We start from the raw sequence: 72,089 nt of genomic DNA, 5'->3' as shown, positions 1-72,089 counted from the left end.
GTGTTCCTTCACAGGGCATGGAACCAAAGGAGTGTTTGAGCTCCTGGCTGGTTGGAGGAGAACGCGGGAGAGTCTGCCCTTTAAAGAGCGAGTGGCAGATGCCTTTGCTGATGTGATGGTATGCTACACCATGACAAGCTCATTGTATATTATCACTTTTGGCATGGGCGCCAGTCCTTTCACCAACATCGAGTCTGTGAAGGTGTTCTGTCAGAGCATGTGTGTGGCCATCCTGGTAAATTACTTCTACGTCTTTTCCTTTTATGGGTCCTGCCTGGTGTTTGCTGGCCAACTTGAGCAGAACCGCTACCACAGCGTTTTCTGCTGCAAAATCCCCTCTGTAGAATACCTGGACCGCCAGCCCACATGGTTCAAGACCATGATGAGTGATGGCCATGATCTCTCCACACACCATGACAGTATGCCCTACCAGAATCACTTTATTCAGCAGTTTCTGAGGGAGCATTACACAGAGTGGATTACTAACACATATGTCAAGCCCTTCGTGGTCATTCTCTACCTGATTTACGCCTCGTTTTCATTCATGGGATGTTTACAGATCAGCGATGGCTACAATATAGTGAATTTATTAGCCAGCAATTCACCGAGTGTGTCATTTGCCCTGACCCAGCAGAAATTGTTCAGCAACTATAGCCCAGTGATAGGATTCTACATCTATGAGCCCATCGAGTACTGGAACTCCACAGTTCAGGAGCACCTAAAGACACTGGGGCAGGGATTCAATAAGATTTCCTGGATTGATAATTACTTTAATTATTTGAAGGTCACCAATGTCAGTGCATCAACCAAAAGTGATTTCATAAATATTCTCAAGACTTCATTTCTAAGAAGACCAGAGTATCAGCACTTCACCGAAGACATCATTTTCTCAAAAAATGGGGAAGAGTATGACATCGTTGCATCCAGGATGTACTTGGTAGCCAGAACCACAGAGAAAACAAGGGAGGAGGTGGTGGAGCTGCTCGAGAGACTTCGACCACTCTCTCTTATAAACAGCATCAAGTTCATTGTCTTCAACCCCACCTTTGTGTTTATGGATCGCTACAGTTCCTCGGTCGTCTCCCCAATTTTAACATCAGGTTTCAGTGTCCTGACCATCCTCATCCTCACTTTCTTCCTCGTCATTAACCCCTTAGGGAACTTCTGGTTGATTTTGACCGTCACCTCTGTGGAGCTGGGTGTCCTAGGCCTCATGACACTCTGGAATGTAGATATGGACAGTATCTCTATCCTGTGCCTTATTTATACTCTCAACTTTGCCATGGATCACTGTGCCCCTCACCTCTACACATTTGTACTGGCCACCGAGCACACCAGGACCCAATGCATCAAGATTTCGCTCGAAGAGCATGGGGCAGCCATTTTACAGAATGCCTCATGCTTTGTGATTGGGATAATGCCCCTGCTCTTTGTGCCTTCCAACCTGACCTACACACTGTTCAAGTGCTCGCTACTCACCACCGGATGTACAGTGCTGCACTGTTTCATCATCCTCCCGGTGTTTTTGACTTTTTTTCCTCCCTCCAAGAAACGGCACAAGAAAAAGAAACGGGCAAAGAGGAAAGAGCGGGAGAGGGAGCGTGAGAGGGAAGAGATTGAGTGCATCGAAGTCAGAGATAACCCCGACCATGTGACCAGTGTCTGAGATGTCTGTGAGTGAGTGTAATAGGGAATGTCCCGTCCCGTCCAGTAGGACAAAAACACATGTAGCATTTCACAGGTCATGAGGGTCTAAGTGGATCCACCTTTTCAAGTGGGAAGACCCTCAACAGTTCCACTAATGGGCAAGGTTGCTATCTAGAGCAGAAAGTCTTCTTACGTTCTTACCATTAATCCAGACAAGTATATAGCATCTGCCTGCTTCTGTTTACAGGTCACCTCTTATTTAAGTAAGATAGAAATTGGACGTCTGGGAAGTACAGCCTGCAGATCATGTTTAAATTATAGCACGAACTGCTAAAGACACTGGGAGCTATTTCTCAAGGATCTTGTTAAGGATTGAGAGAAGACAGAGAAAGTAAATACTACTGTAACACTATTCTTAATACCGAGTCTTAAATCGTCCAAAATTGTAGCCTATGTTTTAAATGTGGCCAGAAATCAATGTTTATTAATGAAAGGCTGAAAATAATATATTTAAGATTATTGAAAATCCTGTGTGCTGAATATGTATTTTTTATTAGACAAAATGTATAGACTTGGAATTCAGTAACTGTTGTATTGGTTATCGGATATGTGCAAAATCTAATGAGCAAAGCTTTCCTAAATGTAGCATGACGTTGAGCAGAGCAGATGGTATACACTGTCCAGTCTACACAAATGAACAGGAAGGTACAATTTCAATGGCATTACACTGGAACAAGGTGTCCTTTGTAATGAGTCAATGCTTTTTTCTTCCTTTTGCAGCATATTGAAGGTGTGATACAAGGAACAACAAGCATGTGTTGAGAATGAACCAAACATTTTGAGTACTTACAGTATATGTGTCCAAAACAGTAGCTGAATTGAAGCGGATATAAAAAGACACTACAGTAGACGTTGTAGTGGCATTGAGCGAACATTTCCAAATTAATACCCATTGCTGTCGTCACTAGACCTTTGTATCAGCTGTATATTCACCCGCATTTACATGTATTCTGTTGGCAGTTGCTTTTGTTCCAAAAAAATAAACTATATATCTATAGCTTGACTTACTAGTAAGGCAGTATACAATCCCAGAATCTATCCTGAGGAGCTGACAACAATGCGAGTGTTTAGAAAATTAGATATCCACCAGCTGAAAAAAAGCAAGTGCAGAAAAGAAACTAATCGCAGTAATTAGGAATAATTTCTAGAACATAGAGAACAGCGAATATTAGCTACAAGTCTATCAATTAAAATAAAATAAAAACCTAAATCATTAACAGTAACAATAGTGTAGTAAGAGCAGATTACCACGGGCTAGATTACAACAGTAAACAAGGTACAATGCACACCCTGCCATTACAGATATACGTATAATGTTGTTAGGCTTCATTTTTTTTTTTTTTTTTTTATATTGCCTTATATATATTATATATTATGGTCCTTTGATTTTTAAGAACACGTTTTAAAGGAAAATTCAGGATTCAGATTTAACTAATGAGCTATTATAACTTACTGCAGGTAGTTTAATATTAGTCATTTATTAATTCAACCTCAATTTTAGAATAGCATAAAATTATATATTTAAAGTTGATTGAGTATTTTAAGAGCTAGTATTTAATTTATCCCTGTTTGTGAAATCCATGGGTAAAAAACGTCGTCTATGGCATTACGCTGGGCAAAATAAAATGCTAGCTATCGGCTACAAAATGCTATTAAATATTGGTGAATCTTCTCCTGTTAAACATTGGATTTTCTATGTTGATTGTCAACAATTTGATTTTTATTTGACAAAACTAGCATGTATGGTTATTGCCAGAGATTCTTGCCAGTGTTAGATTCATTTGCCATTACTGCTCCAGTCCAGGGTGTAATAGTGAAGATAATGCGCAATTATTTCAAACACAGATAACAGAAAAAAAGCCACATTATTCAGTGTTTCATACATTATAGTCTCGGGATTGTAAATCTGGAAGAATTCTCCTTTTAGGGCATCATGTAATTCAGCATCGTCTTATTAAATCGTTAGAATTCCTGATTTCTGGGAGTACAGGTGAGACGTGCACCAAGAGGTGAGCATGAATACATAGCAATTACAGAACATTACATCAAATTCAACACTAAACCCATATTGAAGCAGTGATGGCTTATTGAAGAGGGTTTATATCGTCTCTCAGAACGTCAGGCAGTGAACGCCTCGTGTAAAAGTCCACCATGTTCATCTAACCAACCAGCTGCTGAAAGCAAATGAAGATCTTGATGTGTAATCAATGATGGCATCACTATGTAATTCTTATGTAGGAAGAGGGCATGCCAGTGAAGTAGGCTATATAAAGAAAAGAAATGCATTAAATCATATTCTTCCCAACTCAAGAATGACTGTCTACGCATGTAATGTATGTATGCATGTATTTACTTAGTGTGCATTTTTTTTGTTTTTACATTTTGAGAAATGTTGCAACAGTATGCTTTTTTTAATCAATATCATCTTGTTAGTAACTTGTTATCTGTGTTGTACTAATGAAATTAAAATTATATATATATATATATATATATATATATATATATATATATATATATATATATATATATATATATATATATGAATTGTATAGGATTTTATAGTTTTTTTTTAAGAAATGAAAAGTGAAAGATTTTTTTCTATCAAGACTCTTAATATAAAAAATGCAATAAAAGGCTGAGTAGGTCAGTAATAAATTATGGAATGTCAACTGAATTCTCAATCATTTTTTTCACACACATGATAAATGTCCAATTTTACTGCAACGTCTCACCTGTGCGCATGTTGAACTACCTGGAGCTGTTCGCTTCAGTGTCCTGTTAGCTAAAGGTAAGTACAACCTAACCCTAACCCTTACCCTTACCCTTACCCCAACCCTAAATCCTAACCCTAATCCTAACCCCTAACCCCAACCCCAAATCCTAATTCCCAATCCTAATCCTAACCCTAACCCCAACCCTAAATCCTAACCCTAACCCAGAGTCCTCTGATTACTTTCTACATTGTTGATGCTTTCTTTTATATTTTTGATGTTTTTCAGAAACCTTTTAGAATTGGCAAAAGTGTCACAAGCTTCTCCATCTATTCCAAAAGAATCTTTTGAAAAAAAATAAGAAGGTTGCCAACAGACATGACTTAAACTAGGCTGAGACCATGATACTTCTTAACATTGCTCATCATTCTCCTCATCTCTTATCACAAGCTTACCTACCTATCAGGATCATTGCCTACCAGCTTACATATAATTACCATTTTCAACATCAGTCTGGGGGGCACGGTGTCTTAGTGGTTAGCACGTTCGCCTCACACCTCCAGGGTTGGGGGTTCGATTCCCGCCTCCGCCTTGTGTGTGTGGAGTTTGCATGTTCTCCCCGTGGTTGCATTAGTGTTTAGTCCATTCATTCTATACATGTTGACTCTTCTGTGAACGACCCTTCACTCCACACCCATAATCCACAGCGGGATATAAACTACATTTTTCCTATTTGGCTTAAGGCTACATCAACATAAGATCAAGTTCAAATAGTTGCTTTGTCACTAAAAATTTGCTCTATTGTGAACAGAGTTTCAACAGAATATGTAGAATATGGAATTATTTTAGAAGTGAGCTATCAGTTAGAACCTGGACCCAAAATGCCAAGCACAGATAAATGTCATTGGCTCAGTGAAAGGTGCCCAAACATTCACTCTCTGGTCATACAGGACATCCCTAAAAGAAAGAGCCTAGCAGAGAGCAGTGCCCCAACACAGAGAGATAATCACTATGGGTGCCAAGTGAGTGTCGTGTCACAGACGGTGTGGTGCCACAGGGGTACTGGAGGCTTGTCAAGACAAATCATATCGACCAGCTATAACTGAGGGCGGTTTAATATCTCACCAAAGTTCTTCTTGTGTGTTTTCGAAATTTGTTTTAAAAACACCAAAGGTGTTCTCTGTGACAGCATCCATTGTTAAAAGCACCGTACAAATGACATTCAATCGAATTAAATGTCCTAAGTTGTTTGACACATGAAAGCTGAAATCCTGCTGTGTTGTCTCATAAGTAATTTTTGATTTCAAATCCAAAGGTGGTGGAAATAATATAGCCCTGACATTCCGATACTTTAGGAGGGAATTGTATGTTTTTTTGCTTATTTGCTTTTTATCAATCAACATAGATATAAATTCAGTTTTTAAATCTGCAACATGTCAACATGTGGGGTCACGGCGGCTTAGTGGTTAGCACGTTCGCCTCACACCTCCAGGGTTGGGATTCGATTCCCGTCTCCGCCTTGTGTGTGTGGAGTTTGCATGTTCTCCCCGTGCCTCGGGGGTTTCCTCCGGGTACTCCGGTTTCCTCCCCCGGTCCAAAGACATGCATGGTAGGTTGATTGGCATCTCTGTAAAAATTGTCCGTAGTGTGTGATTGCGTGAGTGAATGAGAGTGTGTGTGTGTGCCCTGTGATGGGTTGGCACGCCATCCAGGGTGTATCCTGCCTTGATGCCCGATGACGCCTGAGATAGGCACAGGCTCCCCGTGACCCGAGGTAGTTTGGATAAGCGGTAGAAGATGAATAAATGTCAACATGTAACACATCATACAACAATCATGTATTTCCAGGCACCATTTTTTTTCATTGTGCGAGTAAACAATCTGGATATTACATTAGCTTGGACACGTTTCTGGAGAGCCGCTTGCACGGAACAGCATGTTTGTGATTTTCCACTCAGAATTAAGAAGTATTGTGTACTGCAGTACTCAGGACAGGGGCTCACATGTAAAGAGTTCATATCCAACCTTTCAGCTGCAAAGTGGTGCAGCGGTACGTAGAGGGGAGGCTTTGTTGTGGAGGATGGGGCAGAAATGTGAGCCGTGGGATATTTCATTCAGGTTGCATCACTGAACGGAAAGAGCGGTGGCTGTTAATCTGTTTTCTGTTTATTTATTTAACGTGTTCTGTGCTACATTTAGACATGAGATGTGTGGATCTAAAAACAGCCACACTGGGGAGGAAGAAAAGATCGTTGCAGGAGGAAAGACTTATCGTGCGTTCATTTGCTTGTATATTTCTATTTATTTATTTATTTATTTTATTTTACTGAAATGCCACCTGCACAGCTGCTATTATGATTGGTGACAAGGTAGTGTATTCAGGCCAAAGCCACAAATACAAAGGGAGAATGACATGAATTGAATCAGCCAGAAGCAGAAACCAAGTCCAGTGTTGAAAAAAATAAGCAGCATAAGCCGCAGTCTTTGTCTGTCTGTCTGGGGACAAAGTACCGTGAGACTGCCCCAGATTCCTGAGACTGATCCAAAACTGCCACCATGTATACCCAGTCCTATGGGGGTTGAAATGTGATAGTCTGAGAATTTATTCCCCGTTGTTCTTCTGAAAGATGCTTCTACAGTACATACTTGCCCAGGTCGTGTCTCTCTTGAATCACAGTTTTAACAGCCACTCATAAATATAAAAGCAATTTGGGAGAACCATGTTAAAGCTGCAGAGCAAAGTGATTTTAGTCATTTATCCCATTTCTTAGCACTTAGATATATATATCATGGGTATGATTGAGTCCTTCTGAAATTGGTAGGAATGCCGACAATGTGCCCTGATCGATCAGGGAGATTCTGATTCAGCTGATTTCACAGAAAAACAGGTGCAGGTACAAGAATAAATAATAAGTGGTGTTTAATTAACTAATGGCCAAAAGAAATCCATACAGAATGCAAACAGACCTTGATTAAGGAAAGTGCTCTATCATGATCTATCTGATTACCCACAAGCTTTCAGCAAATCCTTCCACTTTACCCAGTCCCACATAGGGGTAATGTGGGCCACAGTTGGTGCATTGTAGCAAGAGAACCTGTAAAATCGTATCCTATCTAATATGTTCCTGTTTTAATCAAAGTGTTGCATATTTGTATTTACATCAATAGAGATTTGGCATTCAGGGGTTAGGATATGCATGCGATATAAGAAGCATGTTGGAGACCCCTGCCCTAGGGTAATAAGTATAGAGTACACACTCATTATTATGATGCACACATTATGTGATCATCATGCTAACCCTGTGAGATGTTGACTAGTATGCTTAGTGCCAGTTATAACCTTACCGATGTATTATACCCGAGGCAGAGGCATGTGAAGATGGGAAGTTAAGTCTGCTATATGAGGAGTAATTATTTCTACTGAATGAATATTGAACCCAAGAATTTTAGAATTTTTAGACTTTTCTTACTCCATAATTTCACTGATCTGCATTCCAGTCAGGGGGGGCACGGTGGCTTAGTGGTTAGCACGTTCGCCTCACACCTCCAGGGTTGGGGGTTCGATTCCCGCCTCCACCTTGTGTGTGTGGAGTTTGCATGTTCTCCCCATGCCTTGGGGGTTTCCTCCGGGTACTCTGGTTTCCTCCCCCGGTCCAAAGACATACATGGTAGGTTGATTGGCATCTCTGGAAAATTGTCCGTAGTGTGTGATTGTGTGAGTGAATGAGAGTGTGTGTGTGTGTGTGCCCTGCGATGGGTTGGCACTCCGTCCAGGGTGTATCCTGTCTTGATGCCCGATGACGCCTGAGACCCGAGGTAGTTCGGATAAACGGTAGAAAATGAATGAATGCATTCCAGTCTTTCTGAGCTTTCCCTATACAAGTCTTTTCACCCTTTTCAACCTGACCATTGCTGATTAAGATTCTTTGCACCTTAGAAGGGTCACCATGGCATCCAGATGCTGAGCCAGGTCTTCTGGATGACTTGGAAATTACCCTTTCAGACCACAGGTGGGCGACCTGGCAGCACTGTTTCAATGCCTTTATTTTTGTTGCCCTTGTCATGTGATTTTGCTAATGTTTTGGTTCCCATGTGTGCTTTGCCCTCCTGCTGAAAATGAGGGTTTGATCTGTTCCTGCCGGGGTGTCACTATAATAATCCTGTTTGTTTGATGATTTCCCTTAGAGAATGGCCTTGCTGATGCTAAATTATGATTTTGTGAGTCAGGTTCTGTGATCTGTGGCATTAGGAATGGAATGATGTGATTAAAAGTTAGTCTTATTAGCAAGAATCCAATGAGTTAAACCCGTAGAATGTGCACGTAATGCTCAAGTACAGTATTGTTCAAAATAATAGCAGTACAATGTGACTAACTAGATGACCTCAGTGATTGAATGCCACACTGCTGTTTTTTTGAACACACCCCTTTCAACTAATTGCCCAATTTCACAGCCTTAAGAGCGTGCATATCATGAATGCTGGGTCTTGTTTGTTTTCTGAGAATCTACTAAACCTGGATTATTCTGGTTAGTCACATTGTACTGCTATTATTTTTAACAATATTGTATGTCTTGCACAAACCTCGTGTAACAGACCTTTTTCACAGCAGTCATTTTGACATAAAAGAGTCCAAAGGAGGACAAATACAAGTACTAGCAATGGCATGAATTAGCATCACGTTCAATTAACAGAATAGAATAGAAGCCTTTATTTTGTCACATATACATTACAGCACAGTGAAATTCTTACTTCACATATCCCAACTTTGGAGGTTGGGGTCAGAGCACAGGGTCAGCCATCATACTACACCTGGAGAAGAGACAGTTAAGAGTCTTGCTCAAAGACCCAACAATGCCACGATCCTTAAGTGTAAGGGGATTTCACACTAAAGACCTGCTATTTTAGCCATAAAAGCTGTTTTTATTTTATGTATTTTTTAATAATTTAAGTAGGACACGTTCTTTTAAATGCACCTTTCTTTTTTGTCTTGAGGTCTTCTGCTGTCTCATCATTGGGTCTTTCCATCTTTTCAAAAAAGCTCTACAGCATTGTTCATTTTTTTCCCCCACTCATTGCTAGAGTTAGCTTGTGAGCTTAATTAAAGAAGCCTTTATTATCGCCACATATACATTACAGCACAGTGGAATTCTTTTCTTCACATACCCCTGAGGAGGTTGGAGTTAGAGTGAAGGGGCAGCTATGATACAGTGCACCTGGAGGAGGAAGGGTTGAGGGCCTTGCTCAAGGGCCCAGCAGTGGCAGCTTGGCTGTGCTGGGCCTTGAACCCCGATCCTCCTATCAACAACCCAGAGCCTTCACTAGTTGAGCCACAACTGCCCCTAAATTGATCTGTGCATGGAAAAAAAAACCCAGACAAAATAATAAAATTAAGTTTTTATTATGGGGGGCAGGGTTGGCCATCTTTATACCTCCAGGGTTGGCGATTTGATTCCCACCTCCACCTGTGTGTGTGGAGTTTGCATGTTCTCCCCGTGCCTCGGGGGTTTCCCCCGGGTACTCCGGTTTCCTCCCCCGGTCCAAAGACATGCATGGTAGGTTGATTGGCATCTCTGGAAAAAATTGTCCGTAATGTGTGATTGCGTGAGTGAATGAGAGTGTGTGTGTGTGTGCCCTGTGATGGGTTGGCACTCCGTCCAGGGTGTATCCTGCCTTGATGCCCGATGACGCCTGAGATAGGCACAGGCTCCCAGTGACCCGGGGTAGTTCGGATAAGCGGTAGAAGATGAATGAGAGAGTGAGAGTTTTTATTATTTCTGTGTGGCACAGTAACAAATGATCCAAGGCCAGGTACCAGTACATGGACTGGTGGTTGGGGGCCCTCCATGTTAAAACCTGTTACGTAATGTCTGCTGCTTACTGAACGTCTCTTCGATTGGCTTTGTGGACATCACCTTCACTTAGTTAAGTGAATGCAGCAACAGTCCAGGAAGCTCTTCTGACTGCACCACCTCTTTGCCCTGAACCTTGTCTCTTTAATGAGGTACCTCTTATTCTGTATATGTTCTGTTTGTTGCAGAAGAAGATATTAGGGCCTTTCTAGGGTGATACTGCTCTAGTGTTTCAGCAGGAGAACAGCCGAGTCACCGTTTTGGCATCTGGTTTGGAAAGCTGAGGGTATGTATGGTGTGGCTGCCGATGGACTCTTCTATTCCCTGATCGATCCCTTGTGTTCTGGCAGTTCCACTAAGGCCAGCCTTCTCAGGAAGGCCGGGAACAGGTTGTGAGGTTCAGGTTTGGGTGAAACTGATGCAAAAAGGTCTGCTTTGACTATTGAAAAACAACACTGGTTTTTAACACAACCAATAACAATGGCAGTAGAATAAGCCTCCTGATGCTCCTCCAATGTGGTGTGAAGAAGCCAAGGTACTGGTTTACAAGGCGAGCTCTCGTGATGGCCCGTCTATATATTTTAATTTGCGTATATCCACTTCAGCACATCAAGTCATTAATTTAATTTCTCAGTCAAAGCCAGACATTTTCATTTGAGCTGCAGGGATTGAGTCAGATTGGAATCAGAACCTTGAGCTAACATCAACATCCATGTCAACATCAGCATCGACACACAGTAATGCATCAGAACACAGTGAGACTTTAGATGGTCAGTGATAAGGCAGTGAAAACTGGTGAAGGTGTAAGATGTTCAGAGCTCGAGGGAATAGGATGAGAGGTGACTAGAAAAAGGAGAAACCGACAGAGAAGAGAATGAGAGGTGAGTGCTGCTTAACTCAGTAGAAGTTATCAGAAAGAACACAGCAAACGGTAAGTGTTGAGCAGTGTTGGGCAGTAACGCGTAACTGTAACGCAGTTAATTCTGACAGTAACTAATACTGTAACGCATTACTTTTTAAATAAAGTAACTCTGTTACCGTTACATATGGTGCGTTTGTCTGATACTTTTTAAAATGAATTCATTTTGGCTGACCTACAGACTAACCTGTTTACAGCAGCGACACATTGTAGGATTGGTGGATGCTAACCTGTAAACACGAAGACGCCGCGCTGTGGGTGTGTTTCCGTTTATTCAAGTATGTGCGGCAGGAAAGAGCAAGACGAGTTTCTCAAAGTGAAAACATGCTCATTATTTCACTTTAGTTGAGCATAAAGACAAAAACCTTTTAGTCAAATGTGAGCTGTGTCTTTCTACTGCGATAAACAGCAACTCCAACCTGTCGAAGCACCTCCAGAAACAGCTTCTATGATGCAGAAACCACTTTAGTTTTTGATTCTGAATATATTATTATTATTATATATTTATATACATATATATATACATTATTTTTATTATTATTATATATAATTATTTCAGAAATCCTTAGGATATATTCAGTTTGTGCTGGTCTGAATTAAGTAAAATAGTGTTTAAAAATTACTGTGTTTAAGTCAGTTTTGTGTTTGTATAGACCCATGGGCATCGGAACCATTATTTGTGGGTGGGACAGGACCCACCCACTTTTTATTTGCTTCCGACGCCCAAGTATAGACCATAACGTATAAAAAAGGCATTAATGGGAACATTAAAGAACATTCTTTAAAAAAGTAACTAAAAGGTGACTTTACCAGTTAACACGCACTTTTTGGTGTAAGTAATGAACAAAGTAATTGAGTTACTTTTTGAATGAAGTAACTAGTAACTGTAACTAGTTACTATTTGTTAGTAACTAGCACAACACTGGTGTTGAGCAATAACTCTAGCAATGAGGGAAAAGTTGACTTAAGACTGCCAATGAGTTACACAGCATAGCACTTGAAACATCTTACATCTGATGATATAAAAAAATCATTTGGATGAAAGGAGGCTTGGAGGACAGAATACCTGTAGCTTAGAGCTTAGTAACAAGCTGTTAAGGAGATCGCTCCATATGGTGTACATTTGGTCCAAATTGTGTCCAAATGATGAGGAAAAGAAGGATAAAATCAGCACACTGCAAGTTTTCACCAAACCTGCAAGTTAGGTTTCAGAGTGAGGTTTGAAAAATCCTCCTAAATGTGAATGAAATGCATTTTTATGTTGCACCCCACAGGGGCTTCTAGAGAACTAGACAAGCACCAGGGAAGCAGAGACAACATCAGACTTCGTGTGACTTCTATACATAGACATTTATTTAGCTTGGAAAAAAAAAAAAAAAATCTCAGTTCATGCAATTCATTTATAAAAATCATGTAAACAGGTTCCCTTGGAGATATTTGCTTAATGCACAACAGTTTTCCCCACAGTTTTAAATAAAAATGGAATGTTAAAGCCAATTTTAGTCAACAGAATTTAAGTCGGAGAAACATTAACTGAACAGCAAAATATTGATTTAATTTAACTGGACATTGTATAGATGTTGTTTATTGCTATAGGGATTAAAATGAGACACACTCACACACACACACGCACACGCGCACACACACACACACACACGCGTGCACACACTCCCTGATGCAGAATACTTACAACCCTATCTGACAGGAGTAAAGAAGCCTGAACAGAACAGAGGGTACACTTCTAGTGTACACAAACAAAGGACAACTGTCAATCTCTTGAATGCTATTAAGACAAATATATGATTCATTACATAAATATATCCAATATGTAAATCCTGTTTATACAACCTAAGATAGAGGTGGTTGCTAAGACATTTTATCGATAGGCCATCCACAGTGTTTGGGGATTTAGAAACATAGAAATGTAGATTTTTTTTCCCTACCTCTGTTTTTTTTTTTTTTCTTTTTTCTTTTTCCTTTCCCTACCTGTGTATACGCGTGTACGTATATTCCCATTCTTTGCAATGGCTGGTAAAAAATATATCTTGCTGCAAAGCTAAGCAATAAACGAGGTTCCCATATTAACACTTGTAAAACAGGCACAATAGTATCACCCTGGATGTAAATGTAAGGAAAGAATTAAAGGAAAGCTTCCTCTGGACAAAGCGACAGAATACATAGTGACTATAGCAGCGGAGAGGTTATATAATCCAGAGTAATCTGAAGTGGGATTAATATGGAAAGATTATTGCTGCAATCATACTAGCGTGGGAAACTAAACAACACAAACAAAACTACCCCATGACATAAAAATGAAGAAAACAACAGAATCCCATTTCTGACTTTATACAGCTTCAGTAGTATTAAATTGCAAATTGGCCCATGTGAATGTGGAGCCTGCATATCCAGCACAGTAGTATATAGTAAGGCCTCAATTGTTGTTGGCAAAAAAAAAAAAAAAAAAAAAAACAGAAGGAAAAAAAAAAAAAGACAGCAAGAAAAAAACCATATACATCAGTCTTAATTACACCGTTCTATACCATAAAAAATGCTCATTATGTGCAAATGTAAATCTTACAATTTCTGGAGTAGGTCAGCGACTCAGGGATTAAGGGAATGATATCTGCCACTCGTGGACTAGCATTGAGTCGTGACGCCTTTGTTTCAGCAGCACACCTTATGTTGATTGTACCTGCTTTTTTAATTTCTCTATCTCCATCTGAAAATGAGAAAAAGTACATTAATACATTTGATGGTAAATCACTTCTACTTATATTAAATCACTACTTCCTGTATCACATCTTAAAAGTCTGTCTAAATCCAGCTTAGCTCCGCAAATCACTGCATTCTTTGCTCTTATGAGAGACTGTAATTAGGCCATCTTTAAAAATATTCTTGTTTGCCGTAACCCGACCGACCCGTCAATTTAGGACCGACTCAATTTTTTATTTATTTTTTTCGCTTTAAGTCCGACCGACTTGCCGGTTGTAAATTTGCGTTAAGACCGACCTTTTTTTTTTTACTCTTCAAACAACTAATACAAATTCTAATGTTCGAAAATCTATCGCACGAATCGATTGGACCAACCAACACGAGTTTCTAAAACGAAAACAGGAAATTGATTTTAACGGCTTTCTCTCGGAGCGCATCCAGGTTTTTTTTTTTTTTTGGAACGCGTCACACAGCAACTGCAGCTTCGGACACACACATAACAGCAAATAATACTTCTGCACAATGTTTCTCAGCAGAAATGTGAACGGTGTGTTCGACTGAAGGCACGGGCTGAAGACCCAGTCAGTGACGTCACGATATGCTAATTTGTTTAAATTCGTACCTACGTAATCACCGTCACCAAAATTGTACTTTATTTTTTACATTGAAACTTGAAAGTACCGACCTAAGTACCGACCCTTTTTTTTTTTTATTGTTATTGCAAACCAAAATATTTTTAAGGATGGCCTCATCACCAAATTATTTCCACAGCAATGTCCAGAGAGCGTGAGAGAGAGGCGTAGAGCTATCAGAAACGATTCTGCTGAGAGCAATTTACCTGCAGAGCCACACGTTTCAACCGCTCTTCATCCAGCTCGCTTCTTAAGTCTGAAAGCTCTCTCCTGCAGGAAAAACAATAAAACATTACGACTTCATTTATTACAGATGAAAGTAAGAACACGTCAAACATGAAATGGAATCGATTGGAAAACGTACAAATGAGTACACAAATGCTGCAGGCCTGATGTGAGCGTGTGCGTTTTTTTTTTTGCAGTTAAAATTAAAAGAGAGGAAAAGCGTTGAGGGTCAAAGCCTTTATAGTACAACATGAAAACTGGAGGAAAGTGTTAAGTGCAGGAACAGCAGCATTTGAAACTGATGGAAACATGGAATCATCTCTCAGCATCACTCTACAAGATGGAAACTGTTGGTGTAGAAATTTAAAGAGACGTTTCTTACGTTTGCTGCGTCTTCAGTAACTCTATAGAGAGCAGCAGCTCCTTAATCTGAGTCCTGATCTCATCTATTTCTTTGCCTTTCCCTTCGTCCACCACAGTTTTCGCTTTGGGCTCGGGAGTGGAAAAACTTGCAGCCTTATGCACACTGGATGGAGTTACGTGGGAAAGCTGTACAAAGACAAGTAAAATTGGGGAGAGAGAAAAAAAAAACAAGTTTGGGGAAAATATTCACACTTTGAATAAATACTGACAAATGAAGCTTTAAAAGAATTGCATTTGCATATCAGTTTCATAGTGCTGTAATGACACAGGGTGCTTCACTTTGTCACAGCACACATTTAAACATAATGCTGTTCCTGGGTGCCAGAAAACAAATGTGACCATAAACATGCAAAGGACCAGGAAAAGGCAGTTTAACGTAAGAAGCAGTGCGGTAATGCCGGGTAGTTTCCACCCTCACAATCAAGCTGCTAAAGCCACGTTCACACTGCGAGTCTTAATGCTCAATTCGGATATTTTGCTCAGATCTGATTTTTTTTTGTTTGGCTGTTCACATTACCTTTTAAAATGTGGCCTATATCAGATACCAGTGTGAACTGTTTGCTGTATCGAACTGACCCGTATGCACAAACGAACAATAACAATGACGTCACACGCAGCACGCCGTTGCGCTAAAGTTAGCGAGGTTATGGAGGAAGTAAGCATTGTCGCTTTTCTTTCTAAATGTTTGTGTAATGGCAGCACAGAGACGCAGTGTTTTGAAAATTTTCAGATGTCGAGGGCAACTTTTGATGATTTGATCCATTTTGTAGGCGTAGTCACGTTTGTGTGCGAACTCGCCGGGGCATAATTGTGACGAATGTCGATGTAGATTGACGTAAAAGTCACAAAGATAGGCACAGGCTCCCCGTGACCCGAGGTAGTGAATGAATAATACAAATTCTATTACATTTTTCTGTATAGTGCTTTTAACAATTCACATTGTCTCAAAGCAGCTTTACAGAAGTATAGAAACAGAAAGAAAAAGAAATAAATAACTAAGTAAATACATGAGTTAAAAAAATTATTTAAACAAATTGCATTTATAATACACTCTCTCTCACTCACTCACTCACTCACTCACTCATTTTCTACCGCTTATCCGATCTACCTCGGGTCACGGGGAGCCTGTGCCTATCTCAGGCGTCATCGGGCATCAAGGCAGGATACACCCTGGACGGAGTGCCAACCCATCACAGGGCACACACACACACACTCATTCACTCACGCACTCACACACTACAGACAATTTTCCAGAGATGCCAATCAACCTACCATGCATGTCTTTGGACCGGGGGAGGAAACCGGAGTACCCGGAGGAAACCCCCGAGGCACGGGGAGAACATGCAAACTCCACACACACAAGGCGGAGGCGGGAATCGAACCCCCGACCCTGGAGGTGTGAGGCGAACGTGCTAACCACTAAGCCACCGTGCCCCCAATTTAAAATACTATATATCTCTAAATTCTATACCTAATGATCAAGCAGGAGGTGAGGGTGGTGAGGAAAAACTCCCCGAGATGGAAGAAACCTTGAGAGGAATAAGACTTGAACTGAACCTAATCCTCCTTTCTACAACAGTTTATAATAGTGGAACCGAGAGCTCCTGGAGAACTAATGGGTCATCGCAGACTCTGGGTTCACCACAGACCCAACACTAATTCCTTCCTGCCGAAGTCTTCAAACGATTGCTGATAAAGACCAGACCACACAGCTGACTCATGTAACAATGGTTCAAAGAAGGCAAGGAAAGCAACATGGGCATGAACTGCGAATCAAGTCTGTTTTCACAGAAAGCATTTTTAAACCTTTTTACTCGTCCGTATTACGCTTGAAGCAGCTTATCTGAAAGTTGCTCGGGTCCCCAAATTCTTGCCACAAATTTAGAAGCGCACAATTGTACAGAATGTCTTTGTATACTGTAGCTTTACGTTTTGTCTTCACAGGCACTAAGCGGCTCAAACCTGTTCCAGCATGACACTGACTGTGCACAAAACCAGCTTCATGCCAAAATGCCAAATATGAGGTTTGAAAAGCTATGATATGAATCAGCTGATGAAAAATAACCTACCTTGAAATTTTCAGATGACTTTGGTCTTGGAGTTTCTTCTTCTTCTGTTTTGGAAGCTTTTTCGCAGGCTTCTTTGTTTGGCTGTTAAACATATACCGATCACATTACACAAACAAATCCTGACACTATAAGACAGTAAGGCTTTCAATATTTTGATATTCAAGTCAAAGAAACAATATCCTTAAAATACGCCGTTAAAGGTGGGGTCTCCGATGTTTGAAAGCCAACGTCGACATTTGAAATCACCAAAACAAACACGCCCCTAACCCAAATGGGTCCCACCCCTGTATCGATAGCTCCGCCCACACATACATACGTAACCCAGGCAACTAATGGAAAGAAATGTGTCTTTATCATAGCTGAAGGGAAGAACAATACGATTGTAGATAAACAAACAAGCAAAAATGACACACAAACATAATCATGTAAAGGACAAAGGCATATATTAGTTCTGTGTAACAAAACAAAACCAACGTTACTCACCTATCGAGAAGGAAAAAAGCGCCTCGGCGTCTTAAGTAAAGTTGGTCACATATTCACAGATTGGAGTTTCCTGAGTCAATAACTCCTGAGCTAAACGCTGTTACTACACAAAACACGGTTGTAGCTGCGTCTCTACATTACTACGATAGAAAAGAGGTGTTATTTGTGTAGTAACAGCGTTTAGCTCAGGAGTTATTGACTCAGGAAACTCCAATCTGTGAATATGTGACCAACTTCCTGCTCCTTCAGTTCTCTCCAGCGCTGGAAAGCTGATCCTATATTAACACGTCCTACTTCTTACCTTATCGTAAGCCTTTCTTCTCTTTCTTTCTTTGTTTTTATCTTCCATGTCAATGTTAAAACCGCTTTCTGCTAATGTCACACATGCGCACTGAACACTCTCTCCGCCCATATTGACAAGACACGCCCCTTTCTGCTCATTGGCTACACGGTTGTTTTGTTTTTTGTTTTGTTTGTCGGCCCGACTCGGTTTTCCGAAGCGTTTCTCAAACAACGGAGACCCCACCTTTAACTGGGAGGGTGTTATTGCAGACCTCTCCAACATTTGGCCTGGCTGCGTCCTTGACCCTTTTTTTGCTAAGTTCAAAACCAGATCATCTGCTGGTTATAATGACAATTCCATGTAAACCTAATTTATCCTATAGGCTGATGTTTATTAAATGTAAAGAGCTGCAGTTTTACTCACAGACTGGCCTCCACTGAAATGAGCTGGGAGCCGCCTGCCAGGCATCTTTGGTCTGTTTGCAGTCGGGTGAGACAACTTTTCAGAGGTAGCGGACATATCATCAAAACTCATAAGATCTAATAGATGAACAAGACAAACAAACAAATGTTATGTTAATGTCCAGAACATCTGATACGTGACCAGATTACTCAGAGTAGTTCTGAACAGCGTGGTGTACAAACTAAAGTGCCAAATGTAACCCAGAAACTAGAAGATATTTGTGAGTAGGAGGATTTTGTGCTTTTCTGTGCATCAAATCAGATTTATGGTGAACGTACTAGCTAAGATCACATTTCAAGGTTTTTCTCCCTAATTTAGTAAAGGCCAATTTCCATCCATCAAGCAGTGCAGTGTGCGGTGTGGTACAGTATAACCCACCCATAGCTATTCTACTACTTTCACATGCAGGAGCTCACAGACGCCCGTGATCGGTAGCGTCGGTGTAATTGATACAGGACCGAATATGACACTCCTTACTCCCTAAGAGCACAGCCATCAAATAGCTTTGGCATCGCTATCTCTAAATAATTGGGCATAGAGATACATGTTGCATCACTGCTGCACACACAAGACAATATTTAAGCTTTACATTTTGAAAGATGCACTGCATATATTTTTTTGAGAGAAAAATATTTAACAAATCACATTTAAAATCTAAAGGGGGCACGGTGGCTTAGTGGTTAGCACGTTCGCCTCACACCTCCAGGGTTGGGGGTTCGATTCCCGCCTCCGCCTTGTGTGTGTGGAGTTTGCATGTTCTCCCCGTGCCTCGGGGGTTTCCTCCGGGTACTCCGGTTTCCTCCCCCGGGCCAAAGACATGCATGGTAGGTTGATTGGCATCTCTGGAAAATTGTCCGTAGTGTGTGATTGTGTGTGTGTGTGTGTGTGTGTGTGTGTGTGCCCTGTGATGGGTTGGCACTCCGTCCAGGGTGTATCCTGCCTTGATGCCCGATGACGCCCGAGATAGGCACAGGCTCCCCGTGACCCGAGGTAGTTCGGATAAGCGGTAGAAGATGAATGAATGAATGAATGAACATTTAATATCTGATGGAGCTCAATATTCTTAACTGAGGCCATCCTTAAAAATATTTTGGTTTGCAGTAACAGTATTAAAAAAAAAAAAAAAAGGGTCGGTAGGTAGGTCTATATATTTTTTCAAGTTTCAATGTAAAAATAAAGTACAATTTTGGTGACGGTGATTATGTAGGTATGACTTTAAACAAATTAGCATATCGTGACGTCACTGACTGGGTCTTCAACCCGTGCCGTCGGGCGCATCATCAACTGTGCTGGGCACAGTTTCTCCAGAACTTTGTGCCTAGTTAAAGCGGTGTCGAGCTGTTTTAATGAATTTTTTAGATGTATTTTGGTGCCTGAACCCGTTAATATTATTTTATTGCTTTTGTATTAGTTGTTTGAGGAGTTAAAAAAAAAAAATATGGTCGGTCTTAATGCAAATTTTACAACCGGCAAGTCGGTCGGACTTAAAGCAAAAAAAATAAATAAATAATTGAGTCGGCCCTAAATTGACAGGGTCGGTCGGGTTACGGCAAACAAGAATATTTTTAAGGATGGCCTGATTTGTTTTAGCTCCCTCTTTATTACCACTTTATTGGGTTACTCACCCAAGTTTGTGGTCTTCTCAGCCCAGTCCCCAGAGAGAGTTTTTGGTTTGCTGAGTAACGAAGGTTCGGAGTCTGACTTTGGTCGTGTGTTTGGCACCTCCCCATTATGCCTGGGCAGAAACAAAGGGTAGAGTGGAATAAATGATAATGAATTCTAGTAATGCAACGTCAGATGAAAAAAATAGTTAGATCAGAAATCAAAGACACATCCTAATATGTTGAGCATCACTTACTTAGCTACTGGAGATGGAGCAAGAGGTTTTTCAGGTCGTTTCGGCTGCAGTGCCACTGGACGCAGCAGTCCTTTTCCCGGAGGGGGAACAGGCTTTTTAGGGGGCACAATGGGAGCTGGCTTGGCAGGTTTGTCTACCGGAGCCCTGTCAACTTTTATTTGAAAAGACCAGTAAATAAGATTACTTCACCTCGAAGGACAAAATGTCCATTATATAATGACCATGAGTTTGAAATACAAAGGCAGAAATACAAAAATAAAACAAATACAGCAGAATAAATACAATGAAGAACAAAGACTAGGATGATTAATTGCTAATAGATGTTCAAGTAAAGAGTTACAGAGCACAGAGCTATAGTGACTGGTCAGATTTCTGTAATAGCCATTAGATGACAGTGTGAATATAACCAACAATCAACTCATTAGATAGAGAGAGGACATTTCTAATCCCATAACCTAAATAACCAAGCTAGCACATTAAACCTCATTTGTTTATAAAAATACCAGCCACACACACCCGTGTAGTTTGTACCTCTATCTACCCTTGAATCTCCGGATTATGTCACCGGGATCTTGATGTCTCCAGTATGAGATGAGAGGTCAAACAAAGAGTCTCAAGACCCCCATTAACTTTGCCTGGATTTTGGTCACTGAGACCCAAATCTGAAGCCAGGCCTGGGGGTAAGTTTGTACTGATGGAAGCCATCTTTTAGGCACAATATCTGCAAGATGATGGGTGGGACTTAAGACACATGGCCAGTTGGCTGGAGAAGGCAGATGATGGACAGCTTTCAGAAATACTTCAGCTGGTTTTTAGTCATTGGAGTTAAATGAGACTTTTAATTTCAGTAATTTCAGTAGAGGTTTTATGGTATTATTATAAATAAATTTATAATATTTATACATTTTATTATAAAAGCCTTTGACCTTCAGCTGCATTGATCTCTTTAATGAAGTGGTGGAGGAAGCTTGGTGGGAGAAGCACTCAAAAGACTGCTGGGTTCTGAAGCCCAGAGAAGACCTGAAGTATACTGTACAGATTGTTTCTGTATTTTTTTTTTATCTTAGTCTAAAGTCAACAAGCTCCACCAAAGATGGACCAACTCAGATTTGGGTTGATGGCCCCGTACAATGCCACAATCAGTGATTTTAGAACATCAGTGTGTCTCCAAGGGGAACCAAAGAAGTGTTATAGGATGAGTTTCTGGATGTCATGAGCCTCATTTTTTTGTGCAGTTGCAGCTCATGAATCAGTAATTTGAGCTGAGACACAACTTCTGTTTGGTGAGTGTGTTGTGTCAGTGCAAGAGCAGGGGATGTCTGAGTCAAACACTGTGCTCACTAATAACTGCAAGCGCGTAGGACGTCAGTGAATAACTGGTGCATGGCTACAAAAGGATACAGGCACGGGCTTAACAAACGCTCATATTACGACATGGCACTATACAAATACTCAGTGGAAAAAAAAATAAAAAATAGGGAAACTCTGCCTCAAAATGGTGTAAGGTTGGCACTAGATAGATTATCTACCAGACTCTCATGAGCATAATTCTGTTGTTTGAAGAAAGAAAAAAAAAAACATGCATTTTCTATATGACTTGTTTTATAAAACTGTACATCATTATGTATTTAGTTGTTTGTTTATTTATTTATTTATTATATACAGTACAAAGTCCATCTTATAACTTTAGAAAGCAGAAACCAACCCCTCCCGGTTGGATCACTAGTAACTGCTTACAAATATTAAGTTAGATATAAAGTCAATAGCTAAAACGTTCCCTGATGATCGATATCAAAATGGCATCAACTGATAGTTCCGACGTTAATAGACTTATTCTCGTATTTTCCTGAACGCTTTTTGGATACGTTTTTATTTAACTAAGCAACGTCCTCTGAAGCAAGTATGAGATGAAGCGAGAGCTATAATCTTCCTTACTTGGTTGTTACATTAGTCGCATTGATCAATTAAGAACAACCTACATGGGACACTAAGCATGTCTTATTACATTACATTTCCTTTAGCTTTTGGCTTATTTTCGGAACGTAAAAAGGTCATATTTAATTTATTCAAGTTAATTTATAACTTACATCAGCACAAACAATATATACAAAAAAAAAACAACGTCATTTTAAATCTACAATGCCGAGGATTTATTTCAGATTTACTTCTAAATTTACACTAAAAATGAAAACTTCATTTTTTTTTTATTTTATTATTTTTTTTTTTTTGAAGTTTGAAGTTTCACAGTTGCATGCTTTGTATCCTGACTAAACAAACACGAAGCATCATGATAAATATGTGGTTGATGCATCACTTTACAGGAAGACATTTGCACACAGGGTTTTTGAGGATGCTTTGTTTTTGTAAAGTTTTGGACAGTAAAGTCTGATAACACTTACCTTTATCTTCAGCTCGCGACTGTGCAGGTTTTTTGTCAGTACTCGGGACCTCTGGCTTCAATGCTAAAAAATTAAACATAGTGCATTAGCTGGCCCTCTCCCTCTGTCCCACTTAATGTACTACAGACAGTTCTAACATACAACAAACAAAAGAGCAAAACCACAGGCAAGAAACAGATAAGCTGCAAATGCAGGCGCTGATTCCGTTTCCTGTGGGGGAAGAAAAAGACGAGCCAGACACTTCTGCGAGCATCTTGCTAGGTTTACAGTATAGCTGACATAATGTCATAGAACACTTCAAATACACCAAAAGCAAATGCTACTCTGCTTCTAACAAAGTTTCATCTTCATTGGGTGGTGAAGCTTCGTAGGCTATTTTTTAGAAGCATGTGGAGGGGAAAGAAAAATAAATAAATAAGAGTTAAAAATGATGACAAGCCCGAAATACTACAGGAAACGAAAGACAGTTAAAGACAACGCTCAGCCTGTATGATGTTATACAGTATAATACTTAAGAAAAGGTATCTAGAAACTAGCCCTGTGATTCATTCAGCCTCAGGAGGAGAAGGAGGTCTAGCTGGGCAGAAATTTGTCTTGAACTAAATTTACCATTTGGTAGACGGCATGAGGACAAGGAATAATAAGGTCATTGCGTGTCTGATTTCCAAGAGAATGCAATGCCATTATTATCAATTGTCAACTTCCTTTAAACCAGGGATGTCAAACTCAAATTCACATTGGGACAAAATATAAAACTGAGATAAAGTCACGGGACAAACTGAATATTTATTGAAAAATGAACTGCAACTGATATGTAATGTTCAACCTTTTTCATATGGAAACAAACTTTAGTTTTGCTTGAACACACGATTTGGAACAACCAGAGCTTGATATTACAAACACATAAGAAATTAAATTTGAAATAAAAGACACATCAGTGGTGTTCGTTTCTTATTTAAATAAATAAAATAAATCACGCCTCTCACTGGATCATTTTAAGTTCCTTTTTAAAAGTGAATCTTTTTCAAAACCAACAAAAAAACAACCAAAAATTATAATTTCATTCAATGAAAATCCAACTTTTCGACTAGTGTCTTCTTATGTTATATTTTATCGTTACAGACACGTTAGCTCCGCCCACAAGACAAACAGGTCTGTCCTTTATATTCGTGAACAGATCATCTGCCTCCCAGCTGTCTTGAAAGCTCCTATTGTCCATCTATCGTTTGGCCATTTTTTTGTGGAGGGTCAACAGAGAATGAGGGGCGCTCGCAACGACTGTCAACAGAGAATGAGGGGCACTTGCCGTTCGTGGCTACGCGTCAATACAGTGGCAAGGCATTCTGGGATTTGTAGTATTAGCGGAGCATGTGGATAGCCAGCTGTAATGCACATTTGATATGATCTCGTGGGCCAAATATAATTACACCTGAGTTTGACACCCCTGCTTTAAATAAATCGAATTGAGTAATCTAGTATTTAATTATATTTAACATTTATTTGCCTTCTTACAAATATCAGAATACCATAAACCATTCTCAAAGGGCAGACAATCTGATCCACATACAGTATTACTACAATTTTATGATGTGATTACAATTTTATTTTACAAAAGAAATTCTTATTACAATTTTATGATTGTTAATTTATAACAAAATCTGGTGCATGCAATTGTCCATCCTAGAATATGTTGGATAAGTGCATGAGAAGGAGTATAGGGGTTCGGCTGTATACGTTGTCTGCTGTTGTTACGGTCTTTTCATTACAAGAGTGACAAGAATAAAAACTTCATCAGTGTGAGAGGATCAGCTAGTGATCAGCTACTGGGTGAAAGAGCATGAGGCCTATTATGTCTTATAGCTGCTGGACCACTGTCAGCCATTAAACCTTATTTCTGGCCTTCTGAAAACCTTTACAAGGACCACAATGTAAAAGAGAAACGGTTCTATAATACCTGCAGATTTGGATGGTGGTGGCGGCTTCTTTGGCTTCTGCAGTGAAACAGAGACAGTGTGGTATTTTAATAGTGATAAAGTTGTACTGCTTACTGAGGAACAAAATAAAATAGAGTTTATCTAAACTAAACATTTTTGGAATCGTTGAGATTATTAGTTGTTGGTTATTTTTTGAATGTTTTACTATTGCTGTGATAAAGTACAGACAAAAATTTCATGTTTTATGAAACATTATATGGAAGCACAGTTAGGATTTTAAAGGATTTTCCTATTCGTCCGTTCGGAGATGACAAAGAAAAGAAAACAGCTAAATTATTTTAAGTTCAATTATTCAGCACAGATAACTCACGATTTTATATAAATCAAATTGCACAAATTGAGTCCACATTTATCTCGATCTAAGTCTAAATGATCTAAAAACGTCGTCGATGCCAAATTTGCGAACCCTGTGCATTCGGTTTTGCAAACAAAACAGACAATTCCAAGCAAGTCTATAAGTGCATATTCTAATTCATTCACTCACTCATCTTCTACCGCTTATCCGAACTACCTCGGGTCACGGGGAGCCTGTGCCTATCTCAGACGTCATTGGGCATCAAGGCAGGATACACCCTGGACGGAGTGCCAACCCATCACAGGGCACACACACACACACTCTCATTCACTCACGCAATCACACACTACAGACAATTTTCCAGAGATGACAATCAACCTACCATGCATGTCTTTGGACCGGGGTAGGAAACCGGAGTACACAGAGGAAACCCCCGAGGCACGGGGAGAACATGAAAACTCCACACACACAAGGCGGCGGCGGGAATCGAACCCCCAACCCTGGAGGTGTGAGGCGAACGTTCTAAACACTAAGCCACCGTGACCCCCCAGATATTCTAATTGTGTTCCATATTCAGAAGCAGTGAGAGAAGATGCCGTTTTCAAACGGTTTAGTGTGTTGTGAAAAACCCACACTCTCTCCGGTGCAGGTATCTCAACGCTTAAGAAAATATTCACAAATGCTGGCTGACCTCAGGCCTGTTCGTCATATGTGGATTACTTATTTAGCTCGATTGGATTGTCGACGGTTTGACACGATCCGTCCTCTAAGCTCGTTACCAAGACAACACGTCTGCGAGCTCAGAGCCGCTCAGGAGCAGGCTTATTTAGCGTGAACAAGATTATATAAAGCATATAGATGCGCTTCTTTTAAGAAATACAGAAAATCACGTGCATGCTTTAGTACTGCATTAAAATTAAGCAATAATTATGGAGAGATATTTTCACCTTTCAAAAAGCGATAGTATGGAGAAACCGTGTATTGCGTTTGCCACTTAAAATACACAGTGATTGAAGGAGGACCGTTATATTCCTACTTATGATTTAAAACTGTAAATAAAGATTGCACCGATATCTCTTTATAGAAGCAAAAATAATCAGAATGCTTTTTTTTGCGAGACTTATCTGCTCAATTTGTGCTCATTTAAAACTCGCAAAAGCATTAAGATTATTTTTGCTCGGTGCATCTATCTGTTCAGTCACGTGTCATACGGTCCACAGATTCACAGCCAAGTGGTGTTATATATATATATATATATATATATATATATATATATATATATATATATATATATATATATATTCTACTCATATAAAGACGTATGTGTCCTTACCTCTTCTGATTCTTGTTTGGGAGTCTGTTTAAATGAGCCTTTGGATAAGAGTGTCTAAAAAACATTAAAACAATTGTGGAGAATGATGAGAAATACATCATAGCAGAAAAAGCAGGTTAAAAATCACAGCACTGTTTTAGGAAAGCAGATAAACAAATAAAAAATAAAAAACGTTTTTTTTTTTTTTTCCATTGCACAAATTTGTATTGTTCACATTTTGACTCATCAGTTCAGAGCACATGGTGCCATTTCCCTGCACCCCATTTCCTGTGTTTTGTGCACAGTTGAGTTAACCTTGTTTCCAGGTCAGAGGTTTGGCTTTTTGGTCACAATTCCTCCATGAGTTCTGTCCAGATTACTCTGGAGAGAAGATGAGTGTTTCCGGGTCCCAATGCTTTCCACCAGTTATGTGCTGATGCCAATGCTTGAAATCTTCCCACGTTGAAGGGAAGTAAACATAATGTGCCAAAAGTTTCCTTGGCTGACCACAGCATCTACGCTCAACATCACCCGTTTCTTTGTGCTTCTTCAAAACAGCATGAACAGCAAATCTTCCCTGGGAGAGACCATGTTGATGCAGTACAACTATCACGTGTCTTGTTGCTGTGCAACTGTCTTGCCGCCATGGTGTATGACCTGTGATATGAAAATATCTTGGCTGTTCCTCCTGCAGTTTTCAGCCCCTACACCTCTGTTTCTGTTTCACTTAATGACTGTGTTTTAACCTACATATGAAACTGATGATCATCAGCACCTGCTTGGGATAATTAGTTAATTATACACTGGACTTTGAGAGTCTGAGTGCAAGTGATTTGCTAAAAATTAAAGAAATGAAAATCTAATTTTTTGAAAGCATTCTTACTTTACACGGTACTGTAGCTGTTTTATACAGAGAGGTAAGTGGAAACCACAGAGGATCCATTCGCTTATGTGCGGGAAAGGAAACGTGTTCTTTTTTTTTGTGCGTCTACAACGTTTGATTGACATCAAATCCTGTGCAGTCTCTGAGGTACTGGGGAAGATTTTTTTTTTTTTTTTTACAGAGTTTAGGGATGTGGAACCAAAGGATCCAGCGCCACTTTAGGGAAGAAGATCTGAGTGAACAAGCTAATGTGTTTGGGGAATTAAAATAAGAGCCAAAAAAAAGGTGCTTTATATCTGACTGATCGAATGCGAGCTGTAACTGGTATCCAGTATCGATGCTGACAAACAAGAGAGATATAGAGATTTCTTGGTATATGTGAGTAATCCAGCAGCACAGAAGGTGAGGTGTGGGAAATTCAGAACCTTGAACAATCGTTTGATCTTCTGACTGTCAAAATCCTGAAGTTTGCAAACAGACGGGTGTTTGAACAATATTGAAACAACCTCAGTCTGAACACGCTTAGGACAGCGGAGATGCTGGTAGACTTCAGGTGAAGCCCCGTAACACTGGCAGCTCTCAACAGAACCGTGATAGCTGTAGGCTAGTTGCTGCAGGAAGTGCATCCTCTCCTGGTCTCTCTCGGTGTGTGATGGAGTTGATGTAACTGTCTCACTTTAAGCTGAAAGACTCCACAGTCTTTACAGTTCTGTTGAGGATGCTGAGTGCTGGCAGGGTTGCAAAGCTTCTCCTAAAGTCTACCATCATCTCCAGTCTGAAGCATTCTCTGCTCCAGGTTATTCATCTTCATTTAGAGGTTGGTCATCTTCAGGTCTGCAGAAAAGATCATCTGTGGAAAGTTCCCCAACCAGCTGGATCTGCACACTTCCATGACTAAGATGTGTGTGGAGAAACTCATCACTAACCCTTTATACACTGGCTATCACCTGTTCTAACTCCTTCCCTTGCACAGGAGCTTTCAGCAACATAAGGATTAAATCAACCAGACAGCAGAGAAGCTTTTTCCTGCACACCATCACACCCATGACCAACTGGCTATAAGAACCTCACAAAACTTTTGTATTCAAAAATTTCCTTCTGTTTTCACCATCATAATCTGGCCTATTATCTCTAACCCACCTGCTACACTCAGCACCTTCTCACCACCAGATGTTTTGGTGTTCTGGGGGTCTTTTGAGATTACATCATTCTTCGCCAGTATTCTTACCACTGATGCTGTTGGATGTAGGAGGACAGCACACTCAGCACTAGGAACAGCACGGACCTTTGTGTCTTTGCATTACGTTTATGGCATTTGGCAGACATTTCTCTTATGTGAACAAGGGACTTGCTGATGCAAACTCACAACCTTCCGGTCAATAGTCCAACAGCTGAGCTACAGTACCACATCAACAAAACAACCACTAATTAGAAGGATTTCCAAACACAGAAGAAGCAACACCTCAGGACCAGAATCAGCTGTGTATCTTCATCTGAAGGACAAATGACAAACCAAGCCACACGTAAGTACTCTGATCATTAATACCTCAATACACTCTCGTTCCCTTAACAAGGCTATCCAGGGAGGGGAGAGTTCTTGACCCTGGAGTAAGTGTCTTTCTTCATTGATACATCACTAGCCTTGTGGATGAATGGCCAAATCCTCTCTGCCATTTTCCACAATTTAGTTTAAAGCCTTCCCACAAGAGTGTTCACACACTGTTGACAATATAGTGTACATATTGGAAACTTTATTTTAGACCATGAAGCAGAGGTGGGAGTAAGTCACACATGTGCAAGTCACAAGTAAGTCTCAAGTCATAAATGTCAAGTCAAAGTCAAGTCGAGGCCTTTTTAATAATTGTCAAGCAAGTCTCAAATTTGCGACTTAAGTCTGATTCGAGTCAAGTCCCCTATCTCTGAGTCATTAATTAAACTCAAGTCTGAGTCAAGTCTCAAGTCATAAATGTCAAGTCAAAGTCAAAGTCAAGTCTTTTTTAATATTTGTCAAGCAAGTCTCAAATTTGTGACTTAAGTCTGATTCGAGTCAAGTCGAATCCCCTATCTCCGAGTCATGAGTCATGAATTAATTTCAAGTCTTATTCGAGTCAAGTCGAATCCCCTATCTCCGAGTCATGAGTCATTAATTAATTTCAAGTCTGAGTCAAGTCTCAAGTCATAAATGTCAAGTCAAAGTCAAGTCTTTTTTAATATTTGTCAAGCAAGTCTCAAATTTGCGACTTAAGTCTGATTCGAGTCAAGTCGGGTCCCCTATCTCCGAGTCATTAATTGAACTCAAGTCTGAGTCAAGTCTCAAGTCATAAATGTCAAGTCAAAGTCAAGTCTTTTTTTAAATATTTGTTAAGCAAGTCTCAAATTTGTGACTTAAGTCTGACTCGAGTCAAGTCATATGACTCGAGTCCCCCCGTCTCTGCCATGAAGCAACCGAAGGGATTAAAGACAATAAACAGAAAAGGCCCCAAAACCAGAGAAATGGTGCGATGTGGGATTTGAAGTTGAAATATTAATGAGATCAGAATGTGCAGACTGGAGAAGGTTGGTCTCATACAGGCTCAAACAGAAAGGCCACTAGTACATTAATAATAAAAAAGAGAAGGCTATGGAATAGGCATACAATAAAGAAAAACAGTAGTATCTAGTGTGTATACTTTACACTTTACCTCTTTTTCTGAGTCTGAAATCAGCACCACAAAGTTGTCAGGAAACACTCCCTCTCTCCCATTCAGCTCTCCTCTCCACCAGCCTGGCTCGCCTGTATCCTGAAACACACAGCACACGTCGATTTAAAAACAGATCGCTATTTAATCAGGCAGATCTCCTCACTGGGATTATATCTACTGTTAATTATCCATCACCGTGACTAATGCTATCACTGTATCAATCACTGCAAAATCTCCCACATGTAAGTTAAAAAAAAAAAAAGTCTATACTTCAACCACACTGATGCCCCTTTTCCCCCCAAGGCAGTTGCTGGTCTAGACTTAAGAACCGCTTGTGTCAGGGGCTGTGGGTGGGGCTACTGTTAGCGCCTGGGGGCGGGGCTACTGTTAGCGCATTTGATAATGTACCTTAAGTATACTAATGTTTACTACACTTTTACTTTACTGCGATATGATACAGTACATTATCAGCACACATGATAGTAGTTAGCTACATGCTAAGGCTAACTTTTTTCTGTGTTAATGATAAAATAACGTTATGTACTTTCTCGATAACAACCTCCGTTTATACAGATTACATGGAGCTGTACGTACACTTTGGATTCGTCACGTTTGGGTGTTAATGTAGGTTCACAAAGCCATGAGCATTAACAGTAAAGCAACATCCGCCATTGTTGATGTGTTTGTGTTTGCCGCTGCTGCGCTAAAGTTGCTGTGTAACGTGACACGTATACAGTGACGTCAGACTCGGCTCTGTGATGCTCTCTAACCGGTGGAAAGACAAACTGGTTCTTAGAAGGTTCGCCAATGGAACCAACTTTGAACCAGCACCAGCAATAGCTCTGAACCAGCACTCGGTTCTTTTTGGTGGAAAAAGGGCATGAGATGTTGTGGAGAGATTTTAAGAGAGCTGTGCATCAACAAAAGCCCTTAAACATCAAGGTGTGAAATTAATGATCTCCTAAAGAAAACGTTTAGATCGAGTTTTTGTTGCTAAAGAAGGTTCTACTTGTTCCTGAATTATAGGTTACTTATTCTTCCCCATCAGACTTCTGAACGTTGGATTAATGATTGTTTTGTTGCATATAACTTATTTAGAAGTTGGTGAGGACCACACAATTAATACTACAGTGCAATTTAAATGCTAATGAATGAAAACTTTCCTTTTCCATGCGACTGTAAATTAGAAACTGGCAAATATTTTTTGAATTTTGCCACATATTTTAAAACGTGTGTATATTTCACTATGACATTATATTGTCGCTGTCGGGCGGAAACCTCGTATGTCCAAATTTGGTCAATTTCATATTTTTTCACATATCGATGCTATTGGTCAGTCCCCACGTGGGTCTGTTATTTTTACAAGTTATTAACCAATCTAAAGTCTTGAAAATAGCTTGAGCGCAAATCTCATAACTCCATTGGACACTTCAACTGTCCACCTCTTCCTCACTCCGTGTGAGAGCTTCACGGCATATTTCTCCTCAAGAAGAGTCGCAACGAATCAACACGTCTTCAGAGGTAAATGTCTTCAAAACACTGGGCTCAAAGAAAAAAAAATCTTGACCCCCGCTAGTTCTGGTGCTCGTCTGAGGACAGGAATTTAGTGCAAGACAATCCACTGCAATGCGGACTAAACCCTGTGCACTGCAGATAAGGTACGGTGTTTTTTTTAATTTCCTGAAAAATAACGGTTTTGGAGATACGAGGATTCCGTCTGACAGCGACGATATATAACAATAACATATCTAAATACTACATTTACAGCATTTTAGCAGACGCCCTTATATCCAGAGCGACTTACATTTTATCTCAGATTTTATACAACTGAGCAATTGAGGGTTATAAGGGCCTTGCTCAGGGGCCCAGCAGTGGCAGCTGGGTGGACGTAGGAATCAAACTCACAACCTTCCGATTGGTAGCCCAACACCTTAACCACTAGGATACCACGTCCCCATGCCCCATACTACTACTACTACTACTAATACTAATAATAATGATTAGAATCAGCAACTGTGTTGTAAGTTTATACAAAGTTGCATAGAGCAGTAAAGAGAACAAACATTCGGTGCGAGTCCATGCAGCCGATCAATCACAACTTCTAGCTGCTTGAGAAAATTACGCTCTGAATTGATTGCCATGACTGGTGTCAATGTTTACAAATCTTAACATGGTTCTGATTGCTGTTATTCAGACTCTACTGAGTATTTTGGCACAACATTTAGAAGACAACAACTAATGTAAACTAGAGGACTGTAAGCCTAATGATTACAACAACAACAACAATAATGATAACGATGTCGGAGTGGTGGAGGTACAGTTCAGTTCAGTTCAGTAAAAGTTCAGTTAGCGTATCAGCCTCACCTTGCTTAACAAATTAACAACGTCACCTTCCTTGAGGCCTAGCTCATCCTGGTTTGTAGCGTCGTAATTATAAGTGGCCTTGCAGTATTCCTTGACTGTGAACAGAAAAGAAAACTTGAGACAATGTGTATTGTAGTGTAATGTAAATGTAGTGTACATTTGCTGTAAAATGCTGTAATTAATGAATTCTGTACAAACATATGAACACTTTAGTCTGAGCTGCGGTAAGGGAAATTGTCAGATACTCACCTTTACTTTTGCTGTCTCCATCTTTCTCCATTTTGTTAGCATCGGCCGTGTTTACAGGACTGGGCTTGGGGGCTGATGGTAATGACGGAACAGGCTGAAATCAAAGAGTGTTTACTATTGCAACAGCCACCAAGTTAAACACACCCTCAATCATATACACAGAGCGTGGAAGAGAGAGAGAGAGAGAGAGAGAGAGAGAGAGAGAGAGAGAGAGAGACAGAGAGAGCGAGAAGCAAATGACAGCGAGGAGACAGATGGTCTGAAGCAAAGCCCTACACTTTTTTCATGTTTCTTGAATACATTAAGTCGGAATCTTCTTAAATTTACAACATCTAAGTTCTACCATTCTGTCGTTTAATTCAGACCCACTTCTATGAGACAAAACCTCACACAGCTCCATGTCTGCATGGTGCGTACATAAAGACGAACTGAAAAACAGAAGTGCAAGAAATCCAACATATAAAAAGTGGGTCAGAAGCAAGTACTTGCAAAACTCTGCTCTTAAAAAAATAAATAAATAAATACATTTTAAGCAAACATTGGCAGAGCTTCAGTAACGAGACACTTATAATTCCTGCTCCGTGATCCACTGCCCATGGTTATGTGACACAAGAAACATTCTGCATAGGAGCAAATAGACTCCAGTCTAAATTATAATGCTGTCACATAACTCTAGCCACTTCACATGTAAAGGAAGAAATATTGTAAACATCCTTCTGCTCAACCTTTAAAGTAACACTGCTATACGTTGAGATAGGTGCTGTACTGCATAATGCTAGATGAATATCTGAATTTCTAACAGTGCCTTTTTATATTAAACATACTGTAATACGGGCAGGAAGAGTCAAATAAAGTGTCGATTGATACACCAAAGCATTTCGGTACGAATTGTTATGGAACACTGTGACAGACATAATACTGTACATAACACACAACTTGCACATCCACACTGAACCAATTACAAAGTCAAAGTCATAAGCTTAAAATCCTATATGCTTATTTACACTCATACAAGGCTGGGATTAAGTAAATAAGGAATTTGGAATAGTCTTTTTTATTTTTATTTTTTTTAATAAAAGGTTCACAATAAAACAGCAATAGAACGTGCTTCCAGACTTAGGAAGAAAAAGAGAATCAATCTTGGTTTAATTATTGATAATAAATGCAACAAAATCTAAAAAGACGAAAAGGATTTTCATATCTGTCCATCACACTTACCCGTGTCATTCCGAAACAAAGCGCAGTAATGTGTTTAGAAGTTCCCTTTTTTTGCTTTTATTTATACCTCCACTCTTCTATGAAGTCTTTCAACTAGATGTAGTTGAGTGACTGCGGATTAGTGATCGTTTAGCTACAAACGTATTAATGAGATCAGACACCGACGTTGTAAGAGTGAGGAGGTCTGGGGCTGCAGCCGGTGTTCGGTGTTCGTTGGGGTTCAGCCAGAGTCAAGGCTCTGTGCTGGAAACTGGAGTTCTTCCACTATAACCTTAACACACCATGTCTTCATGCAGAATTGTGCTTTGTATATTAAAAGGCACGATCATGATGGAACAGTGTTCGGGCCTCAGGTCCACCATCACACCCACATACACACACACTACAGACAAACAGGAGATGCCAATTAGCCAACAACACAAGTCTATGGACTGGTGGAGGAAACTGGAGTACATGGAAGAAACTTCCGTAACACATGGAGAACGTGCAAACTGCAAACTCTGCACATAATTAAGAGACGAGAAATCAAACCCCAACCCTAAAGGTGCATTAAAACATACTAAGCACTAATCCACCATGACATGCTCCATGCAGCTTATTTGCAGTGAAGGGAAATTATAATGTGCCATTCTATACAACTGGGTGCTTCCAGATTTGTTTTGGGGAAGAATCAGATATGGCTGTGATGGTCAGTGATGGTCAGGTGTGCACAGACCTTTGGCCAAATAGTCTATTAATATGACTGTAAACTACAGCACAAATAATAGGGTTTGTTTATCTTGTGATTTTGTGAGATACATCAAGACAAAAGAAGAATAAGAACCTAGACCCATATCCATGAAAATCCTGCAAAGAGTTACTAGTGACAAAATGCTAAGAAAATTCTTTGAAATGTAAGCGTTTCCCCTAAAAATGAATAAAAAGTTCTTAATAAAGATAAAGGATATTAAACAAAGCGTCTTAACCCTTACGATGATCTTAAGAGTTTCTTTAGCAGAGGAAAAAAATGGCTGAAAGGTGAAAAGAGAGAAGAAATGTATTGTAGGCGATATTTAATAACGATAGTGAGTTAATAAGATATAACAGATTAGATCGTGCATTTTTATCATTGTGACATCGTATTAAAGATAATTAGAATTCGTATTAAAGCACTTTATGAACACGGGCATTGGTTGATATGAATCGGTACTCTGTAAATAAATCGCAGAGCCAATACTTTGAATCTGCTCGACTCCATGACTTTCTACATTTGTGTTTAATCAATCCACAAAAACAAACAAACAAACAAACAAATAAATAAACAAACAAATCTATTTAGCTATTTGTTGTAATCTAGATGTGTTGTTTTGGCTCTGAAGACAAACGTACACACTGCTGCAAAGTTAAAGCAGGCTTACTTTTTCTTTCTTGTCCTCGGACTCAGACAAACGAGGTTTGAGCTTCACTGAGCCTTCACGGAAAATGTTGCCAAACCCAACACCTTTGATCTTTTTAGGCTGTGCGATGACCCCGTTTCCAGGGGAAACTGGACTGAGGACCTCATCTTTAATGTCTACACACACACACACACACACACACACGCACACACACGAACACAAAACCACGTTAGCATACACTTATAAACGGACATATACATACAGTACGCACAGTTACATAGTATGCAGTGAGGCGTGTGGACAAAACTAGATATCATGCTACGGTGTAAATTATTCAAGGTATCAGTATCCACTGGGTTTATTATGAACACCATAGTGACGCTGGGTAAAACCTCGCTTTGCTATCAAAACATCCTCGATTCTTCATATCACGGAGTTTACAAGATGTTGAAAACTTTCCTTCGGTACTCTGCTCCATGCTGACGTCACATTACACAACATGATTATTGTAGATTTATCAGGATCGTGAATCTCCTGTTCTACCACATCCCAAAGGTGATCTACTGGATTCGGATCCAGTGACTGGGAATGAGAGTGAAAAACACTCTTCGATGTTTTTCTGCTCACCACAGACGTACATTGTGGTTATCTGTTCTCTACTCTCTACTCTACTGTCCTGTATGGAGCAGAATGTCAACATCTTGTGGACTCCATGCCATGAATAATGGAGTTTGTTTTGAGAGCAGAGAGATTTTACCCAATATTAGTAGAGCGTTCCTAATAAAATGCTCTGTGTTTTGCGTGTGTGAGAATCGTTAGAAACATTGCCTTCATGCATGAAAATCGCTCGACAGTAACCCTACAACAGAAAAGCCTCGTGGAAATCACAGAGTCGCATTAGACTAAAACGGTGAGTGTCTAAACACCAACACGCCCCGAAAAGAAAAAAAAACAAAACAAAAAGCTTCCTTTGAGGCCTGTTCTGACATGCGCTAATGGAGGATCTTCACACAAATACAGTAAGTGAGCAGTACCTGGCTCCTCGGGCACATCGTTGCTCTCACCATCCTCACTTGTTTCTATTTCTTTGACAAAGTTGGAGGGGAAGAGTCCAGTCTTTCCATTCATGATCCCACTCCACCACCCTTCCTCCACCTAAACACACAAACACGCTGCTTACATGTATTTTATTAAAGAAATACATATCGATCAGTCTATCATCTAACAGTGACTAATCAAAATCACGGCAAATGTCAAACTCTGCAAAGCCACACTGCATTCATAAACAAGAAAAATACAAACAAGTAGTTTGCCCCGGGCTACAGTCTATACACAACAGACAGAGCACACGCACAAAGGCAAATGTCCCAGTTGAAAACGCTGAGCTGTCCCTTACCTCCTCTGAGATTTCGATGATATCGCCCACTTTCAGCTCCAACTCGTCCTCGTTGTGCGGCACATACTCAAACAGAACTTTGCAATGCCGTTTTTTCAGTTCTGCAGCAAACACACACACACACACACAGAACCTGGTTTGAACAGTTTAACCAACACGAGATAAAGGCTGTTTGGATTCGATCCTCCCTGAATACTGCTCAGGAAGCTTGTTTTCAATGAACTAACACACACCCTTTATAACCAGTTGGGGCACATTTTTTCATATAATTCGTGTGTCCTTGGGGGTATAATCGGCTTATTACGGTGTGATATTTCTGTGTTCAGACAATGAAAACAAATTTATATTTATACACATTTATATATATATATGTATATATAAACACAGAGTGGAAAAGTTTGTACTGATTTTGTATGTTTGCACACTGACAAAAAACAGACTGTAATTTAAAGTTAGGTTTATTTAAACAGTGAGAGACACAATAACAACAACAAAAATCCAGAAAAATGCATTTAAAAAAAGGTATAAATTGCATTTTAATGAGTGAAATATATATATATTTTTATTTCTAAGACGTTTCTTGTTGTTGGTCACCAGGTTTACACACATCTCAGGAGGTAATTTTGTCCCACTCCTCTTTGCAGATATTCTCCAAGTCTGTAAAGTGTTCATCCTGATTTTTGGCAACTCAAACCTTCAGCCCCCTCTACAGATTTTCTATGGGATTAAGGTCTGGAGACTTATTGAGCTACTCCATTGCTGCCTTGGCCGTGTGTTTTGGGTCAGTGTCATGCTGGAATACGCATCCACGACCCATTTTCAGTGCCCAGGCTGAAGGAGGTTCTCACCCAAGATTTGACGGTACATGGCCCCTTCATTCGTCTCTTTGATGTGGTAAAGTTGTGGCACTGAAGCATAATGTTTCCACCTCCATGTTTGACGGTGTTGATGGTGTTCTTTGGGTCATAGACGGCATTCCTCCTCCTCCTCCTCCAAACACGGCATTGAGTTAATGCCAAAGAGCTCGATTTGGTCTCATCTGACCACAAGACTTTCACCCAGTTCTCCTCTGAATCATTCAGATGTTCAATAACAAACTTCGGACTGTACGTGTGATATCTTGAGCAGGGGGACCTTGTGGGCGCTACAGGATTTCAGTCCTTCACGGCGTAGTGTGTTACCAATTCGTGACTATGGTCCCAGCTGCCTTGAGATCATTGACCAGATCCTCGCATGTAGTTCTGTGCTGATCCTCACCGTTCTCATGATCACTGAAACTCCACGAGGTGAGATCAGGCATGGAGCCCCAGACCGCCGGAGATTGACAGTTATTTTGTGTTGTCACCTTCTTACCAAGCTGCTTGGTGATGGTCTTGTAGCCCATTCCAGCCTTGTGTAGTTCTTACAATCAGGTCCCTGACATCCTTGGACAGCTCTTTGGTCTTGGCCATGGTGAAGAGTTTGGAATCTGATTGATTGAATGTTTCTGTGTTCAGGTCTCTTTTATACAGGTAAGAGAGAGAGCCCTAATCTCAGCTCGTTATGCAGCCTCTGCCTCCGCCTCCAACACCTCCACCTGAGTGGAGGTGCCAGAGGTGTCAATCAAGCCAGAAATCTTGTTGATTGATGGGGTCAAATACTTATTTCACTGATTAAAATGCAAATCTTTTTTGTTGTTATTCTGTCACTCACTGTTAAAATAAACCTACCATTAAAATTATAGAGTGATCGCTTCCTTGTCAGTGGACAAACGTACCATATATATATGTATGTATGTATGTATGTATATATATATGCGTGTATATATACACACATACATACATACATACATATATATACACACACACACACACACACACACACACACACACACACATGCATGCTTGTACACACACGACTGATTTTAATTAATTTAGAGAAATCCAAATCACAACAATATTTATTGTGAACAACATTTTGCATACATGTCTTTGGACCGGGGGAGGAAACCGGAGTACCCGGAGGAAACCCCCGAGGCACGGGGAGAACATGCAAACTCCACACACACAAGGCGGAGGTGGGAATCGAACCCCCAACCCTGGAGGTGTGAGGCGAACGTGCTAACCACTAAGCCACCGTGCCTCCCCTTCCAAACATCTTGGAGAACTAAACACAGATCTTCTGTGGATGTTTCGGCTGCCTCAAATTCTTCTGTCTCTTCGTGTAATCCCAGACAGACATGATGAATTCAGGACTCTGTGGGCGACAAACCATCACTTCCACGATCCTTGTTCTTCTCTACACTAAATACAGCTTTTGATTCCATAGGCTGTATCTTTGGGGTTGTTGTCCTGCTGTAAAATAAATCTGAGGCCAACCAGACGCCTCCCTGATGATACGACATGATGGAGAAGTATCTGCCTGTATTTCTCAGCATTGAGGACATCATTAATCCTGACCAAATCTCACACTCCATTTAAATAAATGCAGCCCCAAACTTGCAAGGAATCTCCACCATGCTTCACTGTTACCTCACTATTGTACCACTCGCCAACCCTTCAGCAAACCATCTGCCTCCTGCTACAGCCACATGCTTTGACTCATCAGTCCAGAGCACCTGCTGCCATTTTCCTGCTCCACAGTCCCTGTGTTTTGTGCATAGTTAAGTCACTTAGCCTTGTTTCTACATCAGAAGTATGACCTTTTGGTTGCAGTTCTTCCATGAAGACCTGCCAGTTTCTACCAGTTCTTTGCTGATGGCACTGCTGGACATGATGCGTCTTTCATCTGCTGCATGACGTTTCCTTGGCCAACCACAACATCTACAATCCTCAACACTGACCTTTTCTTTGTGCTACTTCAAAATAGCTTGAACGGCAGATCTTGAAAGCCCAGTCTACTTTGAAATCTTTGCCTTTTGTCTTGTTACTGTGCTCAGTCTTGCCACAGTGTATGACCTGTGACATGAAAATGTCTTCCACATCCTCACCTTAGTATCAAAACGTGCAAGCGTAAGAATTTATGCTGGTTTGAAGCCAAAGTGCATTCACATTACACAGTCGCAGTAGTCTGTTCGACTCACTTTGAATTTTGTGACTTGATAAAAAAAAACAAGCGATTAAAGCACATGTTTCTAAAATGCATTCTTATGTTACTGCTTTAAAGCATTTCTTCACAGCTGCCTAAAACTTTTTTCCACAGTACTGTGTACTAAAGCCACGTTCACACTGCGAGTCTTAATGCCCAATTCGGATATTTTGCTCAGATCTGATTTTTTTTTGTTTGTCTGTTCACATTACCTTTTAAAATGTGGCCTATATCAGATACCAGTGTGAACTGTTTGCTGTATCGAACTGACCCGCATGCGCAAACGAACAATAACAATGACGTCACACGCAGCACGCCGTTGCGCTAAAGTTAGCGAGGTTATGGAGGAAGTAAGCATTGTCGCTTTTCTTTCTAAATGTTTGTGTAATGGCAGCACGCAGTGTTTTGAAAATTTTCAGATGTCGAGGGCAACTTTTGATGATTTGATCCATTTTGTAGGCGTAGTCACGTTTGTGTGCGAACTCGCCAGGGCATAATTGTGACGAATGTCGATGTAGATTGACGTAAAAGTCGCATCAAATCCGCCTCGGTTGTTCACACTGCGGCCACATTGGAAAAAATCAGATTTGGGTCTGATTCAGGACCACATATGGAAGTGGTCTGAATCTGATTTGAAAAAATCAGATCTGGGTTAGATTTGAGTGTTCACACTACTCCTGAAGAAGTCTGACCTGGTCACATGACCCCAAAAAAAATCAGATCTGGGCCACTTTTACCTGCAGTGTGAACGGGGCCTAAGTCTGCACAATATGACAGAAGTAATTATATCAGAATTCTCCAAATATATATATATATATATATATATATATATATATATATATATATATATAGTGTGTGTGTTTTATTTTAAATAAGTCACCATGTCCTTCATGTGTACTACAGACTCACTCCTTTTTGACGTTCGAGGCTGGAAGCCTAAGCCTCCTGCTGGAATGCCATAAGTGCTGATTCTCTGCACCAGACTGGCCACATTTCCTGATGACCTTCGCTGTGCTTCCTCCTTCACCTCCTTCACCTCCTTCACCTCCTTCACCTCTTTTACTTCCTTAGTTTCCTCTTTTGATTCTTTTCTCAATTCCTGCACAGAAAGACACCAGAGTAAAGCAATGCAAACCATCTGGGTTAGTGAAGTCAATGTAAAGCACATTCATTTCCACTTCATCCTGTCAGAGTTTAAATTCAGCTACAGAAACACAAACCTTTACTTCGCTCATTAAATTAGTTGAGAAGAAAGAAAAATCGTGCCATGTGAGCTGATCGTTCAAACCACTAAACGTGGCCACACTATGGATGTGACATTAAGGCGTAATAATTTGTTTAGTGCTTCAAATATTTGTGTTTGAATTTAAACCCAGTGTCGTCTGACCTGGAACGGCATTTGTCAATTAATTATGAACAGCACAGTGCCTTCAGAAACACAACAAAAGTGCAACCCTGCACTCTTTACCTGTTTCACCACCATTAGTTTAGTTGTTTTTCTTCTCTTTACCCAAAATACACACAGCTGAATTTAAAAGTCAATGAATGCCGTGTTTCGTAGTCCTACAAGCTTCATACACGTATCTATAACAACAGACTCTGAGCCATGTCTCCTTATTAAAAAAAAGAGCTTTCTGTTGGAAACGTGCATTAAATCCAAACGCTATATTCCTAAATCTAATAAGCCTATAATCTGAAAGAAAGGTTAAAGTGGCTTTGCCTCTGTCATTCATTCCTGTGGGAAACTCTACCCTGACTCAGAGCTGATAAACAATATCATGGTTTATCCGGGAGCAAAGTGCACGCTAGTGCTATGAAAGGCACTGGGGTAATGAGGTAAAAAGGCAATAATTTACTACGGGAAAAATCCTGGTCACGGCTTATCGACTCATTTCACAACCTAGAAATGGTACACAGGTTCTCGAGCACGACACCGTCTCGTATTCTCTATTGATTAAAATACAATATGGACAAATCGGTCCGTTACTTAATAATAATAAAAATATAAAAATAAAAAAGCTAGCCGTCCTTCGAATCATCATACAGTCAAAGAGGAAACAAAGAAGTTAAATATATTTACGGGGCAGAAGGGAACTTGCAGCTTCCACACGCGTGTGTATACGCAGTTATCTAATCAACCAATCATGTGGCAGCAGCACCACAATGCATAAAATCATGCAGATAGAGGTGAAGAGCTTCAGGTAATGTTCACATCCTGCACTATGTACAAACACCAGCTGTCCTCACTCCGCCCTCATTTACTAAAGCTTTGCATTTGTAAACACACATGCAAACGAAAACACGCAAATTAATTTTCTAACATTTCACGACTGATCTTTTGCATAAAATACAAAACGAAGAACAGAGCTGTTTCTAGAAAAGTTGTTTCAAGCAAACGTACATCACAGAACTGATTGGTCAAGGATTGGACCGTGCACAGAAGTCCCGGCCGTAACGTGGACAATACGATGGTTGGACAATGAAACTAAAACAGCTGCATTTAGACCATAATAATATATTAGTGTATATATAATAATATATTTATAATATATAAAAGGGCCTCCTTTTGCAGCCATTACATCAGGGGTGGCCAACCCGCGGCTCCCGAGCCGCATGCGGCTCTTTTCCCGGTTTCATGCGGCTCTTACGTTCATATCGAAGTGTCTTTTTAATGTGCGTGTTCGCTTCACTTGAGTTCAATACGGTAATTTCGTCAAACGTGCACGTGAGTGGGATGAAAATACCTCAAAGTTTCCCAGTAGGAGCAACATCATCTGAGTAAACAATTTGTGTCGAGTTCGCTCTCAAAATGGCAGGAAAAAAAAAGGTGATGATCATGTGTGCCCATGTGTATAATGCGGCTCTTTGCGGTAACACAGTAAATAATGTGGCTCTTGGTCTCTGACTGGTTGGACAACCCTACATTACAGTACATCATCAAGATGTGCCTTGGGAATGACAGATTCGAGTCCTGCACAGTGGTCAGAAAGATTTTGAGCCGTTCCTCTTGCAGAACAATGTCCAGGTCTCTACGTGATGCTGGTGGAGGAAAACGTATCCTGACTCACTCCTCTAAAACACCCCAAAGTGGATCAGCAATATTCAGATATGGATTAATCCATTGGATCACCAGTCTTGCGGTGTGTATTGGTCATTATTGGTCCACCTTCAGGGTACAATGTTTCAGTGACGTGTCCATTCAGCATGGATACTGGCCCATGAGATTGCAGCCCAAACCATCACTGATCCACCCTCATACATCACTACTCTCATGCTCCGGGTACACGGAAGACCTGTATGAAGACTCTTCTCTGTTCTGGCACCTACTGCCAGTGAGGGAATGAAGTTCCTCTAGATTTCTGAACTGCTGAGTCACTGGCTTTTTTAAGAGACAAATAAAGACCTACCTTTACATCACGAACTTAAATTTGCATGTTGCTACTTAAACACACAAGACCAGAGTTTTTTTTTAGTTTGTTTTATTGATACTATACTAACCTGTCAAACAGGGTTTTCAGACCGATAGCACTCAGTTGCCCTGGATTGAGGCATCGGCCAAATGGCAGAAATATAAATAAGTGATTTTCCGCAATCGAAGCGTATAAGTGTTCGATACAGATTAAACACGTATTCCTGAACCCAGAGGAAATGCTGGTAGGTTACCAGGTTCCCAAGGTTTTTTTTTTCCGTCAGAGGTCAGGAATGATGAGTAAGGACATTTAGTCCAATGCACCATCATTCATGGGAGTATTTTTTAAGGACTCACTAAGCAGGCAGCTTCACACCTCATCACCTATGACACATGTTCAAGTAATGCACAGAAGGTAATGCCCCGTCACACCGGTCAGGCTCTGGTGCACATCATCAAAAATTCACTTGTCCTGATAACATGGTCTGACGTACGAAAGTAAATAACAAAGATTAAAAAAAAATAAATAAATAACTTTTTCTTTATTAATTGACAAACTTTCTAAAATTTTCACCCGCTCCAAAAATGTCACTGCTTCACAGCATCACAGAAACAAAAGGGGACGTGGTATCCTAGTGGTTAAGGTGTTGGGCTACCAATCGGAAGGTTGTGAGTTCGATTCCTACGTCCACCCAGCTGCCACTGCTGGGCCCCTGAGCAAGGCCCTTATAACCCTCAATTGCCCAAAGTTGTATAAAATATGAGATAAAATGTAAGTCGCTCTGGATATAAGGGCGTCTGCTAAAATGCTGTAAATGTAAAAGGGTTTTAAATCTTTATTACAGATTATTATTATTTATTTACATCCTTAAATCTCTGACACGGATTATAATCTGAAAGACCGAATGTTATAATCTGAAAGACCGAATGTCTATGTGGAAAAGTGACACCGCAAGCCGAAAAAACAAACACACACACACACACACACACACACACTACTAGTAGGTGATTTGTTCAACAAGTTTGTTTACTGTTAAGGCGACGTGAAATTGTTTCGTGGTCTCCGGTTGCCAAGCTACAATCTTTTGCTGCGTCACTGAAAGCTTGTGACGGCTGAACGTAGTCATTTACTTTAATCGCTGCTCTGGGATCTTTAGTGTATGATCTAGTGCTGTCGCTTTTTAATCCTTATTCAAACATCCATTTAAACATGATGTAAAATCTTTAAACATGTTAAACCATTTAAACATGATGTAAAATCTGATGTTAAACTTTAATTTCTAAGTGTATTAAATAGCTTTTGAATTTGTTGTTTAGCATCTGATCCAGCAGGGGGCGCCCTAAAAGATCTGCATTTCCTCTTCACCCATCAAGTCAAACTAAGGCTGTTTGTTGACTCCTTTTTAAATGAAAGGTCTTTCACCTTAACAACAACTAAACTTCTCCCTCACCTACTGAATTACCACCTCAACGAGGCAGCAGAAAGTCGGACAGAGGCACAGATGAGTGGAGCAGCACCAAGCGTACAACCTCGTACGACTGTATATTATTTTGTGGTGTACAGGGTTTAACTAAAAAGGATATTTGTGTTGTAGTAAACTTTTTTAAGAGGGGATATTCAAACACGTTCGAACGAACGGTGTGACAATTGAAATTTGTTCGAACTTGAACTTTAAAAATAATAAAAAATTTAACAAAAACAAAACAAAACAAAAAAAAAAACAGCCCTAGTATAATGTGGCATGAGTGACACAATATCATCTAATCTATTTTAACAACTAGGGAAGATTTTATTGGGATCATGCTGTACAGCGTGAAGAGTAATAATCGTTAAATCGCGCATGACTTTGATAAACTACGGAAGAAGAATAACGTAAATACGTAACAGCTGCGGTGTTGCGTCATTTCACGTATGAACGCGTGCGTGTCTGAACCCTTCGACTGAACACTCAATCCGCTTCTGCTGAGTCTGCAGTGAGAAATGAAGACATGTACTGAAAAGAGCTTGTGGAAAAAAGGTTCACCTTGACAAAGTTGTCTGGGAAAAGGCCTCTTCGCCCGTTTAGGTCACCTTCCATCCAGCCTTCTTCCTCTACTCGGCGCACATTCTTGATTACATCTCCGGGTCGAAGGGTCAGTTCATCTTCATGTGCTGCTTCATAATCATACTCCACCACCACTTCAACTACAATGAGTGACAGAGAGAGAGACTTTAGCACATTTAATCTATATGTATTTTAAATCAAGTCAAGAAGCTTTTATTGTCATTACAACCATATGTAGCTGTTACAGTACACAGTGAAATGAGACGACGTTTCTCCAGATCGTGGTGCTACATAAAACAAAGACAGAGCTATAAGGACTTAGTAAGTTAGTCCTAGATACATAAAGTGCAACTGTGCAACCTGGTGTAAACAGTGCAGGACAAAAAATACAAGACGTTACACAAAAACAGAGACGACCAGTGTAAATACTGTATGTTCAAACAATAATGCGTGTGCAGAAATACCGGAATGAACACAGTATTATAGCAGCAGTTACATGAGGTATTGTAAAGTATTGTGCAAAACAGCAATCAACTGAAATGTGGTCGTGTCATCTGTAAACTTGATGATCTGGTTGCTGCACTGTCGTGAGTCAGCAATGTGAACAGCAGTGGGCTAAGTACGCAGCCCTGAGGGACTCCAGTGCTCAGAGATGCTGTACCCGATCCAGACTGACTGAGGTCTCTCAGTCAGAAAGTCCAGGATCCAGTTCCAGAGGGAGGTGTTCAGTCACAGCAGTGTTCAGTGTTGAATGCTGAACTAAAGTCTATGAACAGCATTCGTACGTAAGTGTCTATATTATGTAGGTGGTTGAGGGCTAAATGAAGGGCTGTGGAAATGTCATCGTCCATAGAGTGGTTTGGATGATACGCAAACAGTAGGGGGTCCAGAGAGGGTGGTAACTGGGTCTTGATGTGACGAGCTTCACAAAGCACTTCATTACAATGAGTGTGAGACTATAGTCTCTGAGGCAGGACACTGTAGACTTCTTTGGGACGGGGACGATGGTGGTTGTCTTGAGGCACGTAGGAACAACAGCGCTGCTCAGGGAAAATTTTGAAGAGGTCAATGAAGACATCCGCTAGCTGTTCTGCTCATTTCCTGAGCACCCTGCCAGGAATGTTGTCTGGTCCAGCAGACTTCCGTGGGTTCACTCTGCATAGAATTCTCCTCACGTCGGCCATGGACAGTCAGAGTACTTGATCGCTTGGGGGGAGAGATGGTCTTCCCTGCCGCTACGTTGTTCTGCACCTCAAACCGAGCGTAGAAGTTGTTCAGCTCATCTGGAAGGGAGGCATCACTATTACAGGCAGGTGAAGCTGTCTTGTAGTTCGTGATCAATTTCATATTAAATGACATCTCTTCGATTTGAGAAAGTAAGAAGAGCAATGCTATCTGCTGCTCCATCACATCACCAAGTAATACAATAATACACTGGCTATCAGGTGGCCTTGTACCAATTTTGCATGGAGAAAAAGAAAAAAGTGTTGGTGAAATGTGTGTAGGCGAGAGTAAGAGCATCTGTTCTGCAAAGAGAACTGGAGCTAAAGTGCAAGATCGTAGCTGGGTTTTTTTTTTGCTACACGTTGCAATCACATGGATGATGAAGTGGATTCAGGGATGTTCTGCACTGTACAGGAGGCTGATTTGATTTCCTCTCAGGTGCTTATGATCAATTTGGTTTATTCACATTTGTACAAAACTGGAGTAATCTTTAAATTTTTCTGTTTTAAATGCACATTACTGTGTACTACTACTCAAACCTGCATGTTCTAAATTTGCTGCGTTGTAGAAACGTATTTTATAAATGCAAACTGTTCCGTTTCAGTCACAAATAATCAGCTCAAGCATTCACGCTTCATGTGTTAGTGTCAGGAAGTGTACTGAGGTGCTAATAACAAGTTCTTCAGTGTGTAAAGAACTGAACCGTGCATGTAAACATACTGTACATGCTCGACTGGAACCAACTTTTTCAAACTCTCACAGAAGTCTTATCTGCTCAGCAAAGAGAGAAGGAATGAGGAAGAGTTAGACAGTGAGTCACGCTCGCTTGTTCATGCTCCTGATCCTGGTCAAATCCACCTGCTAGTTCACTGGCAGATTCAGCTATGAACGGAATGAGCGATGATTAAGAATGTTTTTCGTAAACATTTTACGACTTGCTTAATACGAAGCTGAACGAAATTATAATACAACCCAAAATACAGATCAATCCCTCCCTTTAAAAATGTACTTTACTGTATTTCCTCTTATCATGTAAAGGAAGATGAGTGCTTGAGAGCTAACCTGGATATGACCAGATTAAACGAGCTATTGTTACGGATCTCTGTATCGGCCTGGCACCGAGCTCATTTTCTCATGGAGGTGTTTAACTATTAAAGGTGCCGTGTACGTTGTTTGAAAGCCAAAGTTGACATTTGAAATCACCAAAACAAACACGCCCCTAACCCAAATGGGGGTCCCAAGTGTTTTGATAGCTCCGCCCACACATACATACGCATATTATGGCGGAACCTGATGGGGCAGCTGGCCGAGGGGATATCTTTATCAATAAATGAACACAATGAGTAATACTATGGTGATACAAATGTGTTTTTGTAGTACCGTGTGTTGTACCGTGAAAGATTTCACGCGGAAGACATTCAGTTCTCTCCAGCACTATATTAACACGGGTCCTACTTCTTGCCTTATCGTAAGCCTTTTTTTCGCTTTTCATTTTTATCCTCCATGTCAATGTTTCAATCGCTTTCGGCTAACGTCTGACAGGTGCACTGAACGCTCTCTCCGCCACATATTGACAAGACACGCCCCTTTCTGCTCACTGGCTACACGTTTGTTTTGTTTTCTGAAGCATTTCTCAAACATCGTGCACCGCACCTTTAAGACTGGCACTGATAGAAATCAGTGTCTAAATGTAAACGGATTTTCTTTGTGCTTGTGTGCACGTGGACAACCGCCAAACTCCCATAAATTAGCAAAGGTCAAAATACAGTATTTGGTATAACTCATGGGTGTGTGTAGTTTTATATATTCTTAGGTAATGATTATAAATGTTGTTCGCTGAACTCTTAGTCCGTGACCTAGTGATCTAGCGTGAGGATGTGTTTTTGATCGAGAGCTCCTCTGTAAACTGTTTAAACTGCACAAATATAAAAGATTATACATGCAGATCTTTTACTCATACACCTTTTAGGAGTATAAAAAAACGAACAGTCGATTCCCCGTACTAATCATTTACTCATAAATCTGTTCATTTCCAGCTTGATACTGTAAACGAGACCCAGTGTATTAACCCAAAGTAAATATCACTCAGGTGTTTGCTACAGTAAGTAAAACCTTGTTTCGTGAGAACTAGCAAACATTCATTCATTCATTCATCTTCTACCGCTTATCCGAACTACCTCGGGTCACGGGGAGCCTGTGCCTATCTCAGGCGTCATCGGGCATCAAGGCAGGATACACCCTGGACGGAGTGCCAACCCATCACAGGGCACACACACACACACACTCATTCACTCACGCAATCACACACTAGGGACAATTTTCCAGAGATGCCAATCAACCTACCATGCATGTCTTTGGACCGGGGGAGGAAACCGGAGTACCCGGAGGAAACCCCCGAGGCATGGGGAGAACATGCAAACTCCACACACACAAGGTGGAGGTGGGAATCAAACCCCCAACTCTGGAGGTGTGAGGCGAACGTGATAACCACTAAGCCACCGTGCCCCCCCAACTAGCAAACAATTCACCACAATTATTTACAATATGTCCTACAAAGCTGGATTAAATAAATGTTCAGTCTTTTAGAACTTAAAGAACAGCATATTTGTTGGCCATAAGAGCGAGAAGTAACATTGAACATCTTACTAGATGTAATCTTCAATGTTACTTCTCGTCCTTATGGCCGACATACATGCAGTTTTATTGATATTATAATGTTATGGTAAGTATCCATAAGCTAACACGCTAGCATACAGGCATAATGACAAATGAGAGCAGTAAAAGCTTCAGTCTGCACCAGGTCTTTTACAGCGCTGACAGACTGACCGGCACTAATATGACAGACACATCACCCACGCATCAGACTCTTTTAGCACAAGCCAACAGCAGAATGGAAAAAGCTGGATACTTCAGACACACCCTCCTTGCGTCATGGCACGGACGCTACATCAGGATAAAATGTCTTCTAATTCTAATGTAAAGCTCTTGTTTCATCGTCTGCTGCTAAGAGTCTGAATGGATCACAGACACTGATGTTGTTACATTTCATTTAGCGTTTTTATCAAAGGGAATGTTTTTAATCAAGTGAAAATAGAAACCCAAGTCACACACACACACACACACACACACGCACACACACACACCTGCACTTGCTGGACCCCTGCATTTGTATGTGGTTTTTGAGATTGTCCTGCCAGGCCCTGGTTCACAAATGCGATTCAAAGCACTTCTTCCCTAGCCTATCAGGCGCATTCTCCATTTCAACTAATCATATTCGTGTGAGTGTGTATGTGTGTGTGTGTGTGTGTGAGAGAGAGTGTGTGTGTGAGTGAGCATATGAATGAGTGTGAGAGAGTTAGTATGTGAGTGTGTGTGTGAATGAGTGTGTGAGTGAGTGTGTGAATCAGTGTGTGAGTAAGTTCGTGTGTGAGTGAGTATGAGAGTGAGTGAGTGAGTAAGTGAGAGAGTGAGTGTGAGTGTGAATGAGTGTGAGAGTGAGTGTATGAGTGTGAATGAGTGTTTGAGTAAGTGAGTGAGTGAGTGTGAGAGTGTGTGAGTGAGTAAGTGAGAGAGTGAGTGTGTGAGAGTGTGAATGAGTGTTTGAGTGAGTGTGAGTAAGTGAGTGTGAATGAGTGTTTGAGTGAGTGAGTGAGTGTGAGAGTGAGTGTATGAGTGTGAATGAGTGTTTGAGTAAGTGAGTGAGTGAGTGAGTGAGTGAGTGAGTGTGAGAGTGTGAGTGAGTCAGCAAGTGAGAGAGCAAGTGTGTGAGAGTGTGAATGAGTGTTTGAGTGAGTGAGTGAGTGCGAGTGAGTAAGTGAGTGTGAGAGTGTGTGAGTGAGTGAGTGAGTGAGTGGGTGTGCGAGTGAGTGAGCGAGTGGGTGTGCGAGTGAGTGAGTGAGTGGGTGAATGAGTGTGTGAATGAGTGTGTGAGTGGGTGGGTGTGCGAGTGGGTGGGTGTGCGAGTGAGTGAGTGGGTGTGCGAGTGAGTAGGGGTGTGAATGAGTGTGTGAGTGAGAGAAGCCTGGTTTATCAAAGCCATTATGAGTACAGGGTTTTTTTATTTTAGGTGTGTTTAATTATACCAATAAATTTTGGTGTCATGAAAACCATTTTAACACCCAGTGAGAAGAGCATCAGGAAGCAGGTCTTCCTCAATTACACTGAGCCAAGTAAACAAAGTTAGCAACACAACAAGTAGCTAGTTATCATAGTGTTAGCTAACAAGGTTACATGTGCTTGGTTTTAATCTAAATACAGACAGAACTGAAACTTCTGTGGTGTAGAGAGTAATTTGGTGTTAACAAGAAGACCTACATGATGCCTCAAGTCAACCTTACCAACTGTCTGAAACTACAACAGTCTTGCATTCGACATATATATGTTCGTCTTGATCACAGACGGATAAAGAAATATATGTTTAAATATATAAATAAATAAATTTAAAGTCTGCTGTTTATGTCTTTTCCAACATCGGTCTTTCTTACTGTTTTAGGAACGACAGAGCGGCCATGAAAGGAACGCCACAAAGTACGTGCTTTCATTAGGTTTGTTTTCAATGCATTGAAGAGAATTCAATACAAAAGGACACACACGAGAAAAGATAAAGTACTCGGGTGTTACGTTCTGAAATAAAAGTGTGTACAGTGTATAAACAAGAGCACAATACACACCGGTGTGATACGTGACTTGACATAGCAATAAATAAACAGAGGTGAATAGAAAAATACTTTCGGAATAGAAACGAAATAAATAACAGCGTCGAGCAGGAGACCCAGTGACATCAGCAAACTGGTACATTCTTCTTCTGTGAAGCTTCTGAGAAGGTTTGTAGTGTATCTTCATGCAGGTGACGTCTGTTTTCAGGGGTCTGTCGTCTTGCTGCGTGATGAAGCTCCTCCCGAGAAGACAGGATGAATTTACTCTAAAATAAATCAGACAATGTTTCTGTAAACTGAATACATTCTGCTGCAACATCATGAGCTCCTTCTTCCGTTTGGTGGATCGTGATCCCGTCACTTCACGTCACTGACTTTAGTTTTTAAGGTTTTTCTTCACAGCTCTCTGTTCTTTCATCAGCTGATGTTCATTTTTCTTGGCCGATCTGTTCGGTGTCTGGCTTTTCGGCACGCCAGTGTTTTTTTTTTCTTTTCAGGACAGTCCACATTGTTGTACTGGGTTTGTCTAAAGCTTGTGCAATGATTGTTGTGTCTTTTTTCTCAGCTTCAAAATGCCTTGATTTTCTCCCCTAGACAGCTGAGTGGTCTTCATGTTGGTTCATGTTGTACAGTACGCTTAATATTTGCTTGCCCAAATTTAGAAACAAAACCCAGCTGATTCATGTTTTAAGTCCAGAAGGTTTGCAGTTTGTAGCAGAACGTTACTCATTTCTATAATGAAATAGTAATTTTATGTATATTATTGTGCATGCAGACATACATACATTAGGCAGAACTGTGAAATTCATTCATTCATTCATTCATTCATTCATCTTCTACCGCTTATCCGAACTACCTCGGGTCACGGGGAGCCTGTGCCTATCTCAGGCATCATCGGGCATCAAGGCAGGATACACCCTGGACGGAGTAACTGTGAAATTAGTTTCCCCAAACCTGGGAAATTAGTCAGCAGTTTTACACTTCCTGCATCCGTGTCCTGAGGTCATTGTTTTGTTTTTTTGAATGGGTTTTTGTTTAAATGTTCATATCCATAGCACTATTCGGAAAGGACTAGTTTTACAGGGGGTCGTTAGAGAAATTTCAGTTTCACAGACGTACTTTGTGATTTTAATCCCGTCCGAATCTGCCGTGTCTGTCTTTTTCTCACACGACCTGTGTAAAAATTCCAGAGCAAATTACCTACTGTTTTTCAGCAAAATCGGCGCTCCTCTGAGAAATCTAACCCCGTCTGAATGCGAATGTCTGTGATTGCGGAAATGTTTTTTACTACCGTATTAACCCTAGCGCACCGGTATTCAAGGTTCTGCTTTCTGCACACCAATAATGGATGTAAATGTGTTTGCTACCTTGCGAAGAAATAAAAAAAATGAAATCAACAAGAAGAGCCAAATCACGTAAATTTTTAAGACTGGCTACTGTAATATCAGTTTCAGGTAAGAGTTGTAATTTCTATAAGTCAATTACATAACGTGAAAATTATATAAAAACGTATTTATTCCAGTGGGTTTATAAGAACTTCTATATAAAACCATATGATGACCATAGGCAACCCACGCATCCTGGACATGTGGTCTTGTGCAACGCCCACATGTAAAACATAGACACTCCTACCTCCGTAATAAACACAGAGATGTTAGTCCCGTCCGAATCCATACATGAAATGACAGACGTCGGCTGAAAAAAATTCTAACTCTAACGTCGTTTGGAAAACTAGTCCCGTCCGAATAGTGCTTATGTGTGTGTTTAGTAATTTTTCAGATTTCAGCATTAGACATGCGCATCCAGACACTAGAGAGGATTAGAGATAGCAATAGTAGTTTCAGTAAGGTAAAATCTGGATGCCTTAGGCAGAGTTAATATCCCCAACTACGGCATTAGAGGCCTCATATCGGGGCAAATGAGTGACGGCTTGACAGAATAGTTGCAAAGCCAAAGCTAAGGCTTCCCCACAGGAACACCGCTCCCCTCCGCTTCACATGTCTAACAGGTTTGCTCTCCTCAGTAGTGTTAATTTCGTCACCTATTTTTAATTTAGTCTTAGTCTTGTGCCAAATGTCCTTGTTAGTTTTAGTCATATTTAGTCATTCACATATCTTTTTTTGTTAGTCTTAGTTTTAGTCGACTAAAAGTCTTTTAATTTTAGTCTAGTTTTAGTCAAAAGATTGTAGACTTTTTTAAAATAACACATTATTACTGAGATTATTACTGATAAACATTTCAGTAAAAAAGTGTTTCACAGATGTTTCACTCAAACTTGACCGCAGATCACATGTTTTACTTTATTGATACTGCTTTTAATTGTAATGCAAAGACCGGTCATCGGTACATAAGCTGTCATGTACAATAAAAGAGCCTGCGGAGCGACAGGAAATATAATTTAACACAAAAAGCCTGACTAGACCAGGGGTGGACTTGCGCTCGGACGAATTCTTTCTACACACACACTAAACAGCGCGAAGCTGCGAACTCGTGAATATTTTAAAGGCGTAACAGCTGATGAAAAAGCAGAGACAATTGTAGACGAAAATGAAGAGAGATTTTATCTTAGTTTTTATTTTATACAAAACATTTTCGTCTCGTCTTTTTTCGTCAACAATAACACGTTAATTTAGCCTTAGTCAGCGTTTTTGGACAGTGGTACAGTCTCGTCATCGTCTCGTCTTAGTCATGAAAAAAAAGGTTGTTGACGAACATATTTCGTCTCGTCTCGTCTGACGAAATTAACACTACTCAACAGTAAAGCATCCGCTAAGAAACCTGACAGAGCTCTGGTTATAGGAGACTCCATAAAAAGGCATGTAAAAATAAAATAGCTAGGCGTATTCCAGGAGACAGGGTGCTGGACATAGCAGGTAATCTTAGGGTCCTACCCAAGCACAGGTACTCGATGGTAGTTTTCCATGTTTCCATGCTAACAATATATGCTGTTGTGAGTCAGAGGTTACTAAGAGTATTATTGTAGTTTAAAAACAATCCTAGTTAATCGGTGACAATCCAGAGCCAGGGCCAGGGAGCAGAGAAGCAGGCTAACCTTCTGCTAGCTGCATTGAGTCGTCACCCGGGGTTCACAATATAGAGCCTGTGTCTGTTTCCCGAGCTAAACAATAATCTGTAAACACTCAGATAATTTGTTTTAGTACACTTATTAGCATAATATTAGATCATAGCAAATGCAAAGTCATCAACTTTGATCTAATTAGGACTGTTAATTATAAGATCTCTTATAATATGCACTTATTTTTAATGAAATGATTACTGAACAGACGTTTAGTGTTATTTGGTTTAATCCAAGCTTCTGTTAAACATAGGAGTTTGTCGCATTAAAACGAAGCTTGTCCGCCCGGTTATAGTTATATACAGTACATCAGCCAAGCCTAACAGGCAGGTGAGGAGGTGTCGCAGCTTTTCATGATGATAAGCTAGGCATCAAACAAGAATCTAGACACATGTTTAACTCAAGTTCTTCATACTAACATAACACGTGTAGCCACAAAAAAATAAGTCTACTGAATCAGTTCCTAGAATTGTTATTTACAGACCACTGGACCATATTCTGACTTCCTCTGTGAATTTGCAGATTTCTTTCTAACCTAGTTGTTTGTTTAGACAAAACAGTAATCGTTGGAGACGTCAATATTCATTTTGAGAAGTTAGAAGATCCTCTGAGAACAGCAGTTGTTTCCATCTTAGATTCAGGAGGGATTAACCAGGGTTAACCGTCTTAAACGTATATTTACGTCCGCTACTGCAGAGAGATTTACCAACAGTCCCTCAGAAATATCATCCACGATTGGATCGCCATCTGACCCCACACAACTCCATCAGGTGACAGACTATTTAGAGTAATTTGCTACACCCTAAATATTGAAGCTCCACTTAAAAGGAAAGTAATTAAGGAGAAAAAACTATCACCCTGGTACAATGACAACTTTAAAACAATCAGCTAGGAAATTAGAACGCAAATGGCCTTAAACTAAATTAGCAGTATTTCAGTATTTGGAATGAAAACCTTCAAAGCGACAAAAAAATCGGATCCTGATTTTTTTATTTAATACTGCAGCAAAATTAATTAGAAATAAAAAAATTCAGACCATTAATTAAATACCAAACAATAGATAATGCTGTAGGTAATATTTTTGTCTTTGTTCAGTAATTAGACTGTTTTACTCCCCTTCAAGAGACTCACTTAATTTCACTGATTTCTTCTTCAAAATTATCAACCTGCATACTGGATCCCTTATGCTCATGTTTCTTTAATCAGATACTACCAGTAGCTACCCAACCCGTACTAAAGATAATAAATTCTTCCCTTAGCACTGGCTATGTGCCGAAATCTTTTAAGCTAGCGGTTATCAAACCTCTGAATAAAAAAATCTAATCTCGACCCAAGCCAGCTGTCTAACTATAGGCCAATATCAAACCTCCCCTTTATCTCCAAGATCCCTAGAGAAGGTTGTAGCTCTGTGGTTATGCTCATACCTACTTAGGAATAATATTCATGAAAGGTATCAGTCAGGATTTAGGCCTCATCATAGCACGGAGTCAGTTTCCGAGCGAGGAAATTGTAAATAAAAGAGGAAAAAAAAGTTTTTTAGACTTATGTTTACGTTATAATTATTTGAGTTTTCCTGGTTGTTGTTGACATTTCTGTCTTAATAACTGAGGGGATAACGATCAGAGGAAGGTTAAGTTTAATATAAAAATGTTTAAAATGTAACATTGTCATAAAAATATCAATAATTATCGATATCGACCGATATGAAACACTGATATCGTGATACAGTTTTCAGCCGTATCGCCCAGCCCTAGTCTAGACTGCACTACAAACCTACATCATCCCTGCAGCACACGATTATATCTCATACCCTCTCACCATGCACTGTTTAACAGCCTTCTTTATAATTCTCTGACTACATTGGGTAGAGCTATTCAACACTAGTAATAATCTACGTGGTTTGCATGCAGCTCGCCCTTCCTGAGCACTCAGAGCTCCGAGCGTGTGCTCCACAGACAGTACCATGTAACACCAGGCACTGGTACGGTGTTTGATAAGATGTGGGAACAGGTTTGTGTGTGTTTACATGCACACAAGCTTACCTGTTAGCTCTGGGTGAAACCGGGGAAAAAGTGTCAAGTCAGTGTTAACCCTATAGATAAATATGAGCAGCGGATGGAGACGAGTGTAATATCCACATTAGTGTTCATCTGAAACGCTCGCTTGGAAGGATACACGTTTGTGAGCTGTGCAAATCTCACAGCACTGGAAAGTATGAAGCACTTGGAAAGGTTTCATGTGCAATTCTGCCTCGCTGGGGCTAATCACAAGGTATCCGGAAAGACACACCTATACGCAGGTTAAAATTAAACCGGTGGCCTTCACGCTGTTAACAACAACACAGATGCAGCACCAACACACTCCTTTTGTGTCTAATTAAAGCATACAACAGGTCCTCTAATGAGCCTGAATCTCAGTAACATCATGCTCACGTTAAACACTTAAGATCTTAAAACAGGGTTTCTGCAGGGTTTAATCAGTCAAATTTAAGACTTTTTAAGACCTTTTTATGACCATTATGATTTGAATTTATGACCTACACGAATTACGACAGAAACGGAATCCCGCACTGTACTTGGACCGGGTAACGTTAGTGACGGAGCCGCTTTTATGCCTAAACTAGACAGCTCCAACGTCTTCTTACACAGAGTGCAATAGGATTGATACCGATTGTTAGTGACGGGCTTGAGTCAGCTACTAAACACCCCGTCTTCGAGCCACAGATCGTTAAAGGTAGATTTTCCCATTGTGATAGTCAGGATGATTTAAATTAAACTAAGCAGTGACTCAGTATGATACAGTATGTTCGGAGTTCGCGCGGGTTTCTGTGAAAGTCCTTCCGACAAGTCTGTATGCTGCCGCATGGACCTTGTAGTTCTGGAACGCTGTGATACCAGTGTGATACCACCCAGATTCCTCATACAGAACTACAACAGGCCAAACAAATTAATCCCATTGCCGCCGCAAGCGCATTTTGATTGAAGAACAAATTAATGGACGAGCAGATCAATTTAAGACGTGGCTAAATGTTTTTTATGACCTTGTATGGAAAATCTGGACGTTTTTATGTCTTTTTATGGCCTTAAATTTTTATTGTTAAATTTATGACTTTTTATGACCCCGCGGAAACCCTGTTAAAAAATGACGGCCAGACGACGTTCTTTGTGACGAAGTCGAAAAATAGCTCGTCGTTACATGAAAACAAAGGCAGTGCAGGTGAAAGGTGATGCAGGGAACGGCACAACTAAATAAAAATAAAAATAAAGAAGAAGAAGAAGAAGAAGAAGAAGAAGAAGAAGAAGAAGAAGAAGAAGAAGAAGAAGAAGAAGAAGAAGAAGGAGGCAAGGTCAGCTTAGTGGCATCAGAAAAACAAAATCCTTATGAGCTTGTTTGTGAAGGAAATTGTCTGTATGGAAATGTGTGGTTGGTTTTATTTGCTCAATCAGATAAACAGGATTTATTTACCCATTTGTATCTGTATCCCATTTGTAACTAAATCAAATCAGACTTTTTTCCTTCACAAAATGATTTTCTTGTCGTCAGGTGACCAATAACACAGCCAATAGTTCTGGGTGGGTTGTGTAGGTCAGGAATCTCAAACCATGTTCATTGGTGAAAAGCAGCAATTTGTTTTTATAGCCTTCTGGTTGTTGATCTGATCTGGAATAAGCCACATGAGACTCTGCACAAAGTGCAAAAACACTTCCAGACTTTTTCCTGTTTTTAAATACGTGGGTTATATCTCTGCACGTGCCGCTCTGCTTTCTGACAGCAATGTCGTGTTTCGTTCGGTCTAAAACGTTTTGATCTTTATCTTGGCGAGTCGGCTCTACTTACAGACACAAAGCGTTGCAGCCCGAGTGTAACGGTCGGGCGAGATTCGTACACACACACGACAAACTAGAGCAAAACGACGACAAAGTGCCGCAGTAAAGACTTTCCCTACGTTGATGTTTTGATGGTGGTGGATCGAGATCTAAACATGTTAGGTCTAAACTCTCCCACAGGTGTTCAGATGGGTTTCCTTCTGTTCAGCCTGAAGACCACATATCATTTTCATACTCATGCAACCATTCAGTAGCCTCTGTGGAAGTGAACACCGTCATCCTAGAAGACAATATTCCAATCAGGATATAAATATTTCATCATAAGCTGAAGGTAATCGGAGTGAACGTTTTTTTTTTTGTTTGGAGTTGTAGCTGTTGTGTGTGTGCGCTGGGCTTAAAGGTGCCCTTCCACACAAAACGGTTTTTACTTGTATTTTTTGATATGTGTTCGGTCCATATGTGTTTGTGTTGTGTCGTGAATGTGAAAACGCACTGCTACCTCCCCGGTCAGTTCTAGCCACTTAAAAGAAATAAGGGGAGAAATCAGGTCAGTTAGAAAAGCTGGTCAGTCTGACGTCAGAGTGACTGAGCTCATTACTATTCATGAGCTCTCCCACTTGAGACCGCGCCCCCAGAATTCGTGTAGCTCAGTGAGTTTCCTATACAGCAAGGATGGCTGAACGTCAACGGGCTTGTGAAGAAGACGTTCTGCCGCAATTCAAGGTGATTGTAAACAAATTTCCTCTAGCCTAGGCTACTTATTGTGTGGATGAATGAATAGTCATGCTCTCATATCCTAGCGGTTAGCCAATCGGAGCCAAGCAGCATAGCTCATTTGAATATTCATGAGTCTTCCTGCAGGCTTTCTATACCACACTAGAATGGCTTGAAACGAGGTAACCAAGGCATTATTTCCACAATAAATGTTACAGAGTCCATGGTAAACTTCAGACATTACCACAAAAGGAATGAAATACGTGTTAAGGGGCAACAGGTGTAAATGGTTATGGGGTAAAAAAAAAAAAAAAAACTCATTTGTCTCTCATTGTTAAATACGTAAAGCTTAATTAAATTTGAATGCCTGAGCCTCATCCAATCGTGTACAAAAAGCTCCTACAGGTTCAACTACATTTTAACACTTTATCCACCAACTTGTAACGAAGCCATGGTTTAAAACTGTTTTTCTCTACATATTTTTCACACTGTTTGTACTAGCGATAAATAAAAATCAATTCTTTCATCTCTCTGCTCTTGGTAAAAGTTTTTTGTCCTCGTCCGACAATCTTGTAATCCTCCACACTATGCTCAGACCGTCTGTAATGCAAATCTGACTGTGTGGATTAATCCGCGTGATTAGATCACACAGGGATGTGAGAACAGTGTTGAAAGCAAGCCAAATTAATGACTAGTCATACACGTTTCCCGCTTAGGCGCAGAGAGAAAACTGTAGCTCGGAGACAAAAACACAATCCTACAACTTATTGTCTTTGTGACTAACGTTACACACACGATGTGCGACATTATAAAGAGGATCAAAAGCTATACAAACTGGAACAAAGTCGTTATCGAGCTGGACAAACGTATTAATCCTCTCCTTAGTCAATTCATGTACTAATTTCCTTTCGTCTGTATTAAATGTACGTAACAGGATTTTTTTTTTTTTCAATTTGATCAGACGCTATTAAGGTTTACACAACACACTTCAGCCCGACCGTGCATTTCTGTGTCAACCTTGAAGAACACAAAATATAAAAGCAAAACTCTACACAACACTACGAGTGTCGGGTGACATACGGTACTGGGGAAAAGTTTTAGATAGGTGTGAAAAAAATGCGATAAAGTGAGACAGCTTTCAAAAATAGAAGTGTAGACGTGTTAATAGTTCATTTTATCAGCTAACACAATGGAAAGTAAATGAATAGAAGAGGAATCCAAAATCACAACAATATTTACAACATTTTGCCTGTAAAACAGCATGAATTCTTCTAGGAGTTGAAGGAACTCAGTAGGCAGGCTGTTCCAAACATCTTGGAGAACTAAACACAGATCTTCTGTGGATGTTTCGGCTGCCTCAAATTCTTCTGTCTCTTCGTGTAATCCCAGACAGACATGATGAATTCAGGACTCTGTGGGCGACAAACCATCACTTCCACGATCCTTGTTCTTCTCTACACTAAATACAGCTTTTAATTCCATAGGCTGTATCTTTGGGGTTGTTGTCCTGCTGTAAAATAAACCTGAGGCCAACCAGACGCCTCCCTGATGATACGACATGATGGAGAAGTATCTGCCTGTATTTCTCAGCATTGAGGACATCATTAATCCTGATCAAATCTCACACTCCATTTAAATAAATGCAGCCCCAAACTTGCAAGGAATCTCCACCATGCTTCACTGTTACCTCACTATTGTACCACTCTCCAACCCTTCAGCAAACCATCTGCCTCCTGCTACAGCCACATGCTTTGACTCATCAGTCCAGAGCACCTGCTGCCATTTTCCTGCTCCACAGTCCCTGTGTTTTGTGCATAGTTAAGTCACTTAGCCTTGTTTCTACATCAGAGGTATGACCTTTTGGTTGCAGTTCTTCCATGAAGACCTGCCAGTTTCTACCAGTTCTTTGCTGATGGCACTGCTGGACATGATGCGTCTTTCATCTGCTGCATGACGTTTCCTTGGCCAACCACAACATCTACAATCCTCAACACTGACCTTTTCTTAAAAAGCTTAAACAACACATCAGGGAAGCCCAGTCTGCTTTGAAATCTTTGCCTGGGAGAGACCATGTTGATTAGGGTTGGGAACCGAGAACCGGTTCTTATTCAGAACCGATTCTGTTTTTTAACAGGAACCGGAACCACGTGGAATTTTTAAGTTTCGGTTCCAAAAGCAGTTCCGATGCGATGACGGGCAAAGCGCTGTGAGCGGTCACTTTAAATAGCCATGTCTTACCTCATGAATATTAATTGTTTTACAGTCACGCAACCAAATTAACGCAGCTTACCACAGAAATCAGTCACTCGCACTGCTGTGCTGAGGTACGCTGTGTGTTAAACTAAACATAGTCTAAAAAAAAGTCTAAAGTGTGGATTCATTTCCAAAGCTACAACAATGAAGCAAATCTCCCCCCTCTGAGAGGGTTTTCTTCACCGCTGGAGATACAATAAGCCAGGAAAGGTCTCGTCTTCTCCCAGAGAAAGCAGACATGTTCATGTTTCTTCAGAAAAATTGCTAACCGTTTTGCTAAGTTGTAATTCTGGATGTTAAATATGATGTTGGATTTATTTCAATTTAAATTGATATGAATTGAAATGCTCTGTTTAAAATATTTAAAGAGTGATTAATAAACACAAATGGAGTTGTTTAAGTATTGTGTATTATTTTACATATTTCTTTTATTATGGAATCGGAATCAGAACCGGGAATCGTAAGGCAGAACTGGAACCGGAATCGGAGCCGGAAAATTTATTTTGATACCAAACCCTACTGTTGATGCAGTAGAACTATCACGTGTCTTGTTGCTGTGCAACTGTCTTGCCGCCATGGTGTATGACCTGTGATATGAAAATGTCTTTCACAACGTCACCTGTAGCAGCGTCTGGCTGTTCCTCCTGCAGTTTTCAGCCCCTACACCTCTGTTTCTGTTTCACTTATTGACTGCGTTTTAACCTACATATGAAACTGATGATCATCAGCACCTGCTTGGGATAATTAGTAAAGAAATATTGATTTGATGTAGATTTTTGTCTGTTCCTCACTTTGCATTTTGCAAATTGTTAAAAATAAACTATTAATCTACAAATTTTTTAAAGCATTCTTACTTCACAGCATTTCTTCACACCTGCCTACAAACGCTCGCACAGCACTGTATAACTCCGCAGACGTGCAATAATTAACAGAACTGGATGGAAGCTGTCTTCTGAAACACTCTGTTGCTTCCGAGACCGAAACCGATCCGAAGTTTGACATTTTATTTGATGTTTATATACAATGGCTAAAAGTCTACACACCCCTGAATCCGACTAAAAACGTGATGTGACCTGAATCGTTCTGTGCATAAGAGATCCTCTTAGTTTTTGCAATAAAAATAAGGAAAATATTACCAAGTGATGCGTCACCTTTATAGACTCTTGAGAGGTGTAATACAACTAAAAGGTGTTCCAAATAAAATAAAAAAAGTTTTAGTTTTAGGATTCGCATAACGAGGTTATTGTAACATTTTTCCAACTTTGACCTAAAACAGTTATCTGCTTTGTTTTACGACTTGATCTTAATATGTTGTAAATTAACACTGAAGGAGGAAAAATTTCAGGCATGATTTAGCTTAGTTTCATTTCATAGACTTTTTTTTTTTTATATAGACTGTTTTATATCCATTGTCTATTTTTAGATTGTGTTTTCTTAGAACAACCGCACATTTACCGAGGAGCTGTTTACGACCTGCTCTTCTCAGCCTGGAAACAACAAACAGTTCAATCCAACTGTGATTTGTCAGAAACACCACCAAAGCTGAAATTCTGACTAGGAGGCTTGGAATTAGTTTCTTAAATCCGAGTTTCAGCGAATGGCATCAAATAAAAAAAAAATCAGCTAGAAACACAGTGGCACTTAAAATGAGTCAACAAACAGACATCATTTCTTGTTAAATCTAGATCTCTGACTGTAAAGTTCATTGTTTTAGCTTGCTTGTTAGTGAGAAAAGATGAACGCAGGTCTTTCCCATTCTGTTGCTCCAGAAAATAAATAAATAAATAAATCCCACATTTCTAGAATTAAGCCCATTTTACACCAAAAATAAAAAGCCCTGACTCCTGCTTTCGAGAAAACACACTCACACACTCTCACGCACACGCACACTCTCGCACACACACTCACACACACTCACTCACACTCACTCACACTCACTCACACTCACTCACACACACTCACACACACACACTCACACACACACACTCACACACACACACTCACACACACACACTCACACACACACACTCACACACACTCACTCACACACACTCACTCACACACACTCACTCACACACACTCACACACTCACACTCACACACTCACACTCACACACTCACACTCACACACTCACACACACACTCACACACACACTCACACACACACTCACACACACACTCACACACACACTCACACACACACACACACACACACACACACACACACACACACACACTCACACACACACACCCCAATCAGTCTGGCTTTTTATATAAACCATAATTTGCACATGGTGAGGAAAATCCAGAAATAAATGTGCTCCCAGCTTTTTTCTGCACGAGTCCACTGCAGCAGATGTGATGTGCGCTTTACTACAGTTTTATCCCTGAAAGAATTTACCAGCTCTTCCGTCTGTGAATTGTTCTAGCACTACACACCTTTATCCAGAGCACAGGTGAGAGCAGCTGAACAGCTTTTACTGTTAATACAGACCTTACTGTACTGGAAAAAATATCACGTAGATCTGACAACATTCATTACAGCACAATAGCCACATATGACACGTTGGATTTTCCTGTGAAAAATCAGACCTAGGCTTTTTCTGTGAAAAATCAGACCTAGGCAATCAAATATGATTTGTGACGAAGGCATCACGCCGAGATCCTATGGGCTCGCAGCCAAATACGTAGCCAACGACTACGAGCGAGCGAGATCCTCGTCAGCACGACGTCTCCAGAGTGAATGGCTGTACAGTAGGAATCATTAAACACACTCATCACCGGAACTTATTACATTCTTACGAATGTTCAAAGGTCTGAATTTCTTCAGTACCTTCTTCCTGTTTGCCATACAGAGATGTTTCCTGACCAGGAACTCAAATCCTGTGTAAGAATTTTGTCAACAGTGTCTGTCAGTACATCAGCAGGAAACACTTGTTAAAGGCAAAGAGTTGTAAGGACTCGTCTTCGTTATCCACAGATGAACTGATAACATTTTGGCTGCGGTCCAAAACATGGTCGCGTACAATCGAAAAGGTATCCGACACGAACGCGTTAGTAACAAGAAAAACTAGACTTGCGGGTGTTGGAGGCATCTCTGTTCATGTGAAGAACCTTTTATACACTGGAAGTGATCTAAGCTGGTGACTGGATTTGAAGATGGACAAACTCATACCTGAGCTTTAAAAGTGACAGCGTGGGCACATTGTGAAGATCCAGTGCATAAAATGTCTACACACTGAAACCAAACCAAAGGAAATTCATCAAGAAGAATCAACCAAATTCCTCTGCTGTTTCCTTTCACCTCTCACAAACATGGCAGCAGGCAAAGTGGCTATGATAACTTGCTGGTGTACACAGGCCAGCATTCCCTGGACCCCAAAGATTATTGAGCAATGTTATATTATTGCTTGTTGTAATTAACACACGTGTTGTGTTTGAAAAATCTCTAACCCTGATCTTTCAGCAAACAGAGAACCTGCAGCGTCAACGCATTAATGCATTAAGCTCTCGGTCTGCTGTCGCTCATCCCACTCATACCTCATAATTTACATTTCTAATATAAACTCCTTCTTCAGCACATTAGTCTGACCCACGTGCTACTGTAAAGGAGACGTTCTTAGCTTAGTACTGACTAATTATACATTATATATGTATATACGATGATCGGTGGCTTTGAAAGTGGGGTCTAAAATTAAATGATTACGACAGAAATATATTTGAGAAGCATCACTGATGATTTGCATTTGAGTCACAGCCTCTCCCTCATTTCATCCCGAGGAGATTTTCCTCACCGCTGCCTCGTCACAGACCTACATACGAGTTTCAGCTAAAGCTGTCACTTTTTGAAAGTGCCTATTGTGAACCCGATATACAAATAAAATGACACTTCGGTGAAAGTGAATAAGGTGTTTATAGGCCAAAGTGAAGACAATGAATCAACACTTTGACAATCCACATGATAAACAGTGAGAGAAGAGGATAAAAAAGGCTTAAATCATATCCCTCAATTAACTCATGGACAATCAACGGATTCAACGTAACGATGTAGATCTAATAACAAGGTTAACGCTGTTTATGTACTGTATGTATGAGGAGCTTTCTGTTACCTTAACAGCACGAGCGAGAGAGACAGAGAGAGAGAGAGAGAGAGACAGAGAGAGAGAGAGAGAGAGAGAGAGAGACAGAGAGAGAGAGAGAGAGAGACAGAGAGAGAGAGACAGAGAGAGAAAGGGGAGAGACAGAGAGAGAAAGGGGAGAGACAGAGGGAGAGAGAGAGAGACAGACAGACAGAGAGAGAAAGGGGAGAGACAGAGACAGAGAGAGAGAGAGAGAGAGAGAGAGACAGAGAGAGAGAGACAGAGAGAGAGAAAGACAGAGAGAGAAAGGGGAGAGACAGAGAGAGAAAGGGGAGAGACAGAGGGAGAGAGAGAGAGAGAGAGAGAAAGGGGAGAGACAGAGAGAGAAAGGGGAGAGACAGAGGGAGAGAGAGAGAGAGAGAGAGAGAGAGACAGAGAGAGAGAGACAGAGAGAGAAAGGGGAGAGACAGAGAGAGAAAGGGGAGAGACAGAGAGAAAGGGGAGAGACAGAGGGAGAGAGAGAGAGACAGACAGACAGAGAGAGAAAGGGGAGAGACAGAGACAGAGAGAGAGAGAGAGAGAGAGACAGATAGAGAGGTCATTACTTCAGCATGTGAAATATTTCTGTGACATGTTTTAGTAGTAAATGTATATAAACTTCAGTATAAACAGCAGTTCAGTGTAAAATGCTGCCGTTAAACAGGAGGAATGTAGGAATGTTGTGCTCAGGACCAGACAAGCAAGTTCACTAAATGTAGAACACCTTAAAGTCCTGTGTCCTTACAGACTGTCAGCAAGTCTCACAGTAACACAGACATAAAGACACACACAAACCCACAGTAAAGTCTAACACAGAACAGTAACACAGGCACAGAACACAAACACAACCCCACAGTAACACAGACACAAACCCACAGTAACACAGTAAAGTGTAACACAGTAACACAGAACACAGACACAACCCCACAGTAACACAGAACACAGACACAACCCCACAGTAACACAGACACAAACCCACAGTAACACAGAACACAAACACAACCCCACAGTAACACAGACACAAACCCACAGGAACACAGAAAAGTGTAACACAGGAACAGAACACAGACACAACCCCACAGTAACACAGACACAAACCCACAGTAACACAGTAAAGTGTAACACAGGCACAGAACACAGACACAATCCCACAGTAACACAGACACAAACCCACAGTAACACAGAACACAGACACAACCCCACAGTAACACAGAACACAGACACAAACCCACAGTAACACAGTAAAGTGTAACACAGACACAACCCCACAGTAACACAGAACAGACACAACCCCACAGTAACACAGACACAACCCCACAGTAACACAGACACAAACCCACAGTAACACAGACACAACCCCACAGTAACACAGAACACAGACACAAACCCACAGTAACACAGTAAAGTGTAACACAGACACAACCCCACAGTAACACAGAACACAGACACAACCCCACAGTAACACAGAACACAGACACAACCCCACAGTAACACAGAACACAGACACAACCCCACAGTAACACAGAACACAGACAAACACAGTAACACAGTAAAGTGTAACACAGAACACAGACAAACACAGACACAAACCCACAGTAACCCAGTAAAGTGTAACACAGACATAAACACAGACATAAACACAGTAACACAGTAAAGTGTAACACAGAACACAGACAAACACAGACACAAACCCACAGTAACACAGACATAAACACAGTAACACAGTAAAATGTAACACAGAACACAACCCCACAGTAACACAGTAAAATGTAACACAGACATAAACACAGACACAAACCCACAGTAACACAGTAAAGTGTAACACAGACATAAACACAGACATAAACACAGTAACACAGTAAAGTGTAACACAGAACACAGACACAAACCCACAGTAACCCAGTAAAGTGTAACACAGACATAAACACAGACACAAACCCACAGTAACACAGACATAAACACAGTAACACAGTAAAATGTAACACAGAACACAACCCCACAGTAACACAGTAAAATGTAACACAGACATAAACACAGACACAAACCCACAGTAACACAGACATAAACACAGTAACAGTAAAGTGTCACTGTGCTGAACTCACCCATTACTGCCCGTTGGTGCGCGAGCGCCTGTAAGCCGACGTTAGCTAGCAGCTTGTTTGCTAGCTTTGTGTATTATTTATCTATCCGTGTGGCTCAGATGTGCGCTGACGTGGATCCTCTTTAATTGCTGTTCTTCTTCTTCTTCTTCTTCTTCTTCTTCTTCTTCTTCTTCTTCTTATTGTTGTTGTTGTTGTTGTTGTGATGATACACGAAATAAATCCATGCGGTTTTTGCCCTTCACGACGACTTGGCGGTTGTTTCCGAGATAAGGTCCCCTTTATTTTCTCTGCTTTACGTGTACAGTGCAGGAAGTTATCCCGAAGTCTCCACCTTTCTTGGATTTCCCTGAAACTACTGGTGCCACAACAGCAAGAAAACTTCGCGATATTTCAGCAACGGAATCGCGCGAGACCGAGACCGGGACACGCTCGCGCACGCTCGCGCGCACACAGGAATGCCACGAGGCGTGCTATTAAAAAAAATAAAAATAAAAAAAAACAACAACAACATAGGAAACAAATTCGTAACAAAACAAATCGACGATGAATCAGATATCATGCACGTATAGGGAAAAAAATAATGCATGCTGAGGTAGAACACAAACACCTGGATCAGACTGCATGCTTTAGCAGCAGTGTTTGCATGAGGTGGTGTTTGTGTACACAGTCACACAGCTGGTGTTTTTAAGAAGTGAAACACGGGCTTAATATTTAGGCATATAACACCCCCCCCCCCCCCCCCTTAACATTGCTTTAAAAAAATAATGCATATATAAATATACTTAATACTTAGTCTATAGACAGACAGACCTTTCACTGTTTCATATATTTATTGGTTTGCACACAAAAAAAAAAACCGTGAAGACACTTGGATAACAATAACCAACATATTTGTATACAACATTTTCCTTTTTTTTTCCCCCCCCCATAAAAAAACACAAGCAAAAAATATATATATATATATATATATATATATATATATATATATATATATATATATATAAACCTAAAGAATGTATGTTGGAGTCAGGCCTAGCTAGCTTGGAAAAATTGCATAAAATGGTTGCCACTTGTTGAAAAATTTGGCGAGATTACCGTTTTTAGAATATCTTATTTTTTCCAGTTTTAGAAAAGACATGACCTCAGTGATCCACAGTGTACTGGATGGGGCATTTGTTGCTTTCCAATTAAGGAGGAGATGGTGTCTCACTATCAAGAAAGTGAAAGCCAGGTCCTCTAACTGCACCGATGCAAAGAGGTGGTATTCTTGAGGAGAACCGAAAATGGTTACATGCGGAGAAATATTAATGGTTTTGAGGAGCACTTTAGACATGGTGTCAAAATAAGTTTGCCAGATATTTCCTAGAGTTGGACAAAAGAAAAGCATATGTGCAAGAGTACAGGGCGAACCAGAGCATCTGTTACAGACATCAACTGTATTAGGGAAAATTTGAAGACAGACCTTTCTGATTCATCATGTAAAATTCTTTAATTTTAATTAATGTAATTGTAATTTTTCTGTAATCAGCAAAATGTACACGAGCAGATATAACATCAGGCCAGTGAAAAGGCAGTATTGTTGCACGGATGCTCTGAACTCATGTCCTGCATGTGGCTAAACTAATTTGCATGAAATTTGAGTTTAAAGCTGTTGACAGTATTCTGAATTTGTTCCAATCAAAGTGTGTTTCAGGGCTTGTGCTCTTCCTTAAACACTCTATAGTGATTACTTGCATTGTAATTAAACAGCTTTTTATTGCACAGGGGAATTGTGCAGTTTATTTTTAAGGGGAAATCAAAGGGATAAACTTTAGTACAGTATAGTAAGTACAGTAACTTCCTCCTTTTACTGAGTCGAATCTCTGATTCTGTTTGTACAGTGGAGGAATGATATAATGATATGATGGTGATTCCACGAGTATATGGAATCAGCAGTTTGTATCTCACTGACATTACATTTACAAATATGTATGTAAATAAAAACAAAAGGCGTTTTAAACCATCACAAAATGTTTAAGTTACCACACCGTTCCTGCTTGCCAATTTGTTTACTATCAGTAATAAGTATCTGAGATTAGAATGAGTGTCCCATTTTTAAATGAGTATCCAATGTACCCTGGTGTTTTTTATTTCCAATATGTTTTCTAATTGTGGATCTGTCCATGCAAGTCCTTGGAGGAGTTTTGTGACCATTTGCTTTAGGACCTGAGACACATTTTTGAGAGGCATAAATAATATAAAGCAAAAGAAACCAATAGAACGGTAAATTAAATGATTAAGGAATAATACATGAAGAAAAGCTGCAACAATAAATTTGTTTACGGTGATGGTTAGTGTATCCCAGTATTTACATACACTTTTGCTACACACAAAAGTATGTACTTTTCCTTCACAAAGGAAAATATATGTTTAGTGCACAGTAGATGAATTGGGACACATGTTTCTGAAGAGCAGTAAAGTGTTGTTCTAACCATATATAGAGCTCTACAATGTTATTTTAAAATAATAAAAATCATCAGATCAGATTCATGCTTTTGAAAATAACATGATCCAAGAATTAAGACATTTGCAGTTTTCTGTGTTCTTCAGCAGAGGTCACTATTTCTTTTGAGTTTTAAAGACCCATTTGCTTTGGCAGCATTCATGGTCAAGTGTTTTATAGTAATATGAATAAATAGATGATAAAAGATAAAAAATGTTTAAAAAAGAACCACAAACATACAAATTCAAATTAATTTTTTTGTATAGTGCATGTAACAATTTCCTATTGTCTCAAAGCAGCTTTACAGAAGTATGGAAACAGAGAGAAAAACAAGAAGAAGAAGACGAAGAAGAAGAAGAAGAAGAAGAAGAAGAAATAGGATAAAAATAATAAATGAATATATACTATCAAAGTTTAAAAAGAATTTAAAAAATATACATTTAAAATCTAAAATACTATATATCTAATGTCTAATATCTAACTAATATCTAATGAGCAAGCCAGAGGTGACGGCAGCAAGGAAAAACTCTCTGAGATGATATGAGGAAGAAACCTTGAGAGGAACCAGACACAGAAGGTGTCATTTGGGTGACACTGGAAAGTAAATAGTGTATAGTGACGTGATATACGGCTAAGTACGGTGGCCCATACTCAGAATTCCTTCTCTGCATTTAACCCATCCAAAGTGCACACACACAGCAGTGAACACACACACACCGTGAACAAACACCCGGAGCAGTGGGCAGCCATTTATGCTGCGGCGCCCGGGGAGCAGTTGGGGGGGTTCGGTGCCTTGTGTCCGGCCCGAGACTCGAACCCACAACCTTAGGGTTAAGAGTCAAACTCTCTAACCATTAGTCCACGACTTCCCATGTAAACAATGTCCTTTCTACAACAGGAACTAATGGGTCATCACAAACTCCAGGGTGACCACCGGGCGACAAGACTCTAACCAGGGGTAGAACATCAGGATTGGAAGTAGCTCCAAAAGAAGAGATGATCAGGCTAGGAACTCAGAACACTGGGAGCTCGGGAGTGGCATATATAGCTTGAGAGAGAGAGAGAGAGAGCGAGAGAGAGAGAGAGAGAGAGAGAGAGAGAAAGAGCGAGAGAAAGAGCGAGAGAGAAAGAGAGAGAGAGAGAGCAGAAATCTTTAGGTATGATTGTCATCAGGTGAAGGACAATGTAAAATTCAAGCATACATTATTGTGCTAAATACAAAATACAAACAATACAATACTGTACATCCAAAGGACCCGGTAATAATATGATTACAGTGCAATGGTATATAATATAAAACATTTAACATGTTGACAGTCAACATTAACAGATGTTCTATTCAAGTGTTAACTGCTACTAACTGCTAAAGGAAGTAAATATTTAATGATGCGTAGCAATACACATCAGTGCACATCAATGCACATTCACTTTAATGCTGTTTTTCACATCACAATTTAATTCTGCCATCAAGTGCTGCTATTGTACCTGTATAGATTTGTACAAAAATCTTTTTTATTGTTTACAAATCCTCTGCACAATGGTCAATACAATCTGTATTGTCTATCTGTACTGTCTTTGGTCTTGCAGTTTGCACTCTTTAGTCTTCAGCTCTGTGTTGTTTTATGTAGCACCGTGGTCCTGGAGGAATGTTATTTCATTTCACTATGTACTGAGTCAGCTATACATGGTTGCAATGACAATAAAAAGCTTCTTGACATTACTTGACTACATACTCCAGCATTCATTTACATTTACATTTACAGCATTTGGCATACGCCCTTATCCAGAGCGACGTACATACAGTAAGTGCTTAAATCTCTAACATTGGATACATTAATGCTGGCTCACTAGATTACATATTTAAGATACCATGATTTTAAAACATTGTTCAGAGTTACAAAGAAAAAGTGTCAAAGTTTTTTTTTTTTTTTTTTTAAATATAAACGCAAAAGGGGGGGGCACGGTGGCTTAGTGGTTAGCACGTTCGCCTCACACCTCCAGGGTTGGGGGTTCGATTCCCGCCTCCGCCTTGTGTGTGTGGAGTTTGCATGTTCTCCCCGTGCCTCGGGGGTTTCCTCCGGGTACTCCGGTTTCCTCCCCTGGTCCAAAGACATGCATGGTAGGTTGATTGGCATCTCTGGAAAATTGTCCGTAGTGTGTGATTGTGTGACTGAATGAGAGTGTGTGTGTGTGCCCTGTGATGGGTTGGCACTCCGTCCAGGGTGTATCCTGCCTTGATGCCCGATGACGCCTGAGATAGGCACAGGCTCCCTGTGACCCGAGGTAGTTCGGATAAGCGGTAGAAGATGAATGAATGAGTGAATAAATGCAAAAGATAAGGAAAGATAGCATACAGTGGCTCTTGTTCAGTAAACTCGTTTTACAATACAGCAATTTCAAACTGCATCCAACTGATCAAAGAAATATACACAATTTTATCTCTTAACCAGTTTATTTCAAGAAAACACCAGGGAAATTGTTAAATTTATGCCACAGTTCAGCTTCAGTTGTACAGTAATCTGTGCTCCGCCGAGTCAGAAAAACCATTGAAAGGATATTACTCAGCAAAAGATAATGCTGTATGAGGGTCGGCTTTCCTCCAGTTTCTTTGCTTTAGCT

At 40.3% G+C, this 72,089-nt stretch overlaps 2 protein-coding genes across 2 annotated transcripts in view; one reads left to right on the top strand and one right to left on the bottom strand.

Moving 5' to 3' along the window:
• Positions 1–1,990, top strand: part of ptchd4 (patched domain containing 4) — a 17,293-nt gene extending 15,303 nt beyond the window's left edge. The window contains exon 3 of the mRNA XM_060865071.1: positions 15–1,990. Within this exon, the coding sequence (XP_060721054.1) occupies positions 15–1,666 (1,652 nt within the window). The 3' untranslated portion in view covers positions 1,667–1,990. The remainder of the gene's footprint in view (positions 1–14) is intronic.
• A 10,527-nt stretch (positions 1,991–12,517) lies between these two features.
• cd2ap (CD2-associated protein) lies at positions 12,518–67,406 on the bottom strand. Its single transcript, XM_060866895.1, has 19 exons — positions 66,989–67,406; positions 45,000–45,160; positions 40,476–40,665; positions 36,501–36,601; positions 36,139–36,259; positions 35,126–35,280; positions 32,511–32,604; positions 32,262–32,356; positions 29,898–29,996; positions 26,355–26,408; positions 24,687–24,723; positions 22,733–22,795; positions 20,334–20,484; positions 20,101–20,210; positions 18,437–18,552; positions 17,248–17,328; positions 15,138–15,304; positions 14,737–14,800; positions 12,518–13,905 (listed from the first exon to the last, which is right to left on the bottom strand). Exons 1-19 carry the CDS (start codon positions 66,990–66,992, stop codon positions 13,864–13,866), a joined length of 1,905 nt encoding a protein of 634 aa, XP_060722878.1. The 5' UTR covers positions 66,993–67,406; the 3' UTR covers positions 12,518–13,863.
• Positions 67,407–72,089: the final 4,683 nt, after the last annotated feature.

The sequence above is a fragment of the Tachysurus vachellii genome, chromosome 3 (genome assembly GCF_030014155.1).
Source record: "Tachysurus vachellii isolate PV-2020 chromosome 3, HZAU_Pvac_v1, whole genome shotgun sequence".
NCBI classification, from domain to species: Eukaryota; Metazoa; Chordata; class Actinopteri; order Siluriformes; family Bagridae; genus Tachysurus; species Tachysurus vachellii.
This window is presented reverse-complemented; position numbering and strand designations above follow the sequence as displayed.

Bases quoted from the DNA above. Each gene is read 5' to 3' on its own strand.
- cd2ap (XM_060866895.1), bottom strand. The intron at 24,724-26,354 runs GTAAGGACACAT...GTTTCACTGCAG, and splicing joins CCAAACAAGAATCAGAAGAG to AAGCCAAAGAAGCCGCCACC. The intron at 14,801-15,137 runs GTAAGAAACGTC...TTTTTCCTGCAG, and splicing joins TTACTGAAGACGCAGCAAAC to GAGAGAGCTTTCAGACTTAA.